Source organism: Zootoca vivipara, chromosome 7, assembly GCF_965207765.1.
Source record: "Zootoca vivipara chromosome 7, rZooViv2.hap1.1, whole genome shotgun sequence".
Lineage (NCBI taxonomy): Eukaryota > Metazoa > Chordata > Lepidosauria > Squamata > Lacertidae > Zootoca > Zootoca vivipara.
In genome coordinates, this window is record NC_142590.1 from 43,446,320 (window position 1) to 43,515,489 (window position 69,170).

Genomic DNA, 69,170 nt, shown 5'->3' on the forward strand with positions numbered 1-69,170 from the left:
AGAGTAAGTAAGTCCAGATTGCTTGCACCACAATTCCAGGTTGATCTTCACACCTCACATCTACAACCCCACCCTGAATCTTGGTTCTTCGCTTCCAAAAGCAAACACCACCCACACAAATGTGTCGAGGCCCGTCCTAGCCATAGAGGCTAGTGGCGCGGTGAACCATGGCACCGGGTGCTGGAGGGCGCTGGAGGGCAACAGGGAAGTGGTCCAGGGGCAACGGCTTGGCGGCTGCAAGCCCGGGTGCGCAGTGGGGCGGGCAAGGGGGCTCCTGAGCTTGCGCAGGGTGCCCTTTCTCTCTCCCGCCCAGGCCGGCCTGGCCCCGCCCCACCCCTCCCGTGCCAGCCGGGCGCAGCAATTGGCTGCATGGCATCGCCGCCCTTCGTGAGGGGGTTTCCGGCACGCCTCTCGGTGGGCCGCCCCTCAGGTGCCATGGCCGCCCTCCCGCTCGCCCTGCTCCTTGCCTCTCTCCCACCCACCTGCTGCGGGTTCGAGTCCCAGCCTCGGCATGGTGGGTCAGGTCGGGTCGGAGACATGAGGAGGATGAGAGGCCGGGCGCTGCGCAGCACCCCCCCCCAGCAGAGGCCTCCGCACCGGAGGAGGAGGAGGCGGCGCCCCGGAAGACAACCAGGCAGCCCGGCCTGCCCACTGCAAAACCTCTGAGCCCGGCCCGCCCTCGGCGCCCGGCCCGCCAGTGCCATGTCCCTCCTCTGTGTCCGCGGTGAGACCGGGGGAGGGGCGGCGGAGGGACCATTGCACCACGGCACTCGATGTGGTTAAAACGGGCCTGAATGTGTCTATTCTGATATGTGTTCACTAAGCAGTTGCTAAGGATATTTGCCTTGATATCAAGGGAGCTACTAATTTTCAGTCTATCTGAATTATATACACTTAACTTTAAGATGAAAGGATAGGGTAGAATTAAGAGGTTTGTTTTATATCATTGCAATAAAGAATGGCTGTATCACAAGCATAGATGCCTCTAACAAGCACTGCCTTACTAGGTTGCCCCTGGTGCTGCTGCTTTGCTAGGGTGGCCGTCTTACTAGAACCATGGTTAAAGAATACAAAGATGTAACTCTAGCTTTTTTTCCTTAAATGAAAGCAGACACAGTGGGAAGCCACTTACTATTGGGCATCCAGTGAAGGAGGAGAAGATTAACCTTTTCTTCCCCTGCACATTCCTCAAAAACAATCTTTCTTGCTGCCATTAATCTCAGGAACAAAAGTTCTCATTTGCTCAGTGGGAGTTTAGCCTAGCTTTCCCCTTGATATGCTAGTCTGTATCTTGAGAAGTGGTGTGTTCACTATGCATTTGAACAACACTTAAGATACATCATAACCAAATTGTGCGTAATCGTTCCTGAAATCAGTAACAGATTTTTGCTTATGCTTCATTTCAATTATATGCCATTTGCAATCAAGATGGTGGACTCAACCTATCAAAGCTTAACTGATTTTTTGGTTGTTTATAATTCCTGAATAATGCCAAGTATGAGGTCACTGTATTCTATATATGAGAGTATATTCTGAATATAGAAACATGTGATCATGTACAATTTGAAGTATAGTACAGTGCAAGCACAACATCTGCTGTTTGTGAGAACTAGGCCTTAGTCATAAATGGCCTCCTGTTGAGTAGGATGAGTTGTATTTAACAAATAACCATGCCTTAACCTGCATTTTAACATATTTAAGAAGTGAACTTGGAGATGTTCTAACCCTCGCTGTGCTAGGTTGCATTGTTCTATCCATTAGTATTGATGCTATAATCATTTGGGGGTTCTCCTCTCCTGAACGAGAGTCTCGACCTCCTTCATGAACCGAAGGCACAGCTCCTCTTGCCAAGGCACAGCCACACACTGGACAGCCACAGGGAGCCCAACAGCATCGCTGACAGCCTGAAAATGCAAAAAGACAGGAGAACACAACAGCATTAGAAAACTTCAAGGTATAGTTAGGTAGCATGGGGACTGGGAAAAGGCAGGTGGGTTTTTTTCTGGTAAATGTGCGCCGACCTCTTTCATGCGCTTGTCCCAAGGGTCACCATAATGCCCTCTGTAGTGTTTGAGCTCTTCTTCATCAGCATGGGAAACAGTGGTGACTGGCACAACTCCAGCAGGGAAGTTCAGGAGGTTGTATAAATTGGTGTAGGATGTAGCAGCTGAAAGTACAGAAAAGCTATAAATAACGTGTTCTGGTTTTGTTGTGTTTTTCAATTTAAGCAAGACTTTTGCTGCTGTTTAGAACTACTCTGGAGAGAAACCATAGCTAACTGAGATTTCCCCCCATTTAAATTAAGCCTAAACCAGAGGCAAAACAAGGCAACATGGTGCCCTCCTGATGTTGTTGGACTACAACTCCCATCAGCCCCAATCAGCATGAGCCAAACTGCTTACAGGTCCATGAGTGAAACTGCTCAACTTCACGATATGCTTCCAGTTAATTCTCTTATTTGACGTGTGTATCTATTTATTATTTGCACTTGTAGCCTTCACCAAACGGCACCACATTCGTACATTTCGATCCCTTGGTCATCTTGAGCTTAGCATGTTTTTGGCATGTAGGAAGATACAAAGGGAGTTGAGAAACAGGCGAGAATTTATGTTACTGCTATGGAAAGGCGGGGAGGCCACATGTCAAACAACGTATACATTACTGGGACACAGATAATACCAAATAGTTTCCCGGGATAGCCTTCATTGAACGCTGGACCCAAAGCAGGGCAGAGAATGACATCCAGTTTCAGTTTCCTCCATTCGGCGAGGAATTCTTGACGATACATCTGTAAAGAGAATATGGGTAAAGTTGGAAGCAAGAGAAATTGTGAGCACACAGAAACTTTGTTATTGGAATGACTAGATTGCCACCTTTGTTTTATTTATTATTTATAAAAAATATAAATACCCAGAAAAAATACCATAGTGGTTTACAGCAATTAAAATACCATAAGAACAACCCAAAAATTAAAAGAGATGCCTTTAACATAATTATCTTATTATCTAAAGCATCTGCTAGAGTCTGGCGGCAAAGAAACAACTTTAGCAAACCCTTGAAAGTCAATACAGAAGGCACCTCTCTACTGGAGGAGCTTGTCACAAGAGTAGGCAAACAACTCTGAAGGCTCAGTTTCTTGTCAAATGAGCCTCACCAATCTGGGGGGGGGGCAAGAGATGATGCTTCTACAGATGACCTCAGTGATCCAGCTGGGATATAAGCATTGTAGCTGATAATGGAACAAGATCTCTTCCAAAATAGCAGTCTGCCACAGCCTACAAGCAATACCCCAGTAGAAAATACACACACTACCCATCAAGTATGAAGGATCTCTTAATGCATTTTAGAAGTGAACTAGAAAACAGACCCCCTGCCCTTCATATCTGAGTTTAAAATGTGGTGTTTCTGATAAGTGCCAAATACAAAAGATCTCAGGTGAAGCAACTCATAGAGCTGTTTTGTAAAGTATCATACTTATATGGAAATCCATTCTGTGTCAAAATAATAATAATGGTTGAACATCCATATATGCATAGCTCACTGGACATGATTAGATGGTAATCTAATTATTGTAAAGGTAAAGGGACCCCTGACCATTAGGTCCAGTTGTGACCGACTCTGGGGTTGCGCGCTCATCTCGCATTATTGGCCAAGGGAGCCGACGTACAGCTTTCAGGTCATGTGGCCAACATGACAAAGCCGCTTCTGGCGAACCAGAGCAGCACATGAAAACGCAGTTTACCTTCCTGCTGTAGTTATTTATCTACTTGCACTTTGACATGCTTTCGAACTGCTAGGTTGCCAGGAGCTGGGATCGAGCAACGGGAGCTCACCCCATCACAGGGATTCGAACCGCCGACCTTCTGATCAGCAAGCCCTAGGCTCTGTGGTTTAACCCACAACGCCACCTGCGTCCCTATCTAATTATTGTATGAAGCCTTAATAGTAAACATAAACTCACCGCTACTTCCACATTGTGGTTCCATAGGTTTTTTGCTGACCTGCAACATTGTAAATAATGAAGAGATGACTGCCTAGCAGAAAGAGAAGTACTCAAGAGGGGGGAAACAGGATGGTTCCACCGTGGCTCTGCAACAGTGTACAAAAAAGGGATGCCACCCACCCTGTGCTGGTTAATGTTCATTGGCTATGTCAGTGATGGGCAACCTTTTGAGCTTGGTGTGTCAAAATTCGCCAAAAAACCGAGCATAACTTGGGTGGTGTGTCACTTCGAGAGAAAAAAAACACAATTTTGCGATATTTATAGTTTAAATAAAAAAATGTATAATTGTAATTTTCCCCCTTCCAATTTTGGACTATCGGAGTTCTACCTGCCGCACACGCATATAATAAAAAATCCCATCTATACAGGAATGGCGCATTAGATTGGTGGAATACATGAATTTAGCCAAATTAACAGCAATAATCAGGAGGATCCCCAAACAGAAAATTAAAGAAGAGTAATGTAATATGTAGAGGACTATTTTCGCAAACAAGGTATCAATTCAAAATGGGTGATATGTTTAGAGTAAATGCATAAGTTGATTAAGTAAATGGGAAGCATAAAGAAGTTTGTATATGGCATAGAATTTAAACGGTTAGGAAAAGCCTAGTAAAATTGTATAAGAGAGAGAACCGAATTTAAATGTTTGGAAGCTATTTATAATTTGTAATTCTCTTTTGTTTTCTTACTTTTGCACCTTTTTTGTTTTTGTTCCTTTTCTTTATCTATTTTCCTTTTTATTTTTGAATTTTTTTGGAAATTATGTTTGATTATATTGGACCTTATTTGATCATGTTTGATTGAGTTCAGTCAGATTTGATTATGTTATGTTTATGTTATGTTATGATTTATGTTATGTTATGTTTTTCTATATTTTAACCTGAAATAAAATAAAGTTTCTTTTTAAAAATAAGAATAAGAATAATTGTAATATATAACAGTATTTAATAAACCAAAAACTAATTATTTAACCTAACCAAACAAAAAAACCCTTATTTATCACAAAGTGCCCAGAGTTGTTGAGCTTTTTGGGGGGAGCTGATGACCAAAGTTTTGGAGGTTTTTTTGGGGGGTGCAAAAGTTGCTTTGCTTTTGGGGGGGGTGCCCAAAAGCTGCTGTGCTTTTTTGGGGGGGAAGAGAACAGAAAAAGGACAAATAATACCTTCACTGGAACTAACATGCAGCACCGACATAGTCTGCCAAAGCGCCAGAAAAAAACAGCATAGAAAGGGTTAAAAACCAATCTCTGGCTACCATCAACAACAACAAAAAGATATGGGTTTTAACAGCGGAGACAAGCTGTAGTGTGAGGAGGAGCAGGAGAACAAATGGGAGGGGGGAAACAACAACAGCGCAAATGGGCCGATGGGGCGCGTGCCAGCAGTGAGGGCTCTGCGTGACACATCTGACACGCGTGTCATAGGTTCGCCATCACTGGGCTATGTGGTAATTCACAATCAAGCTCTTCATAAGAGATTAAAAGAGGATTGAGTCAATCACTCCGTGGGACTGGAAGGGATGAGGAACCAGACTCTCCTGCTTTGTGCCTCATGACCTCTGCAACACTTTGCAGCCTCCCAAAGATGCCTGCTGTCATATGAAAGGCATAGCAGAATAGCACCAAAGCTAAAAACATATTGCATTAACCTTAAAGTTGCCTGCCAAACTATAGAGATAAATGGGACCTGAAAGCATCCAGATTTCCTTACAGACAGCATTCCTATGTGACTGAAGTTGCCAACATACAGTCCATTTGCTGGATACTACACTCTCCCTTTCATCTGTATCTACTTCCTGAAAGGCAGTGATAGGGAACCTGCAGCCCACCGGATGTCATTAGATCCCAACTCCCATCAGAGCCAACCAGCATGTCCAACAGTCAAGAATAACAAGAGTTGCAGTCTAGCTACATCTGGAGGGGCCAAGCATCCTCATTGGTGCTAGAAGGTGATGAAACTTTATGTTTTACAGGAGAAGTGGACAACCTGTGGCCCAAGGGCTGCACATGATCCTTGACATATTTTTATTTGAACCTCAGCCTAATTACAAATACTGTCTGAAAGTGATCAGTTCCGTCCTCCAAGAATCTGTCTCTTCCCTGGCAGTTTGCTGGGCAAAGAGGAAGCAGGATAGAAGAGGGTGTTGGAAGAGGAAGAGGAAGAGGAAGGAAATGGCAAGAAAAATACTCAAAGTTGCATGTGCCCCCCAACAGATTACCCTCAAGGCTAATGCCACCAATGATAATCTTTAAACCAGATGTTTCTTACCCAACTCCACATAGCGCATTGAGATCTCTGGCAATCCGAGGGTACTGGAGAGAAATACATGCTTAGTTTCATTGTGAATCCCCAAAAATCACATCGTTGGTGTTGAATACAGAGCAGTCACCTCACCATCTCTTTGACATGTACTACCCTTACTCCATCCAGCCATCCTACCCTATGCTTGTCAGCATCTTAAAGCATGTGCAATTGCAGTGAAACAAAGGAGCCAAATACTTACTATAGGTTTCAAGAGGAATGCAAAAATTCTCTTCACTAGAATGGGAAGACGGTAACAATTAATCTGGGATTTCAAATTTGGGTCCACAATGTCTCCTTTGCTGGAAGATGAAAGAAGGGGAAAAAATCAAGTTTTTCAGTTTTTATATCTGAATTTACATCGCTTGACCTGGGAAAGAATTTAGGTTCCTGAGAATTCCAAGTGAGAATAAACTTGGAATGATGCCTTCCTGATTTCCTAACTTACAGATAGTTCCATAGCTCAGCAATCAACCACCTGCTTTGCTCACAACAAAACAAAATTCAGCCCTGATATCTACATTGAAAAGGTGCTCAGGTAGCAAGCCTGTGAAAAGACCTCTGTTATCTTGGGTGGTCTTTGCCAGTAGCACTGACTTAGAGAGACCAATAGACTCATTCAGTGTTATAGCTCATGGCTGCCTAACTTCTTATACAGTACAGTGGAACCTCGGTTTACGAACACCTCGGTTTACGAATTTTCGGTTTACGAACAACTGTAACCCGGAAGTAAGTAAACCGAGGTGTCCGAGGCCTCCACAAAGGCCTCAAGACTGGGCCGCAGCTGCGGAGGCGTTCCTATGGCTCAGAAGCACTCCCAGGGCCTCTCCCTTCCCCCCCACTCACACATTTCTGGGCCTTTCCTGGACCTGGGGCTTCCGGCAGCCAAGCGTCCTTGGCGGGACGATGCAGAAGCAGGGCGATAAGGCTGAGGCTCTTCGCCTCCCAAGGTCCCTCTCCCCTCACTTCTTGTTTGGAGTGATGGCCTTCTCGGCCGGTTCCGGGCTTCCTCGCCCTCTCCTCCGGGGCACCGGAGTTCCACTGAGCACGTTGCCCTAGGCTACAGGGCTCCGGGGCTCCTCCCGGCTGATGGCCGGGTGCCGATGGCTGGGCGCGCTCTGGCTCTGGTCCCGGGCTTGTGCGTTCGCAGGGTGTGTGTGTGACAACCCCCAACCAAGCCACTGGGCTCCATGGGCTTCCCCCCACCTCTTGTGGGGTGGGGGCGGCGGACTCTGTGGATCGGGGCCGCGGACACGCCGGCTGCTTTGCCCGAGGTGAAGTAAAATTCGTGTTAACTTGCTGTTTTAGGGGGTGTTTTTCATCTTCTGGAACAGATTAATCCACTTTCCATTACTTTCAATAGGAAAGTTCGCTTCGGTTTATGAACACTTCGGTTTATGAACAGACTTCCGGAACCAATTGTGTTCATAAACCGAGGTACCACTGTATTGCAAAGTTTGCGAAGCCAAAGTTGGTTTATCCTCTTGGCTCCATTTGGCTATGTGATTTGCATCGTACACCTTATTATCTAAGACTTTTAATAAAATGAACTTTTCCTATCCCTGAGTTTTTCCTAGCATTAAACATACTATGATGAAAATCAGTTATTTATTAATGTGCCGATTATCATCACAAAAGCTATCCTGAGCATCACGCTTTTCCAGCGCATGGCTATAATAGCAATGTTATCAAGCAACAGCCATGTTCACATACCAGAACGTCTACTTACAACTTGTCCAGCAAATGTGCACATCCATCGGAAAATAGGCCTTTGGTGTAGAGCTCATCAACCACATAATTAAGCCGAGGAGGAACAAAGGGGATGAGCTGCGAGGAAAAGATAACAGCTTTTATTTGACAGCAGGCAAAATTATATGAGCTGCACATAAGGATTATGTAATCCACCCCACTCTTTAATAGATTCAGAGAGCTCTCCGAAAGTGTTGAGGAAAATGAACCAAAGTTCTAGTAAAGGGTTGGTTGGTTAGAAGTGCAACAGGAATGGGAATTTTCTATGCTCTCTTTTGCAGCTAATTTGCCCCAGAAATTGTAAGTCCTGGGCCTATTATGTTCTTCATGTATACCCCAGATAAATTTTGACCACCACAAACAAGTGTTTAAACAAAATGCCGCGCAGATACATTCTGAGGACCAGAATTTAGCTGCAGTTTCTTACGGAGGGTACTCTCTATCGCTTGCACAGGTTTGTTGAGTTGTGTGGATTGGTAGGCCACTGTTTGTGCAATAAATTTCCCACATAGGAGGTTTCCACACTCTCTGTGTATAAAACTGTGCATCCATGTGAACAACTAAAATATGTGTTAGAACCAAGTGTGCACATGTGGTGAAAGATATTCATGTTCATCGAGCATGACACTATACATGTATTTGTCCTGCACAGAATTCCTAACTGTAGATAAATGGCATATTTGAATGGCAAATTTGATGGCTGAATCTTGCACAATTTTACAGCTCTTCTATTACCGTATGCAAATGCATACATAAGAAATCTAATATTTTTACAATTGCCAGGTTCACATACTGTGCTTGTTTTCATGAATATATAGCAGGGGAAGGCAAGGAGAATGTCTGGATGGAAAACACATTGTGAGAATTGGGCTTCATTCCCCCACCCAATAACAAAAACTGACAGTGTTCATCACATGACCGTAGTAGCTGGGGCAAAGTGTCAGAGATACAAACAAACTCCTAGAATGGAATTTGGGTGAAGAAATTAAGAAACAGACATACTGTATGCCCTCTGAGTTGAAGAAGATTTTTGGTTTCCCGAACAGCCCTCCTCATGCTGGGAGATGGCTGGATATAGCCATCGTCTTCATAGTATCCAATCCGTAGGGTCTTTGAACTGCTGTATATCTGGAAGAAGATGAGGAAAATAGGAACTTCTATTTACAGGTGGCCATTGAAACATATAAATAGCTTCCAACCACTTTTATAAACCACATCATGGATCCCTGCAGTGGGATTGTTTCTTCAACACTGATCAAAAGATTTGGAAGGTGACAGAATATAGAATGTCTTGAAGGTTTTCTAGATTTCCAGGTGAGGATTGCTACAAGTAAGGCTGCTTGTGTCCTTGAGCTCCATGGCCTGTTTAAATTTATTTTTATTTGGAATGGTTTTAAAGCCAGTTGGCTCAGCTGTTGATGTTAATTGCCACATACAAGCAAGGAGCAGATCTGTTTTATCTGTTTTACTCTTATGTGGACTTAAAAGCCATATATTTTAATTGGAGGACAAGCGCTGGGAGAACAGCTGTTTTGATTCAGTGTTTAGCATTCAGCTGATAAAGAATGTTTGGGAGCTAATCTCCACCAAAGGAGACCCTGAATTTTTAACAGTTCTAATATGGTAACCACACAAGCACAGATCAGCAGTACTTCAGGAAAATCATTCAGAACTCTATTGCCAAATTTAGCCCAGAAATCTATGCTGGACTATTGTGAATCAGCACCTGGTGCAGCTGGAGAAAGGGAGGCAAAGGTAACTGCAAGGCTATTGTGGCAGGATGAAATTAATTTGTCTTATATGCATAGCCTTGGTTCTTTACATAGCAAGAGTGCAATAAATGAGGCTGGAGATGACTTATGGAGATGACAAATTAAATGGCCTTGGTCCTGTATACCTAAAGGAGAATCTCCACCCCCATTGTCCAGCCCAGACACTGAGGTCCAGCGCTGAGGGCCTTCTGGCGGTTCCCTCGCTGTGAGAAGTGAGGTTACAGGGAACCAGGCAGAGGGCCTTCTCGGTAGTGGCGCCTGCCCTGTGGAACGCCGTCCCAGCAGATGTCAAGGCAATAAGCAACTATTTTACTTTTAAGAGACAACTGAAAGTGGCCCTGTTTAGGGAAGTTTTTATAGTTTGATGCTGTATTGTTTTTAATATTCAGTTGGAAGCCACCCAGAGTGGCTGGGGAAACCCAGCCAGATGGGCGGGGTATAAATAAATTAGTAGTAGTAGTAGTAGTAGTAGTAGTATCCCAAGTAAGACATTTTGCTACATATTCCTCCAATGAAAGCTTAGCTAACAGATTGATTGGTTCAGAAACTTTTCTTCCGAATCTTTCATGTGCCACAAGAATAATATTGCAAAGTATTTGAAGTTGATCAAAATGATAAGTGTTACTGAAGAAGCTATGGGGCACTGGGTCAGCGGAGAAGTTAATGGGCTGAGTTTGAACTGATATGATGAAATTGATACATCAGGATTCAATTAAATGGCAAAAATATTGACTGATGCAGATCTGCATCAGACCATACATTCTCAGTGTTATGATCATTATATAAATTATTTTAAAGGGTCTCAGGGAGAGCATCATTCATTGTTGACCAAGGGGTTGTGCTGTCCATGGTGCTGAATGTTTCAGCTTCTCCCTCCTCACTGACACCACTTACCTCCTCTCTGAATGGCATAGGTGGTATTGAAGGATCAAGGGAGAATAACTCATCACACAGGAGCGCCTTCATGCACAGAACCAGGCTATCCACATCCCTTGCCATTGGGCCAATTGTTGCTGTAAATGCAAAGAAAATGGAGACATAGGAGGTGGAGGGGAGAAAGCATGTGGACTTTTATGCCCTAGTCTACATTCCAATAGTCAAGAAAGGGGGATGAACCACACAGGTCACTGGTACAACAAATGCATAACACACAGAAGGTCCCATGTTCAAACACAGGCACCTCCAGTTAAAACAGTCAAATAGCAGGGGATTTAGACAATACTGGGCTAAATGGACAAGTACTGTAGTGTGACCCAGAAAAACTGTTCTTAAAATTCCCAAGTTCACTTTCACAAAGTCAGGGACACAATGGATTTCAGTCTGAATAGGATACAGCTGTGATCCCTGCTCTTATTACCAAAAGTTCAAACTTTACACAGTTATTTAAGTTCAGAGCTACTATACTAATGATTTGGTTGGTTGGGATAGTCAACATGGTGACCAGATGATGCTGGATTCCAGCCCCCATCAGCCTCATTCAACATGGTCAGTGTGAGATAATGGAAGTTGAAGTCCTGAAATATCTAGAGAGACCACAATGGCTACCCCTGGTTTACAGCAAGGGGACTACACTATTTAAATAAACTCTAATGTAACTGAAAGGACATGCAAGTTCCTAGCATAGTTGCAGGTTCTTTTACACCAATGGGTAAAAATTACTTACCCGACTTCATACCACCAATAGGGGTAGCAAGACCAAGAGTGCTGCAAATGATGCAAACAAGAGGAAAAGAGTTGTAACTATCAACACAGTAGAAGATGATCCATGTTTCAGCTGCAAATCAGATGCAGGCATTCAGAAATGATACTAGAGTTTCAGCTACACTGGAGTTAACAATTTGCTGGCATGGTAAATATTACCATGAGAGTATTGTATTGAGCTGTATATAAAATGAGAGTATTGAGCTGTATATAAAATTGTTGTGTATCATGTATCAATTATAATTAAAATAATAGAAACATATAAATTTATATCCCACTCTTCCTCCTAAAGTGGCCCAGGGCATTTAAATGTAGCAGTAACAATTATGACAATAAACTTAGTTTTGCTCCAATTATCTCTGAATGCATAAAATTGGAATATTTATCACAGTCAAGGAAGGGTGTTAAATCCTTTGCAGCCCCAGGGGCCACATTCCCTTATGAGCAACATTCCTGGGGCCAAAGGCCCATGGTTGGCAGGGTTAGAAGTAAAAAGTGGCTGGACTGATGGATGGGACTCTTCTTTTGGTAATATAGGCTACATTCCAGCCACACAAAAGGCAGAAGTTTCTATACCCCCCCCCACACACACACATGCATCTCTCCATCTCAGCAAACACAAGGTATTATGCTGCATGTACGGGGAGGGGGGAGGAGGCTTTGTTTCTGTAAAACAGCCATTGCATTTTGTGAAATAAAAATGCATTTTTTTTTAATTTAAAAAAGAGATGCATTCCAGCCAGCCAAAAGCAACTAAGGAGGACACAGTGCAGGACTGGTAATGGGAGTAGGCCCACATTTCGTCCCCAGACTCAAAGTTCCCCACTCCTGAACTACATTCAATATGCAAATTCAAAAAGCACTGGTTGTTTCTGCTCAAATGAAGCATCTCCCACTAATGCTAGACAAACATACATCCCATTAGCATTCACCTGTTTGACTATCTGCCAGCCCAGGACCAGTTAATTGAGTGAACTTTCCAGGACCCACCTCAGTCGATTACCAGTTGGTTTGAGTCCACAAAGCCCACAGAAACTTGATGGGAGCCGAATGCTTCCAGCGACGTCTGTCCCAAAGCCCAAGAGGGACCCTCCTCCTGCAATGAGTGCCCCTTCCCCTCCAGAGGAACCACCGGGACTTTTCTTGTGGTTCAGGGGATTGATTGTCTGACCGAAGATTAAGTTGCTGCAGTCATAGCTGAGTAAAATAGAAAGTGGGTGGACCATTAATGTTTCATAGGAGCTTTATGCCTTAGACCAGGCATCCCCAAACTGCGGCCCTACAGATGTTCTGGCCTACAACTCCCATGATCCTTAGCTAACAGGACCAGTGGTCAGAGATGATGGGAATTGTAGTCCAAAACATCTGGTGCCCCAAATCTCTCTAATGTCCCCCATAGTGTTTTTTGCTACATTAGAAAGCCAAGCTGCTCACAATTTTTATTTCCTTTTTCCTAGTACTATGGTATATTTGTAAAAAGAGAAAGCAACAGGGAGTTACAAAAGAAGAGAGTGAGCTAAAATATACTTAAGCATGCTTTGGGGAATGTTGGTCTTCACAAATGGTATTGCCCCCTGTTTCTTCAAAACTTTTACTATCACACTGTCGTCCTTTTCCACTTTGCCGAGAAAGTGCACCAACCCACACGTGGAGATGTGGCCCTTTGGGAGAAAACCAAACACAGCCGATTTAACATGATGAGGCAAACAATTCTAGAGCAGGCATCCCCAAACTTCGGCCCTCCAGATGTTTAGGCCTACAACTCCCATGATCCCTAGCTAACAGGACAAGTGGTCAGGGATGATGGGAATTGTAGTCCAAAACATCTGGAGGGCCGAAGTTTGGGAATGCCTGTTCTAGAGCTATGCTGCTTGGCCCACCAAGAACGAAACTGTTAAGCCTTATTGGTAAAATAGATGCCGTGAAACAAAAAAAAGCTTTCCCAGATCCCATGGGGATTGGCCCTGATAGAGAACCTTGACTGACTATGGGTGGATGGATGGAATTTCTACACCACCCTTCATGCGAGGATCACAGAGCAGTGGACAATATAAAAACACAAAAATACACAACATAGTAACAAACAAAATCAATACTCTACCAACAGTTTAAAGGGCCATGTATTATTTAATTAGCCAATGGCCATATATTATTTAATTAGCCCAAGGCCCACCTTGATGGCCTGCCATGGACTAGGAGCAATTTAATAATAATAATAATAATAATAATAATAATAATACACAGAATTAGAATGGATTCTTGAATATATTACTCCCTAGGGACCCAGGTGGCGCAGTGGGTTAAACCACTGAGCCTAGGGCTTGCTGATCAGAAGGTCAGCGGTTCGAATCCCTATAACGGGGTGAGCTCCCGTTGCTCGGTCCCAGCTCCTGCCAACCTAGCAGTTCGAAAGCACGTCAAAATGCAAGTAGATAAATAGGAACCGCTACAGCGGGAAGGTAAACGGCGTTTCCGTGTGCTGCTCTGGTTTGCCAGAAGTGGCTTTGTCATGCTGGCCACATGACCTGGAAGCTATACGCCGGCTCCCTCGGCCAATAATGCGAGATGAACGCGCAACCCCAGAGTCGGTCACGACTGGACCTAATGGTCAGGGGTCCCTTTAGTACCCAATTACAATTCTCAAACATTCATTCATTCGATTTATTATATATCCCACCTTTCCTCCAAAGGACTCACAATGGAACAAAATGACTCTCCTCCCCATAATTATCCACCCAACAATACCTACTTGTGGAGTGGTTTAAGCTAAAAGACAGGGGCTGGCCCAAAGTGAGCCTCACAGGTGATCAAGGATTCGAATTCGAGTTGCCTCAACCCTACTCTGACATGCTACCTACTACCCCACACTGGAGTCATTTTAAAAAGAGCTATTTCAGGCATCCCCAAACTGCGGCCCTCCAGATGTTTTGGCCTACAACTCCCATGATCCCAAGCTAAGAGGACCAGTGGTCAGGGATGATGGGAATTGTAGTCCAAAACATCTGGAGGGCCGAAGTTTGGGGATGCCTGAGCTATTTCAACCTAACATTTGTGCATTCATAGTGAGAAGAACCAGGCAATCTATGTGACATGCACTCAGATGGCACATGCACACACAATTATGTATGCCAAATTTGGAAATGTATATTTCATTGGAATGTGATCATATTGTACTCCATTTCAGTTATCTCCCTTCTCTAGAGTTCCACAATGGCCAAAATGAAGCAGGCCATGCCCTCTATGTTAGCTGAAGCTGCTGTGAGGGAGGAGAAGCAATGTTTATGTTGCACCAATCAACATCGCAACTGATGCACAGACAGATCATCATAAGGAAAGTGGCGACCACATGTAAGGGTAAAAGGGGAATTAACCTTGCATCCAATATGGTCCTTAATGCTGACAGGAATCCCATACAGCAGGCCTTTCTCCTTTTGCTTCTTCACTTCCTGGAGCTGTTCCTCACAACCGTGAATAAAATCGGTCACACAGTTTACCTCCTGGGTCACTTCAAGAGCCTTGCCCGGGGGGGGGAGGGGGATAGGGAGAAAGAGAGCATTCACATTTAAAAAAATAATAATTCTGCAGTGAGTTCAAAATGTCATCATTGTCAAAAAACCTTGGAAGGTAAAGACTGTTAATTTGCTACTTGCAACTCCTAAGTTTAACAAACTGAAAAGTCATGTCAGTCATTTTGGCCCAGTAAAAGCATAATTGAGATTTAAAGGTAAAGGTAAAGGGACCCCTGACCATTAGGTCCAGTCATGACCGACTCTGGGGTTGCGCGCTCATCTCGCATTATTGGCCGAGGGAGCCGGCGTATAGCTTCCAGGTCATGTGGCCAGCATGACAAAGCCGCTTCTGGCAAACCAGAGCAGCACATGGAAACGCTGTTTACCTTCCCGCTGTAGCGGTTCCTATTTATCTACTTGCATTTTGGCGTGCTTTCGAACTGCTAGGTTGGCAGGAGCTGGGACCAAGCAACGGGAGCTCACCCCGTCACAGGGATTCGAACCGCCGACCTTCTGGTCAGCAAGCCCTAGGCTCTGTGATTTAACCACAGCGCCACCTGGGGCACTTGGTACAAATTCATTAAGAGTTGAGCCAGTGCAGGCTGGGGGACGTCTGTAGCTTGAGGGCCTTTTTCCCTCATGGGTAACCTTCCAGGAGCCACATACCGTAGGTTGGGCCAGAGTCAAAAATGGGTGGAGCAAAGTATGTGACCTTTGTCCACTGAATCACGTTTTGGGTACAAAAGAAGACGCACATCTCTCTCCAGCCAGGCAAGAAAAAGGCATTGTCACATTTCAATAACACATTCCAGACAGATAAAATCATTTGATCATGGAACAGGGCCATTGCGATGTGAATGGCCTGGGGAGAGTGCTTAGGGGTGTGACAGTGGTCTGGGATGACAGCATTTGGGTCCAGGAGCGAGAACTTACTCACTCCTGCCTAATGGCACAGTTATAGCCATGCTGTGCAGCATCAGGTGACAGGCATTGTTCTCCTATGAGCTCCAATACATTTCAAACCTTCAGCACTATCTGTTACTTGATTTTTTCCCCTATGCCCTTTGTAAAATGAGGACATTGGGAAAGGTTTAAACTAGGGTGAGGAAAAAAATAGATATCCCTATGACACACTACATTGACAGAGTCCCTGGGACTAAATGAGCAACAGCTACCAATTAGTACATAAAAATGGTGTATTATCTGTAAAGTCACTTGGTTGAACAGAACCGTATGTCAGAAGGCTTCCTGCTGAAGCAGTTGCAGCCACCCTGTTGCACTCACCTTCTTTACATAGGTATACAGGACACTCTCTGGAGAAAGTGTCTCCTCTCTAAGTTTCTCTGCCAGTTCCACAAGCGACAGGGAGAGAATAAATTCTGACTGGACTCCAGGGTTCTGTAAGAGGAGGCAGCTGTGTCAGAAGGAAATGCTTATCCTCACACATTGGGAATAGCCCCGTTGTAAAAGTCACTTTGGTCACAAGCTCAAAATTGGTCACAAGCTCAAAATTGGTCACAAGCTCAAAATTTGGTCACAAGCTCAAAATCTGGTCACAAGCTCAAAATTGTGAAACCGGAATGCAGCTCAAAATTGTGAAACCGGAATGCAGCTCAAAATTGTGAAACCGGAATGCAGTTTTGTTTTGGTCTCTCTCTTTTTAAGGTTAATTTTTCCCCATGATAGATCCAGGAAATAATAACCAAAACAAAATAGCAACAAAAACGGAAGTAGAATTTACAGACATTGTACATGCATCAGTCATAAGTTCCTCAAACAGTAAACCAAGGCAGTTGAGTGCCTATCCATTTGGAAGCAATCCCTAAAATAAGGTAAAGATTTCTATTTCCTCAGTAAATTTCTTAGTCAAGCAGAGGTACAAAGATATATCAAAGAAGAGAGAAATACATTTCTAAAAAGGTACCCAAAACAGCTCAAGGTCTTCTGCCATTTCACAGAATGGGGTCTGTATTACCTTTGCCAGAACTTACTAAGGCTGTGGACATATTAGCTGTGGACATGGTCACAGCAGCAGAGGTTGAACCACTGTGTGTGTGTGTGTGTGTGTGTACACACACACAACCAACCAACCAACCAACCAACCAACCATTCATATCTATTTATTCACATGAAAAAGCCTGTCTCTGGTTTCTCAGTTGCAGAGTTCTGAATAAAAGAACTCCAAAGGAGCGGGAATGCATAGTCCCACTTTATCTTAACAGTACAGAATTTGCAAGGTCTTCATACAATCCTAATACAATGTTGATTTCCCAGTGAGTGCTAGGATTATGCAGGTGGTGATGCAATCAAAATGGGACCTGTGTTGCAGATAGGGACATTGATGCTGCCTGTAATGAGGCCCCAACTCCCCATTTCAATTGTTTCTCCTATCTTGATCTTGCTCAAATTAGTGTGCACACTTGAAGTCAGGCGCTTGAATCAATGTATTTGCCAAATCTGTTAAACACTAATCTACAGTCCCTTTGAGGGTCACAGTCAAACCCTGGATCATCAGCTTGTTATTTCTGTTTATTTGTGGGATTATGAACTCTTGAGTAAGTGCAGCAGAACTATCTCCATCGGCAGTGGCTGGGGAAGCAGCCTCCCAACTTTTAATGCATGTTTCTCCACCCACAAATGCAAGACTGAAGCCTGCCTGTGACCAGCAGTTTCAGAAAAGAGAAGATTTTCTGTTTAGAGACAGGCTTTGGATACTGCTGCAAACATCACCATGCCCAGTCCGTGCTAATCCTAACAATTTGGGCACCGAGATCCTGGGTTCAAAAGCCAAAACCAGTCCATGTGGCCTGACACACTCTCAAGCTAGTATTGGAAGAATGTGGGACGTACTCTGGTGACTTTTAAAAGTAGGGTTTCATTTTGAATGGTTACGGGACTGGATTATGAAGTAAAAATCCATTTGTCCCAATACTCTTTTTTAAAAAAGAAACTATTGAAGAGACCAGTAACTTGTAACTGCTGCCTCCTGCCTTGTTTTTGCTGCATTGGAGATCAAGCCTAGGCCGTGTCATGGAGGCCCTGGGCTGCCCAGATGACAAGACCCCCCTCTCGGCCTCACTGATGTGCTCCAAAGGAAAGGAAAGCAATATACTGGGCACCAGCTGGGCTGCAGGAATTGCCAGAATGAGACGCACAAGATGCTGTCCGTCTTAGGGACTCAACATTAGCTCAGTGCAGCAGTACTGTATCTGCTTTGCATCCAGAAGGTCCCAGGTTTTATTTGAACCGCACAAAGTGGACACAATCCCTAGCAAACCAGACTGGGGTGCTCTCAGGTAGACACGATCACAGCCATTAAAAGTGAAAGATCTCATTTTCAGAAGAGGCCTTCATCTCTTTCCCCTGCACCCCACCCCCAATTAAAAGTTACCTTCTGTTTAAATTTCCAAATCACTTTTTCCATTTGTTCCAAGCTGTCGTCTCGCCATTGCCTGGCCTCTTCCATCTTCTGCAGAATCCTTTTGCGGGCCACCCATTTCCAAACCACAACCGCTGCTGCCGAACCACAGGCAACAGCAAGAGCAGCCTGAGGATATATTCCATCCCTGGGCAGGATCTCTATCAACTTCTCCTGGATCATGGCAAAGCCCTTCTCTCTGTTTTCCCAGTTTGCCTCTCTCTGACACTGGAAGAGGCTGGTGCTATTTAAGTATCAGTTCCTGAGCTATTTCACATTCCAAGAGACCCATCAACATATGGGCTCCCAAGGTAAGACTCCGCCCAAGGCATCCCAGAAATTTGACCTTTGATCTGCTAAAACAGTAAATCAAGGCTGTTTTCCTGCATGAGTCGACAAAGGAGCCCTTACAATTCTGAGCAGTCTCCTTCACATCAGATGTAACAAGCAACTACACCATTGCTCACTTCTTCTTTTAGGAGCAAAACAGTCATTATGATGACAACTCATTCCTTGTAAATAGACCCTGTACATTACAAAGATCAGGCACATAATTTTCCTCCTCTCATAAACTTGTGGAGTTTATGAATTTGGATAGAATGACTGCCGCAATAAGGAATGTACCAAAACAAAGACTAACTAAAAATGGGAATATGTAGATGATTATTTTAGGAAGAAAAATATAAAAACAGAATTAGTGGTTTGCTTAGCCTAGGGGATCACAGGGGAATTACAAGAGAAATGTGATAAGAAAGGAATGAATAAAAAGATAGGTTTCAGGATAACTGTAACGCAAGAAATGAGAGTTTGAGAGGTAAGCGATGTATTAAAGTTTGGAAGTGGATTTTATTTATATACGAGGTTTTGATTTATGTAATAAGATTTGGGAAGAAATTGTACTGATCTTTTTTATTGTATTGTTTTTAAAGTGAATTAATAAAGTTTATTTTTAAAAACCTAAAAATAAATTTAAAAAATCCTCCTCTCAGTGGAAACCAAGCCATCCCTCATATGCATCAAAGCACACACGACCTTTAAAAGCCTGAAGAAAATGGCTAGGAGATGGACAGACTTTGGTCTGTCTTAGCCAAGAGTAACAGTTACTCATTTCCAAACTTAAACTCATTTGCAGTTTATAAAATACTAACCTATGCTGCTGAGTAACTTACTATTGCATTTTCAACGAGCTCTTCTCCAATACCCCACACACAGCACTGAGGGTGAACCAAGTTCTCACACACTTTGCTCACAGTTAGCAAGCTATAAGCGCCCTACCTCCCCACTGGGCCGTGTGTGGCTATCTAATGGCTAGTAGACTGCAAGAAACCTTCAAATGGAAGAATTCACAGAAACACAATGCAATCTCTATTATGGTGCAACAATGGGGCCCTCTGAACTGTGCCACAGTTTACAGATGTTAGGTTGGCATTGGGAGTCTAGAAGAGGGCATTTCCCAATGTGCCTCTCCCTACGTGTCTTGTGCTTTTGTCAGCAGTTTAACTCTGGCTTTCTGATGGCTATGGTTTCACTGACACTTGTGGTTTTCTAGTTTGAACCTTTTGTTAATTTGTTACAAACGAAAAGCAGTGTATGAAGTTTTGAAAGAAGATGAACTATCACCTCTGCTGCATTGTTGCAGCAAGCCCACAAATGACCACCAGACACAAAAGCACTTCAGTTATTTAATCAAAATAGCTACAGAACAGCTCCATGGTTATTATGGGCCTTCCCAGGCCCAGGCCCCAGCTTCCCGTCATATCAGTTTCTGCAATATCTCATTCAATTCTTGTTTGATTTCTCCCGGGTCAGTTTCTCCACTTCCTTCATGAACCGGAGGCACAGCTCATCTTGCCATGGCAAAGCTACACACTGGACGGCCACAGGGAGTCCCACAGCCCCTTGCACTGCCTGCAGGGACAGAACACACGGGAATAAGGTTTTTTTCCCTACCAAAGAATGGCTTCTGATGCCCACTACAAAGCAGTTGCTTCCAAACACAACATAGTGACAAACCTTTGCAAAGACCTTGTCCCACATATCATTAAAGTGCCCTCTGAAACTCTTCAGCTCCTCCTCATCCTCCTCTGTCACCGACGTGACAGGCACCACCCCGGCGGGGAAGTCCAAGTAGTTATACAAGACGGTGTAACTGGCTCCCACTGCAGAGACAACAGGACAGGTTAAAACTTTTAAGTATAGATAAGGGCACCGGGTCAAATCTCTTTGGCACTTTACTGTTTGGCACCCTCTACAGCAGAAGGTGCTTTAAGATTCTCCTCCTCCTCCTCTTACTGTTGAGAAGACTGACTGGAGAAATCAAGCCTTCTCTCAAGCAATGAAACATGGGCCACTTCATACAGGGACTTCTCCATGCCAGTGGCCCTCAATAAGAGACAGCAACGTCTTTCTGGAGACTTCCCGTGGGACCAGATTGGCCCATACATAGCAAGGCCCTGACAAATGTTACAGGGGAAGCACCCACTGAACACATGAAGGGTTGTAATCAATACAGCGCTAAGCAATCATTCCATCAGCACAAGGGTTCTTCCTTGTGCAACATAATATTCTCATTCTTTCTCTTCCTCCTTCCCCCAAACCTGTCCTACGTGTTTCTCCAACCCTCCAGAGCATATTTCAGGAAGGTGCGTGGGGCAAGAAGGGTGAGAAGTTCCATTGCACTCGTGCTAATGCAACAAGTTCGTTGAACACCACCAATGCTGAATTGCACTAGCACCACCACCATGCAACTGAGACAGGTGTTTGACAAGAACATGAGCCACTACTGCAAACTCTCATATACACAATTACTGCAGCACACAAGTACACTTGCTCTCACAAAAGGGCTATAGATTCGCAATTATTCTTAATCCAGAGCTGGCATGGGAAAACCCCTCCCACCCATCCAAGCCCAGCTGCATCCCTTGTGACAAGTTGCTGTGGGGTTTCAGATGCTGCTGGATTCCAAATCCCAAAAGCCCCAGTCAGCATGGTCAGGGATAATGGGAGTTGTAGTCCAACATCTGGAGGGGCACAGATACCCCACCCTGCCTTAAAGCATGCTGTTACACAATGTCTTATTAGCACAGCTGACTTGGCCTGGATCATCTTCTTGCATCTTTACATTTATATTTGGGGATGGAGCAATGTCAGATGCACTCATAGTGAAGGGCTCGGCAACGTGAATGCCACTACACACCACCCAAGCACATGTGCCTTTTAAGTAGGAATCTATTGCTGCTAAGCCACACGGACTCATAAAAGGGGGGGTTAGGTTGTGCAACAAGATATACTATACATCCAGTCCCCAGAATATTGTCTGGACAATAAAGAGGCTTCTGTGAACACAAAGGTTGGCCATTCTTGGCTTAGAGCATCGGAATCCAGTGCAAGTTGCAGTATTCATGAAAGTACTCCAACATATACCAGTGCCCTCTGGAAACTTCATTTCCCATGCAATGTGGAATTACCTGACAATCTCCCAGGAAACCCAATCTTAAAAGCAGGACCGAGGGCAGGACAAAGCACCACATCTAGATCTAGCCTCCTCCATTCACCAATGAATTCCTGGCAGTATCCCTAAGAGGGGAGAATAGTAAAAAAACAAAAAACAGCCAGCAGCAGCAACAACAACAGGCATACTTCAGCACAAGTGGCTGCACATGACTGGCAGCAAACAAAAATCTATTACAGGCTTCCTCGACCTCAGCACGCCAGATGTTTTGAGGCTACAATTCCCATCATCCCTGACCACTGGTCCTGCTAGCTAGGGATCATGGGAGTTGTAGGGCAAAAACATCTGGAAGGCCAAGGTTGAGGAAGCCTGATCAAATTGAAAGAACTAAGCATGGCCCTACCACCAAAATTCCTTTTAAGTGTATGGCAGCGTCCAAGCATCAAAGCAAGCATGAGCATAATGACATTCTCTCCAAGGCAGCAGAAAAGGGGATGTTGGGGATAGGAGAGTATCCTGGAGTCACACACAGTTTGAAGCAGGAACCAACTGCTTTGGGCTCACTTGCGATGAAAAGCAGCAATCAAAAGCCTTACTTAAATAAAGGCCCTTTAAAGTTGCATGTTCCTCAAATCCTCTGCAATTGTTACTTCTGCTGCAGCCACATGGAGAGATGACATTTTAAGGGTGGCTTGGAAAGTAGCAGCAATTTCTGTTAGGAATCGTCAGCAAGCCATTTTATTAGTTGCCCTTGCAGCTAGAGTCCTCTTCAACAACACAGTTCAGAACTCTGGAGAGCAGCCAAGACCTGCCAGTTTGGGGTCAGTCTCCATAGGTCCTCTCCACCCAATTTCTTCTCTACCAGACGTGGCCACAGGAGCAAAATATGCAATCCCTCTTCTCTGCACATGTTCACATTTGGATGTAAGAACATAGGACGGTGCCTTAGATTAAGCCAAGCATCTGGTCTCACCCAGCAGTGACTCTCTGGGGCTTCAGACGGGTGTTTTCTCTCAGCCCTACCTGCAGAATTCAGGGACTGAGTATGTATTCTGTTAGAGCTGTAGAACTTTAAAAGCTCTGGGGTGGACCAAGATGATATACCGGTAGATCAACTCAGATGCCAAAGTGACCGAATGAAGTTTGCAGTTGTAACTCTCAGTTATCCTCAAGGATGTTCTCTGCATGACAGACACTCCAGTAATGTCTTTTAACACTGATTTCAATGTACAGCATTATTTAAAATGGAAGGAAGATTTTGTATAAAGCTATGTCAGAACTACACCTCACTGGGGGAAACAGCTGCAGAAGGCTATGCGAGTAAGCCTAGAAACTTGGCTGGATTTTCATATTACAATTTGAAACAAAACAGATATTGTAATATTTCTCATAGGATGGGAGATTTTGGTCCAAGGCTGGCAAAGGTTATAACAGCCTTTCCCATAAACTTATTGGGACATTTATGGAGCTTGAAATACTCTTAACAACAACAAAAACAAAAACAAAAACCCTCAAAGGAAATCTACCTCAATTTCCGTGTGAAGTTCCCAAAGCTCTTTCACAGACCTGAAAATTCAAAAAGAAGCTGGAGGTGAATGAGAAATTGGTGAGTTCAGCCTTTATGCTCATTGTTTGTACCAAGATGGTGTCTTCCAGGTGTGGCAGACTGCAACTCCCATCAGCATGGCCAAAGGTGATGACAGATCCACCACATGAGCTAGCCCTGGCCTATGCCTACAGGCAAAACTACACAATACCCCAACAATATTTGGTTTGCTAATGTAGCATATATGGGATTGAGGGGGGATTTGTAAGGAAGAAGGGATGAATGGTACAAAACCCATCCATGCTCATGAATCCACCTGTGCCTCCATCAAACTAGGTCACACATCCACACTCCAGTGACCAGGATTGCTTCCCATTTTAAAGCTTTGCTGAAGAGGAATTAAAAAAGCATTCAGGAAGGGTTAAGCACCTTCCTATGTCCCACCTCAATTCCCCCCTAACTACACCAACCTTTATTTGCACCACAAGGGCAGCAGGAAGCAGCGATTAGAAACTGCATTTCACCCCCGTAATATACTAGTGTGCATTTTTAAATTTCAAAAATAAAATTTTTAAAGGCAGCTATTGTACATTTTGAATTTAGACTGTATTTTTCCAGAAAAGCTAAAGGAACTACTTTTCAGCAGGCATGTATAGGATTGCACTGTTAAGACTCCTGCACCAGAACTCAGTGAGGCCATATGAAAAGCCAACCCCATTCTGCTTTGATCTATGCTGAAATTTGCAAGCACAGGAAGCTAGTCATCACCTGGACCTCCACGGAAGTTAGATCAGGTAGCATGAGGGGGCGGGAATCAGTGAATGCTCCTCCCATCCATTCCACCCTCAGTGACATCTCCTGACTCTTTCCTCCCAAGGTTGTGTGGCAGACCAGATGACCTGCCTGCTACAGCAGGTGGGGAAAGTGGAGAACAAGTTCAAGGAGGAAACAAGTGGGAATGGTTGCCGTTCCCGTGTTTCCACTGCAGTTGGGGGTTCAAATGGGACATGAACAACATAGCTGCTAGCAATGCTAGCATATGAAAACTGTAAGCCCACTGCACCCCCATCCTGAAGCCTTACCTCTCATTCATGCATGTCAGAATTTTGGACATACGAAGACTCTAAGGAAACAAAGAAAGGACTGATAGGTTTTGAGTTGAAAATGCCCATTACATAAACATATTATGCTCAAATAGAAGTCTACCTTCCATTTAGGACAGACATTCCCAAACTGCGGCCCTCCAGATGTTTTGGCCTACAACTCCCATGATCCCTAGCTAACAGGACCAGTGGTCGGGGAAGATGGGAATTGTAGTCCAAAACATCTGGAGGGCCGAAGTTTGGGGATGCCTGATTTAGGAGGTATAACATTTTTTTTTATTATTAAGTAAATAAATCATCCTTCACTGGTGGGTCCCAGGGTGGGTTACCTGAATTGAAAATATTAAAAACTGTTTTTTTAAATAACTGCAGTCACAGGAGTAGAGTGGATACTGAAAGCACACCGTCAAGGGTAAAGAAGTGTGTCTTCAGCATTCTATTGCACTGAAATGCAATGCTAATCAGAACTGTTGCCCATTCACCAGGACTAAAAATCCCTTCTCAAAAAATACCAACAGCCATAGGCTGCCATCTTCAGCAAATCAAGACAGGAGCTAGAGAAGTGGAACTTACTATTGGCTTGATAATGCAGGATAGGAGGCTTCGAAACCAATTGGGCAACTTTGCTATAAGCACCAATTCCTTTGCATTGGGATCCGCAGACTCCCCTTTGCTGAAAGGCAACCAAGGCAATTAGGTTACACAATCCTCAGTGAATTTTATATTATCCATACCTTCAGCCATTTCAGCCCCACAGAACCATCAGCCATGGCTACTGCTGTTCAGAATGGAACACACTGATCACTTAACAAAAAGATCTCTTCTTGTCTGGCATGCAGAGGCATTCACTGTGCAGGTTATATGTTGCATATAGAGTATGTGACCATTTAAAAATGTTTTCAGTGGTCCTTAATGTTTTTGTTTTACAGTGCTCGGTTTTCGAATGCAATCTGTTCCGGAAGACCGTTCGGTTTCCAAAACGTTTGAGAACCGAGGAGCAAAGAGCCGTTTGCAATATCCATTGAGAAAATTGAAAACATGTAGTGGAAGCCATTTGACTTCTGAGGTGCATTGGAAAATGGAAGCCATTACTTCTGGGTTTCCGGCGTTCGAAAACCAAAACGTTTGGCTTCCGAGACTCTTGAAAACCGAGGTCTCACTGTACAGTGGAACCTCTACTTACGAATTTAATCCATTCCGAATGCACATTCGTAAGTAGAAACATTCGTAAGTCAAAACGATGTTTCCCATAGGAATGCAATGGGAATGGATTAATTCGTTCCGGGGCCTTTAAAAAAAAGGCACTTTAAAGGCCGGCGGGAGGCAGCGATGGGCCGATCCGGCCCTATGGCTGGATTGGCAGGTGGGGAGGCTGGCGGGAGGCCGGTGGCTGTGGCGGCAATGGGCCCGATCCAGCCCTATGGCCGGATCCACAGGTGGGGAGGCCGGCGGGAGGCCGGTGGTTGTGGCGGTGATTATTATTATTATTCCCCTTGTCCACCATGCAGCAGAAAGAACTCTGAAACACAGCAGGATAAAGAGAACAGAAAGGAAAGGAGCAGCAGGGACCTCACCAAGGAAGGTATGAGCGGGATGCTTAGCTAAGTAACCAGTGTGAAAAATGTAAGCAGAACCTTGCTGATGAGTGCATGATGGTGAAAGCCTTTGTACCCAAAGTAAGGTAAGTAACCAATCTTCTTCTTCTTGGGGTTTAATGGTGTAGTGCATATACACATGCCAGCATTTATATATACAGGAATACTTACAAGCCTTCTAAGAAAGTGGCACAGCCATCAGCAAACAAGCCCTTGGGAGAAACGCTACACATGAAATCATCTGTGCGGCAGGGCTTAAAGGGGACCAGCTAAAAAAGGAAAGCGAGAATACAGGATGAAAATCTTTCTCGCTGTAAAGGTAAAGGTACCCCTGACCATTAGGTCCAGTCGTGACCGACTCTGGGGTTGCGGCGCTCATCTCTCACTGTAGTGCCACACAAATATAAACTTCTGACTTGCAAAACAAAAAAACACTCATTCATTCTGCATGGAAAGCATTTTGCAAGAACAGCAGCCAACCTTCCTGGCAGTGACAACTACCGCAAGTTCTAGAGGAGGAGGCAGATGTTGTTTCTTTCAAACAACCCTCAACTGAAGCTATTTATTGCTACCCAGATTCTGGCATTCTAGAGAAATTGGAGAAGTTTCAAAACTTTCTCCCCAAATCATGTGGTGAAAAGAAAAGAAGTAAAATAGCTATCCCCACTTAAATGAAAGATTTACCAGTATATAAGCGGCTATGCTTGAGGTTAGAGCAGTGCGGAATACCGAGTCTAAAGCCAGACACAAATCAACATCATGTATTGTCCATGTTCAGGTCTAGGATCAGCAGATAGCCAAAGAAAATGGGAGACACTGGAGCTAATGGTCAGGGGTCCCTTTACCTTTAAAGTTAGCAAGTCACAACCCCACCTTATCATGGCATACTGGTCATTCTGAGTTATCATTCTTTAAGATGTAAAGCACCACAAAGAAAGAAAAAAAGGAAATACATTTAAGGACAGTTGTTCTTCATTAAAATATGACTGACTTTCTACTCCTTAACCACCCCTGACAGAGCCACCCCATCTTCTCTTGCCCAGGACATCAATGGAATTATAGGTGGCAGTGGTGGGGAGGGGGGTGTTTGTGGATGTGGAGACAGATACATACCGTGTGACCAGCCTTTTCCAGAAGTTGCTTGGTTTCTAGTACAGCCCGTCTCATGGAAGGGCTTGCCATAGTGAAGGAATCTGTGACATAGTAACCTATCCGGAGGGGCTGAGAACTGGAGTACACCTAGATAAAATTATCACAAGGTTAAGAGAACAGTTTGGAAATCAAAACATAACATAATCATTTGGGAGTCTTTAAAGACAGATGCACTAGATCAAGCTTTTAAGTGTCTACAGTGGGAGCTGTAGTTCACCATCCACTAAACTACAATTCCCAGCACCCTTAAACTACAGCTCCCAGGATTCTTGGGGGCAATGTTGTGCTTTAAATCTAAGGTCTGAATGCAGCCCCATTCTCTACTAGTCAATTATATTTCTCAGAATAATCCCATATCCATGCCAAGAGAAAGCATCTTGAAAATCTGAATTCCCAGTGTACTTTAAGCAATGATTGCTCCCCAACCACATGACTACCACATGACATGCACAACCACATGACTACCACATGACATGCACATGACTACTTTTCACAATAGGAGATGTTCCTACCAGTTTCTGTAGGGAGGAATGTATCTGAAGAACACTGTTCTGCAGTTTCTCATGTAAGTAGAACCCTTCCCTTTCCCTCGCATGCTTGTGGGAATAGGATGAGGACTAGGGAGGCTTCCGGTGTGATCCAGAAGGATTTACATGTTGTTCTTAACCTCTTTCTCCCCCACAATACCCTTGCCCTCATCACAGACAGTCAGGAATACTGGTCCGATGTTCAGAGACACACACCCCTCCGGACTAGGATAGACTACTAAACTACACAATCTGGGATGGCAGCAGAAATTAAAATGTGAGCCAGAGCTAAGGTTGCCAGACTCAATAGAGGACAGGACTTCTGTGACTTTAATTGCCCTGCTCTCTTTTGAGTCTGGAAACCTTAAAGAGAAACCAGCAGACCCTTTGTTTAATTTCGAAGCAAAGGGTCTGCTGGTTTCTCTTTCAGGTTTCCAGACTCAAAAGAGAGCAGGGCAATTAAAGGCACAGAAGTTCTGTCCTCCATTGAGTCTGGCAACCCTAGCCAGAGCTGCCTGCTAGATCTTACTTTAAAGTACCAATGCTGTGTGAGGTCCTAATATGGAAGGCGTCCTCTGAGTGTATGAAGAGAGCCTGTTGCATCTCATCACAGCACACTCCAGCACACCTGGGACTGAGGCGAAGGTTTCTAGGGCAGAGGATATTAACACTCCCCATAGAAATGAGCGCCAGGCCCTCCATTTTGTGAAGCTCAAGGTTTGCACTGCAAGGAAAGCACTCTTATTCCTCAGTTTGGTTACTCAGATCCTCTCGGACCCTAGTCAGCCTAGTTAATTTCAAGGTTACAAAGGGGGTCCATGCCAACTAGCCTTGTCTCCTCCCCATGTCCACATCCACAGCCTGGACATCTGCAGGGAGGCAGCCCTCATGCATATATATATACGCTGTACCCATGAAACATCACTCCTTGCAAATGTTTGTGCTGTACACACAGATCCCAGAATCATAGAATCATAGTCAGATTGCACAGGTGAAGGATTTGGACACACACACACACCCAAAAATTGTCCAGCAACTAAATAAATGTGTGTCTGTCAGCAGCTAATACTGTATGTTGAGCATCAGTGCACAAGGTGTTGTTGTTGTTTTTTTAAAAATCCCACATATTGGAAGTGGCCCGAAAGGAAGGGCAGAGCGATGTTATTGCTTTCACCATGTATTTGATTATCATAGAAAGGGGGGGGGTGCCTTTTCCTTCAGCCCTCTCACCTGCTCATTGAAGGGGAGGGGAGGCACTGTGGGATCCAGCCGGAACATTTCATTGCACAAGAGAGCTCTTAAGCAGAGAGCTAAGCTGTCAACGTCTTTCGCCATTGGCCCTATGCCTGCAGTCACTGGAATAAAAAATAAAAGAGAACAAGTCTTGACAAGAGGGTAGTCTTTCAAAACAGGGGAAACACTTCTGGGAGCAAGGCATCATGGGGATGAGAGCACTAACAGAAAGCAAGTAAGAAATCCAGTAAAAGCTAACTCATCCCCCAGATGACATATTGCCCTGCTTTAGAATCTCTTCACCATTCAATAAACAATGAAAACTGAAAGCTTAAAAAAAAGCGTGCTATCTGAAAAGCAAATTAAATACTACTGTAAAGGGACTTATGGAAGAAGCTGGTCAGTTATTTATTACAGGAAGAGTGTGGGCTATGTGCAGACCTTTCTTGCTAGAATTTCCACATCTGCTGCCACCCAAAAATCACTTCAATTTTTAAAAAGCTTCTGGTCCTCATGACTGAAGATTTCTACTTCAACATGCAAAATATCAACACACATCCCTAGCAGCATGTTTTTGGAACTCGTTTTGCAATTTTTAAAAGGATGGCAAGGTAGAGTGTTGTTGTTGTTGTTTTAAAAAAGTGTATAAAGTGTATAAACCCATTACTTAGTAAGAATTCAAAACTACCACATTTCCACCACCTAGACATCTCACTCTCTCCAAGCAAATGAGAATCACCAACCTGATTTCTGCCCACGAATGCTTGGTATAACTCCTTTTTTGCTGTGAAAAGATCACCAAAGAAGATGTTTCAGCACAGCTTCCAGGGTTGCTGGTTTCCAACACCTAAGTTTCCATTGTGTTCTAACAGGGAACCTATTCCCAGACCCCAGTTAAAGATGCTGCTTCTCACACCTTTGAGGGTTCTCCACTGAAGAAGGGATAAATCTTAGCCAGCAACCTAGTGCATCCCATTGAAGGAAATTCTCAAAAGGTCTTTTGTCCAAGCAGGGAGAAGATGAGAGACTGGTAGAGTAAAATCCCATTAAGTTCAATGCAACTTACTCACAGATAAGCAAGTATAGGATTGCTGCCCATTTCAAAAGTGCACATCAGTAAAAAAGAAAGAAAAGAATTAACTCCCCAACAAGTTTAGTGCCTGTGCAAGAACTTAAATTCGTAGCTTTCTTGGGAATCTTCTGCTTTTATGTGCACAATGAACCTGGATCCTGCAAAGAACAGCCCTCACCAGCCCCCAAGAAAGGCTTTCATCTATATATATAAAGCTTAAATGCTGTCTTTTAAGGCTGCAAACTTGCACTGTACCTAATTCGGCCACCTGTGGTTTTGAATCCACAAATTCCACAGAAAGCAGCCGGGATACGAATGCTGCCTGCTACATCTGTACCAAAGCCCAGGATGGATCCTCCGCCTTTAATAAGAGCACCTTCGCCTCCTGAAGAACCACCCGGAGTTTTGGAGTGATCCAGAGGATGGAGTGTCTGACCAAAGATCAGGTTGTTGCAGTCATAGCTAAAAACACAAGAGAAGGCAGTCAAATGGTTAAGCCACAGCTAAGTCAAATATACCTTGCTGCCCCCTATCCCAGATAGGATCTGTGCCATAGCTGCAGCTCCCTTGCCCAATCTCCTATATAAATATATTTAGTTACTTATTTCATAACACTTACGCACCACTTGATTGGATAAAACCCTCAAAGCGGTTTACAAAAAAAGGATAAACTCATCCATAAGATGAATCAATAACAATTTAAGACTTTCAAAAAGGAAAAAAGCAATAGACTAAAAAACAGATTAAAACTTGCACCAACTTTCTAAACATGCAGGTAAAGGTAAAGGGACCCCTGACCATTAGGTCCAGTCGTGACCGACTCTGGGGTTGCGCGCTCATCTCGCATTATTGGCCGAGGGAGCCGGCGTACAGCTTCCAGGTCATGTGGCCAGCATGGCAAAGCCGCTTCTGGCAAACCAGAGCAGCACATAGAAACGCCGTTTACCTTCCCGCTGTAGCGGTTCCTATTTATCTACTTGCATTTTGACGTGCTTTCGAACTGCTAGGTTGGCAGGAGCTGGGACCAAGCAACGGGAGCTCACCCCGTCACAGGGATTTGAACCGCCGACCTTCTGATCAGCAAGCCCTAGGCTCAGTGGTTTAACCACAGCGCCACCTGGGTCCTCAAAAACATGCAGGTAGGCTTGCCTAAACAAAAAAATGTTTTTCGCAGGCACCAAAAAGTGTACAGTGAAGGTGCCTGATTCATATCAATAGGCAGGGAGTTCCAAAGTGTAGGTGCTGCCACACTAAAAAGTGAGGAAGGCCAGGCCAGGGGGTACACGACCATCAGCTCCTGATAGAACCAGCAATGGCTTGGGAGACTTGTCAGGGCACCTGTTTCCCACCTTCCCTGGGGCTGCTGAAGAACTGCGTGCACTGAGGGAAGGCAGAAGCCAGGCCACGGAGCACACATACCACTGACTCCCAGGTGGCTCAAGAGGACTCTGCCACTGTACTTTTTATATAATGTATATGTAATGCAATGGCCAGAGGATTGGAAAAGATCAGTCTACATCCCAATTCCAAAGAAGGGCAGTGCCAAAGAATGCTCTAACTACCGCACAATTGCGCTCATTTCACACGCTAGCAAGGTTATGCTTAAAATTCTACAAGGCAGGCTTAGGCAGTATGTGGACCGAGAACTCCCAGAAGTGCAAGCTGGATTTCGAAAGGGCAGAGGAACCAGAGACCAAATAGCAAACATGCGCAGGATTATGGAGAAAGCTAGAGAGTTCCAGAAAAACGTCTACTTCTGCTTCATTGACTATGCAAAAGCCTTTGACTGTGTCGACCACAGCAAACTATGGCAAGTTCTTAAAGAAATGGGAGTGCCTGATCACCTCATCTGTCTCCTGAGAAATCTCTATGTGGGACAAGAAGCTACAGTTAGAACTGGATATGGAACAACTGATTGGTTCAAAATTGGGAAAGGAGTACGACAAGGTTGTATATTGTCTCCCTGCTTATTTAACTTATATGCAGAATTCATCATGCGAAAGGCTGGACTAGATGAATCCCAAGCCGGAATTAAGATTGCCGGAAGAAATATCAACAACCTCAGATATGCAGATGACACAACCTTGATGGCAGAAAGCGAGGAGGAATTAAAGAACCTTTTAATGAGGGTGAAAGAGGAGAGCGCAAAATATGGTCTGAAGCTCAACATCAAAAAAACCAAGATCATGGCCACTGGTCCCATCACCTCCTGGCAAATAGAAGGGGAAGAAATGGAGGCAGTGAGAGATTTTACTTTCTTGGGCTCCTTGATCACTGCAGATGGTGACAGCAGTCACGAAATTAAAAGACGCCTGCTTCTTGGGAGAAAAGCAATGACAAACCTAGACAGCATCTTAAAAAGCAGAGACATCACTTTGCCGACAAAGGTCCGTATAGTTAAAGCTATGGTTTTCCCAGTAGTGATGTATGGAAGTGAGAGCTGGACCATAAAGAAGGCTGATCGTCGAAGAATTGATGCTTTTGAATTATGGTGCTGGAGGAGACTCTTGAGAGTCCCATGGACTGCTAGAAGATCAAACCTATCCATTCTTAAGGAAATCAGCCCTGAGTGCTCCCTGGAAGGACAGATCGTGAAGCTGAGGCTCCAATACTTTGGCCACCTCATGAGAAGAGAAGAATCCTTGGAAAAGACCCTGATGTTGGGAAAGATTGAGGGCACTAGGAGAAGGGGACGACAGAGGACAAGATGGTTGGACAGTGTTCTCGAAGCTACGAACATGAGTTTGACCAAACTGCGGGAGGCAGTGCAAGACAGGAGTGCCTGGCGTGCTATGGTCCATGGGGTCACGAAGAGTCGGACACGACTAAACGACTAAACAACAACAAGTAGTTTTAGTGTTTGAAAATTGTAACCCCCCACAGGTGCCTTGGCAGGAAGGCAGAATTAAAATCCAATGCATAAAATAAACAAATCCTGCAATCAGCCACTATGTTCCAGTCTCAGATATTACCCTGCGCTTTAATCACAAGAATTCATGAGGCACCTAACAAAATACAGAGTCAGAACAAACCCTTTTAAACACCAACACAATGAAACGATCAGGAATGGCACGTTTCCAGAATGAGAAATGCCCAGGGGTCAAGAAATTAAACATTCTCTAATGAAGAATGATGCAAGTTACCAATCCTCTCATTAACACAGAGCTGCCCATTACAACAAAAGGTTGAGAGAGAAGGTGGGACCATTTACCGCTTGACAAGCAGGAAGCAACTATTACACAGCTAGTCAGAGGCTGATTTCAAGAGAAAACAAAGCTATAGAGAATCATTGCCTTTGATAGCTCTGGAAAAGTCTTGTTGCCTAGCTAACAAAACCACTTGCCACACTCCACTGCAAGCACAACAATGCCCAACAGTTTAAATGCTTAAAAGAACAAAAAAACAACAACCCACATTTGTGATTGTTTCTAGAAGGCCCATTTTAAACCATATGGGGGCAGTTTTGCAACATTCAGTTCATAACTTCTGTCTGACAGCATTTGTTTCATCTTCTATTTACAGTGGTACCTCGGGTTACAGACGCTTCAGGTTCAGGTTACAGACTCTGCTAACCCAGAAATAGTACCTCGGGTTAAGAACTTTGCTTCAGGATGAGAACAGAAATCGTGTGGCGGTGGTGGTAGTATGGCGGCAGTGGGAGGCCCCTTTAGCTAAAGTGGTACCTCAGGTTAAAAACAGTTTCAGGTTAAGAACGGACCTCAGGAACGAATTAAGTTCTTAACCCGAGGTACCACTGTATCTGCAGAAAAGTGCTTTCACACATCACATAGTCATCCCAGGCTTCTGATGTCTGAAAACAGCTACTGAGTTCAAAAACTGAGTTCAAAATCTAGCCGAACCTCTTGCCAATGCACAATATCTATAGACTGGAGTTATTGATATTAGAATTCTTGACACGTGAGCATGCAAAGTAAAAAGTTTCGTCCGATATATGCACCACTCAGAGAGGCCAGCAGACAAAGGGAGAGAGTTTAAATTCCCTCTTTCACTTACTCTTCTTCCTAGAGTAACAGGCTTGAGCAAATAAACTGAATGAAAGCTACTCTCTGGCAAAAGAACGGAAACAAGTATAGTTTATTGTTCCTTAATGGAGGCTCAATTAACTTTCATAAAAATAAAACTTATTTAAAGGATAGAATCAGAGTTGGAAAGTATCTCAAAGGTCATCTAGCTCCCCCCCACCTGCCCCCTGCTGATCAAGGAAATCCATTGCTACGTGGTTCTTTAAGCAGTCTAGGTGACCGCCTAAGGAAGGCAAGTCCACCCCCTTTCTGAGGCCATCTGTTCCACAGATGAATAGCTCATGCTATCAGGAAGTCCTTCCCAATGTTCATCTAAAATTTAATTTGAACTTGTTAGCTCTGGAAGAAGAAAAAAATTGCTCTACCATCTACAGTACGTGACTTCAAACATTTGGCTGTCATGTTGCCCCTGAATCATCTCTTCTTCAAGTGAACCACATTCAACTCCTTTCCTCATAGTATTCGTTATTTGTGTAATTGCCCACACAGAAATATAGCAATTGGGGAGGGGGGTGTTATATGATTTACCTCAATAAAGACTGAGGAACATTGGTTTTTACAAATGGAATTGCTCCTTGATGTTTCAACACCTGAATGACAACCGCATCTGTTGCTGCGGGCAGGTTGAGATGCTTCACCAGGCCCAGTGTGGAATCATGGCCCTGGGGGGGGGGGGGGAGAGGGAGAGGGAGAGGGAGAGGGAGAGGGAGAGGGAGAGGGAGAGGGAGAGAGAGAGAGAGAGAGAGAGAGAGAGAGAGAGAGAGAGAGAACAGAGATAAGACATAAGGTCACAATGCTCTTTCACATATAAATTGTCTAGTAATATTCCTGATGATGGAGAGTTTTATCCAGGCATCCCCAAACTGCGGCCCTCCAGATGTTTTGGCCTACAACTCCCATGATCCCAAGCTAAGAGGACCAGTGGTCAGGGATGATGGGAATTGTAGTCCAAAACATCTGGAGGGCCAAAGTTTGGGGGTGCCTGGTTTTATCCATGGAGAAAATTGAAGCCTAAGTTCATGTCAACATGTACACTAGAAGGCTAACAGGTCAGGCCCACTGCCACTGTTCAGTAGGGTTTCCCCTCCACACAGGATTCTAGCACAGGAATAGGTTTTGTAAATGAATTGACCCAGCAAAAGATAATGCCCCACTGTGTGCAGGAGGGCATTCACAACCAAACACATATCTCCTAGTACAATGCAACTTGAAAGAGGATCTTCTGCATGTGATGGGGCTGGTTCTCGGCACATACGAAAGCAATTAGAAGACTGATCAATCACAGGCATCCCTCAACTGCAGCCCTCCAGATGTTTTGGCCTACAACTCCCATGATCCCTAGCAAAGAGGACCAGTGGTCAGGGATGATGGGAATTGTAGTCTAAAACATCTGGAGGGCCAAAGTTTGGGGATGCCTAGATCATCACATCAAATTATGGAAGCTCCACTATGTAGCTGCCATGTCACACTGAAAAACTGCCCCCAAATTAGGTAGGAACAGCACATCATTCTGAATGAATCAGACACCAAGGAATAGGATCCAAGTAGGGTTGTCATACATCCGGAATTTCCCAGACATACCCAGAACACTGCAGTCAGAAGCAGTGTTCGGGCAGAAATCAGCAGAAATGTCCAGGAAAATCCAGACGTATGGCAACCCATTATTTGTGCCACTTTTCCTTAAAAATAGCTTTAAAAGGTCAACAACTTTGACCAAAAACAACAGCTTTTGTGCCCTGATTTACACTTTCTGAAATATGGCTACCTTACATCCAAGTCTCATTTCTGCAAAAAGTATAGACGTCATGCTACAATGCCAATCCCACCCTGCCCCTCAGATTCTGCTAGATAAGAAGATTGCCTCAGCAATTTTTCTAAGACATGGTTTCTCTGCAGATTTACTGGTTTGACACATGAGCACAGGGCATTGGTGGTACCTTGCAGTCAATGGAGTCCTTGATGCTGATGGGAACGCCATAGAGCAAACCCTTCTTCCCCTGACTTTTCACGTGCAGAAGCTGGGACTCACAATCTTCCAGATAATCAGTCACACAGTTGACATCTCTAGTCACTTTCAAGGCCTGTGAAAAGCAGGAAAAGGCAATCAGTTCAACCCACCTTCCGAGGCCTTCTTTTCTACAGCTTAGTACCTCATATAATTAAAACATACTTCCAAATAGTTAAGTCAAAATCTCCTTTTATGTACTTGGGAGTTTGGGTTCTACCCACTGGAGCAATAGAAATAAAGTTTCTCCAGCCCAGAGTGGCTGGGGAAACCCAGGCAGATGGGCAGGGTAGAAATTTTTTTTTTTTTATTTCTCCACCATCAATGCAACTTATCAAGTTTAATAAACAAAATGAAACAATGTGTTTGTGTGAGGGGAGGGGTTATTGTTTTGTTTTATTATGTATTTTATGCTCTCATTTTGTATTTTGATGTTGTGAACCACCCTGCTATCTTCGGATGAAAGGTAGTACAGTACCCAAATTTAATTAATAAATAAAAATATTTGAAGACTGCTATCATATTGCTTCTTAAACATCTACTCTCCCGGCTAAACATAGCAAACTCTTTCAACTTTTCCTCATAGGATTGGATCACTATCCTTGTCCTCCTCTGGACTCTTTCCAATAAAAGTTACTTTTCAAACCAATCGGTTTAGGGTTGGAATGCAAGAGAAATCCATGCTGGCACCCTGAGCAGCAGACCGAAGTTCAGACAAAGGATTTACAGTCTGCTATGTAGCATTTATTTGCTTGAGTGACAAAACCACTTCCGTTCCCACTGTGGCACACGGGGAACAAATTAAGTGCAAAACATTGTGAACAATATTGGCACTATGTGAACAACAACAACGATGCCCAACACAAAAAACCTTCAAGTATTCAACATTTACAAAGCACCTAAAATTTTCTAAGCATTGTACAGGTATTATAATATACATTATACAGTGAGTCTGCAGGCAGCGCCTCATAGCCAGGATACAAGAAGTGAGCAGGGAAAAAAACTGGGGCAAAAGAGGAAAATAAACAAATTCAAAAAAATGGAGCAGAGTGATTTTTCAGGCAGGGAGCAGGAACACAAGCTCCCAGCAGCCTTCAATAGACGGGGTCAGTTCCCTTTCACCCTGGATTACCTTGAACAAAGGGCAGAGTTTACCAGCCAAAACTTCACTCTGGCCACCACCACATCCCCTTCCCCACACTCATTTCCCTTTGCTTTTGGTGGAATGTCAGCCACACCTCACCTGGTCCATGTAGGCACAGAGGACATTCTCAGGTGAGAGTGATCCATCCCTCAGTTTCCCACAGAGTTCAGGAAGAGCCAAAGACAAGATGGGTTCTGGTTTGTGTCCTGGATTCTGAAGGAGAAATAGTAACAATAATAAAAAACAAAAAACCATCAAGTCCAGTGTTTTCCCCCCCGGGGGGTACACATACTCTTAAACATATTGTGAATCTAAGCTTGGCCTCGTTGAGGGGCAGTATTTCAATATGAGTAGGAAAATGAGAGTACCCCTAAACATTTTAAAAAATAATAATAATAAACACTGAGTCCATTTTATATACAGTATATATATATAGCAATCATACTACATTGCTGACTCACACCAACTGCTTCTATAATCCCACAACACAAAAGCAAATGCTTGTGTTTCAACACAGCAGGAGGAGGGACCCCGCCAAAACTATTTTTGTTGCACACTGGAAAGAGTACTTGACTTGATCTGAAGGTGCTAGTCAAAAAACCTGCTTGGTCACTAGGTGGCTTTTGGCAACTCTCAGATGCAATTACTTATTGGGTGGAAATATGGGAGCAGCCGCCTTTGGAAGATTGATTCAGGTTTGACTGCATCCATTGCCTGGATAATAGAAGTGGTACAACTGACAGTGTTAAAGGCCTCCCAACCAGTGGTGGAGCTACCTGCTCTGGCACCGGGAACGGCGTACATCCGGGGGCATGGCTGCTGCATGACCCAGGGGGCATGGTGCACATCCCAGGGGGCATGGCTCGCCGCCTGTGAGGATGTGGCATACATTGGGGGGGTGCACGTCGAGTGGCGTGCGCCCCAGAGCATGCACAGTGACCACGGGTGTCCCAGGGAGTGTGCAGCGAGAGGAAAGCATACTGAGGCATGCATGGTGAGTGCCAAGTGTCCCAGGCGGTGGGGCAGCCGCAATGTCACCGCCACCTATGGCACCCGAAGCGGCACTGCTCCCCCCACCCCCACCTTCATCTGCCAGTGCTTCCAACACTCCATCAAATTAAAATTAACAGCCAGTGGAATACTTGTGACATGGTCTGATGAATTCCCCTCTCTCTCAAATCTTGATTACGTGGAGACTGGACTTCTTGTGGCCACATTGTTTCTTCACTGTTTCTTCCATTGCTCTCTGGGACAGGTAGGTGGCTTGCATTTCAGGGTCTTCTACTGTCCTAACCACACTTAGTAAGGGAATCACACTCACTCCAAGGCCACGTGTTGAGTGGAATAGTGGGTGGGATGGCCCACACTTCCTCCCCACTCTTCCCACCCCACAGCTGACCACATGCGGTTGAATTTGCAAGCATATGTTGAACACACGTAAAATGCAGTTGTACTGTACTTCTGAAAATCTCTGGGAACTTTCCAGTTCTTCAACCTAAGCTTTCTTGAGTTTCAACTCTACAACATACTTAAAAAATGCTTAGCGTAGGACCAGGGAGACTAAATTTCAAATCTCAATTCACTCAGAAAGCTCACTGAGCAAGTCACTTTCTCTCATCTATTTTGAACTCTCCAATAAATAAATCCAAGCCTTTGATTGGATTGTGACACCTCAGTCAGCTCAGAACAACTCACATAAGTTTAGCAAGTGAAACTTTCTTCACCATCATTCTACCACATTTCAGTGCTTGGCTGTTCTTAATACCACAAACCATGATAAAGGAGCCCTGGACAGTAAAGTCCAGTCAAAGGTTACTATGGGGTGCAGTGCTCATCTTGCTTCAGCCGAGGGAGCCAGCATTTGTCCATAGACAGATTTCCAGGTCATGTGGTCAGCGTGACTAAACCATTTCTAGCGCAACGGGACACCGTGACGAGTGCCAGAGCGCACGGAAACGCCGTTTACCTTCCTGCCACAATGGGACCTATTTATCTACTTGCACTGGCGTGCTTTCCAACTGCAGGAGCTGGGACAGAGCAACAGGAGCTCACCCCATTGTGCGGATTTGAACCGCCAACCTTCCGATCAGCAAGCCCAAGAGGCTCAGTGGTTTAGACCACAACCCCGCCCACTCCCACCACAAAAAGCCAAGGCAGCACCCTAGAGGCAAATAGATAGATTTCTGCAGGCATAAGCTTTTGTAGACTAAATGCTTGTGTCTGGAAGTTGCCACAAAGTACATGGTAATGAGTCAAGATCAATCTAGTGGAACGTACTTCTGCCCGCAAATGCAGCTGTTGCACAGAACAGAGTCCAGGCTGCTTTCCTCCCTCTGCCACTCCCTCTGCCACAGCACTGTGAAAAGGCACAAGGGATCAAACGCTCCCTTTTAGGAGCCCTTAAAGCACGGGCAAGCGGAATCAATCTGGGGGCCGCCATCCCCTTCTGGGGGCCACATACCAGCGGTGCACAGTTTTAGAAGTTAAAGTGAGCAGAGCAAAGAATGTAAACATTGCTTTCATACAGCAGGCTCGTTTCAGCGCGCAACACACAGACACACCCCTTCTCCATCTTCCATCCAGGAAAAGTAATTGAATATCAGAGTCCAAGGACACCTTCCATCGGGGGAAGGAGGACTCGCACACACACAAACTCAATGAGATGCTGAAATAGGGCCAGTAGGGGGCGCGGCTGGGAAGGAGGAGGCTTGGTGTATGCATTCACACACACACACACGGGACAGAGGCTTATCACCACAGCCTTATAGTTGCAGGAAGAACCTTCGAGGTTAGGGCTGCAGCTGGCTCTGCCCCGTGACCCTCCAGGGGGACCAAACCAGCCAGTCTTTCCGCTTCGGGGGTCTTCCGACGACCCTTGCTCGGTGCCTCCAGCTGTCCCGTCCCGTCCCCCGTCCCCCCGAGGTAGGAATCAGGTGCGCTCAGCGAGGAGCCGCTTCCAGCCCAACGCCACGTACCTGCTCTTTGAACTTTCGGGCAGCCTTTTCCATTCGCTCCAGCGCACGCTCTCGCCTTTCTTTCGCCTCTTCCACCTTCCTCTGGACTTTCCGCCGCCGCCGCCATCTCAGCAGGAGGACCGTCGCCCCCGAGCAGCACAAGAGAGACCAGACGAGACTGGCGTTCATCCTCGCCTCCATCCCGGGAAGGATCCCGCGCGGCTACCGCTTCGTCCGCTACCACCGCTGACAGTGCCGGAAGGCTCGGCCCCCGCAAAGGGCGGAGACTGGATTCACGGGCTTGGACTCCCACACGGATTTCTCCAAACGCGGCGCGCCGGAAACCCATTCCGTTTTTATGCCTTCCTCCTACCCGCACCGTTAAAATCCACCCCGGGTTTCCCGGATATACAGTGCTGCTGCCCGAGAACCTCCACCTGCGATTTAGAAAGGGACAAGTTTCTGGTCCGTAACGCAGCGGAGGATGGGAAGCTTTGGGGGCTGCGCGAGGGTCGCCACACGCTAAAGAGGACGGGGCTCCCGCGCCTTTAATCGTTGGGAAGGAGGGATGTCAGCGGGCGTAACTCGCGTGACAAGCCCAAGCACCTGATTTTCTCCCTTCTACGTTAAAGGTGCAACAACTACCGGCCTCCTCTTCTCCCCTTGGTCATGAGGATGAGCGTAGTCTTTCGCTCATCTAACTTTCCCCAGCTAGGTAGACATCCTATGCATCCTAGAGGTAAGCTCTACGATGTACAGTAGTGAACTGAACTTCAGAGGTGTGTATAGCAGTGGTTCCCGATTAGCTAAGTACTGTGGACCCCGTTTTTCAAAAGCCAAGCTATGGACTCACCCCCTACTTTTTTGGGGGGGGGGAAGAAGTATATTTCTATGGTAGCTTTTGTTATGTGAATGGTGCAATGGACTCCTAGGGTATGTAGACCAACTGGAAACAACTGGGGGGTGTATAATCCACATAATGCAGCCCCTCTACACTTCCAAACATAGCATGAATTCTGCCAAAAAGATATGCACCAAGAATACATGAAAGCTGAAAGCTTGCTAATTAACCACTTTACACTTTTCCCCCTGGCATCTGATTGCGACTTTCTGGTTTTCAGCATGTCTTTGATTCCATCATAACACTTTCAAAGTAATATGTTTGTAAAAGCACAATGTGTACCAGAACTAACATTTTAATATACCATTGTTTTATCTTTGTAATCCAGCCTTTTTAAGAAATGTCCACCAAAAGGTTATATTCCTGGTTTGAGCCACACTTCCATTGTGCAGCAACCAACATCCACGCTCACCTTGATCAGAGGTCAAAATAATAAGTTAAGAATGGAAAAATTATTTCAAGGAAAAATCCTTACATCTCACTGACCCCTAAATAACAAAACAGGCTGATGGCGGGACAGATTAAAAAACAGGAATCTTATCCTGTCTAGCTGCTAAATTTTGAAACAAAACTTGGCTAAGAACCGCGCCCCCCCAACACACACACACACAATGCTTCAATTATGTACAAACCAGTCCAGTCCAATGCTGAGAAATACATGGGCAGGCCTGCCAGCAATGCGCTGAAAGCAAAGAGTAAGGTAACAGTAACTTCCATCATAGAGCTTCAGTATGCTGATGACAATGTAGTGTGCACACACTCGGAGGATGACCTCCAAACCATCCTAATTATCTTTGCAGCTTACGAAAAGCTTGGCCTATCACTCAATTTCCCAAAAATCAAAGTGCTGCACCAACAAGTACAAAATAACCCCTCTGCAGCGCCACAAATCCAACTCAATGGTGTAATGTTGGAAAACGTCCATCACTTCTCCTACCTAGGGAGTTATCTTTCCACAAGGGCCAACATTGATGCCAAAATCCAGCATCGCCTGAGCTCTATGAGTGCAGCTTTCTCCCAATTGAAGTGCAGAGTGTTTGAGGACTGGGACATTCACAGGGAAACCAAAATGCTTGTTTACAAAGCTATTGTACTACCAACCTTACTATATGCTAGTGAAACATGGACCACTTATAAAAGCCATCTCCAACTCCTTGAAAGATTCCATCAACGGTGTCTCCGAAAAATTTACACATCACTTGGGAAGACAGGCGAACTAATATCAGTGTACTGGAAGAAGCAAAGATCACCAGTGTTGAAGCAACGATTCTTCAACATCAACTTTGTTGGACTGGTCATGTGCAGATGCCTGATTATCGTCTTCCAAAGCAACTACTCTATTCCGAACTTAAAAATGGAAAGTGCAATGCTGGTGGTCAACAAGAGAGGTTTAAAGACTCTCTCAAGGCAAATCTTTAAAAATGTAGTATAAACACTGACAACTGGAAAACACTGGCCTGCGAGCACTCCGGTTGGAGAACAGCCTTTACCAAAGGTGTCATGGGCTTTGAAGACACCTTAACTCAGGACGCAAGGGAGAAACATGCTAAGAGGAAGGCATGCTTGGCAAATCCACACTGTGATCAACTCCCGCCTGGAAACCAATATTCCCATTGTGGAAGGATGTGTGGATCCAGAATTGGCCTCCACAGTCATTTACGGACTCATTTTTAAAGCTGTATTTATGGAAGACAATCTTATTCGGCTACGAGTGATCGCCAAAGAAGAAGAAAGCTTCTTCCAGCCTCTCTAGTATGAACAGCACCAACCTGAACTCCTGGGAGGCTGGGGGACTTTCCTCTGAAAATGCATGCAATAAATTTGATGGTGCAATTATATTATGCCATCCACCAGATAAGTTTCAAGCAGCCATGTCCAAGATTCCAATCACATCTTGTATATGACTTCTTTCCTGCAGTAGCCACTGGATCCAAAAGTCTTAAGTGGCGGTTGAACAGCCTATTAAGTCATTATGGATAGGAAGAAAGTATTTGTATCTTCACCCAAACACACAGTCTAGATCAGGTAGTCAGTTCTCAGAAAAGTTTAGCAAACATTTAGAAAATGGACACTCCAACAACAAATTTAATACCCCTCCCCACCCTCTCACTATATATAAGGGTCTGGTGACTTCTGTTTCTGTGTATCTGAAGAAGTGTGCATGCACACAAAAGCTCATACCAATGACAAACTTAGTTGGTCTCTAAGGTACTACCGGAAGGAAAATTTTTTGTTTTATCCCTGAGTGGTTCCACTTGCAGCATATGGGCTTATGTAAAAAAAATATTCCTATGCAGCCAATATACATGGCAGAAATCATGGGTGGTATTCAATGATAGTTGCACACATCAAAGGCTTGTACACATGACGTCCTCCCATCTGTGGAGTGGAGAATTTGTTTGGTAGCAACCACAGACAGTGAGTAATGTAGGTGTTTTTTTTTTAATGGCACACAGGGTTGGGGTCAATTAAGCAAAATGCTGGTTTTTCTTGCAAGCTGCATCATAGTCTTTATGCAAAAAGACAGGTGTCAAAGGGAAGTTGGAAATATCCCAGGCCACTTTTCGTGCCGTGCCATGCCCATTCTAATTCAATCTGTGCAATTTGCAAAAATACATGGGTCCAAAGTTAGCTGTGAGATGGGGAAGGATGAGTTCCCCAAGTCTGCAGTCAGGATAGAATGAAAATGTGTTCTGGAACCGCTTTCGAAAACAGCTCAAGTCTTCAACCTGGATGCTAATGTCATGTTGGATTGCTAGTAGCTCCACAGCTCTCTCAACCACGTACTCATTCTGGAGCTGAGACAAGGAGCACGTTGAGTACACGACTTCTCCCCCTGGCTTGGCAGCAAGTATCCCAGCCCTGGGAAAGGAACAGAAGGAACTTTTTATTTATGTATTTAAAGATTCACATTTTAAGGCACATCAACTTCACAAGACAGCGTACAGAATAATTACGCAACAATGCTTAAAAGAGCACCAGCTGAAAACGACCATCATACTTTGGGAGAGACTTTTACAAGAATATAACTTAGGAGGGAGCAGGAGATTACTGGATAATTACATTGATGTAAGGGTTCCAATTTGGCTAGAACTCCAGGTTTTTAAAGAAACATTTTCCGGGTCACCAAATAAAATCAAAATCACCTCCAGAAGAGTAGGCAAGGAAGCATTACTGAAGTTGGATCCTCCTGATTGTGTTTAATTAACACAGAGCAGACCCACTGAAATTAATGGGCCTAAGACAATAATAGCAATGAATTTCAATGAGTCTACTCCAAGTAAAACTTAGTTAAAAGGAACCCTTTGTCTTTTAAGCCACAAGAGCCTTACACATTTGCAATGCTGTGAATAATTTAATAAAGCCCACAATGTGAAACCCTGGTGCAGCTCAAAAGTTAACATGTGTCACATAAGGTCAGGATCACTTACACAAGCAGCTGCACCTGGAGCATTGGCAACATCTGACGCTCCCCCTTTCTCATTGGATTGAACATATTGTTGTCCTCTTCTACGACTGAGTGACGGTCATTTGTGCATGGTACATCCACGAGCACCTGCATGGGATAGAGGGCAAAAGTTCCAATTAAACTCGGTGGACTTTTACTTGTTTGTGCGCTCCCACACAGCTTGTCCCACATCACACAGCTTCTCATCAGGCTCATTAAGGCACTCCTGGATGATGATATCTTGGAGGCCATCTCCTGCCATTCACAACTGCAACTGTTCTTAAGCCTCTTGCATGTATACTCATACAGCCAGTGTGGTGTAGCGGTTAGAGTGCTGGACTAAAACCAAAGGAAACCCAGGTTCAAATCCACACTCAATCATGGAACTGCCTGGGCAAGTTTAGGCTCTAGTCACCATCTTGCTGTCTACCCTCACAGGGTTGTGAGGAGAAACCATATACACCACCTTGAACTCCTTAGAGCAGGCATTGGCCAAACTTGGCCCTCTGACTGTTTGGGGACTACAACTCCCATCATCCCTAGCTAACAGGACCAGCGGTCAGGGATGATGGGAATTGTAGCCCCCAAACAGCTGGAGGGCCAAGTTTGGCCATGCCTACCTTAGAGGAAAGATGGGAAGTAAAAATAGGTAGATGACATTCAAAGTATCCCGGAACTACACATTCTGATAATTAAATTTATTATTTTCCTACATCAAGGAAAAGGCTTGGGAATTATTATTTTTTAATGGCTGGGTGTTCACAATAGAAATGGACTTCAGCTGGACCCTCTGAACCAAAGTTACATACATTACCAGTAAAGGAGTGATCAGATGTGGCAGAAAGCACAGGTCTTGGCTATAGAAACACCAGATAATATTCAACAAACTCCAAGTCCGTTGATTTCAAGGGGTCTACTCTGAATATGACTAAGTTCAGTATCATCCACAGTCACAATTCCCCACCCCACCCCCGCCTAAAGGTGCAACTATATTCTAAAGGAGCAATCTGTGCTCTGTACAAGAGAGGGGGAAATGCAAGAGATTGTACGTTCAATAGCTGCAGGCACCTGTTGGCGCTCTTCTAATGGGTTACTCCCAGTAACATTATCTACAGCAATGCTTACCCTGTCGTAAGTATTCATCTCCAGGTCACCCCACTTCCTTCCATCCCATGATGTAATCCTCACTATCTCGCTGAGCTCTTTCGGAAGGTAGCTATGGAGAATTTGATGCAGCCGACGAGTGCGGGAAACAGAGAGGTCATTGGCGGCCAGCTGTCCTAATGAAAGAACAGCAACAGCATACACCAAGGGCAGACCGACTCTCAGAGGCTCCAAATCAACAAACCAAAATTTGCACATGACTGAGAAACGGTGAATATGTTGCCAAACTCCTTAAAAGAAGACCCCATCAGTTTTGGCAGTGTGTGAATGTGTGTATGTGTACACCCCCCCCCACCCAAAAAGTATTTTTTTAAATTGTCAGGATGAACAACTTGCCATACTCCCCTACCACATAGACATCTGGGATGCTGGGGGAATGAGAGAGTTGCCCCATGTTGACATATAATAGGAAATTATCTTTTATATGTTTATTGCAGACATACTGCTGGGTGGGCATGTGTTTGTGTGTGCCTTGAATATGTGTGTGTCCTCTGTGTGCATGCACAAGAGTGTGGGTCACACCCACTCTTGGCATGTGGGGCCTGGAGAGATGTCCTGCTACCTTCCCTGAGACGGCCTTCTGGAGAGTGACCTGTGTAATCAAAATCGCACTGCACCACAAGCAGAAGCAAACATGATGCATCACACCAGACTATCTGATCCTTTCAACTCTTTCCGGATAGATATAGTAAAAACAGTTTTCACTAACTGGTCCTGTCTACACCACCTGAGCACCACTGGCAGAAGAATTCTACTTACGACAACATCCAGTCTGTAGAAGGGCCAGCATCTTTCCACCTGGTGCTGCGCAAAGGTCAAGGACCAGGTTGCCAGGCTGCACATTGAGAGCCAAGACAGGCAAGACGGATGCAGCATCCAGAAGATAATAGCCCAGAACTCCTAACATGTCTGGTCTATGAAAAAAGGGAACAGATGAAGTTTAGTGTGGCAGGCACAGAAGATTTGAGCCCAAATTAACTCCTACTTAAAATGCACTGGCAGTATGGAAGGGATGCTGAATAAGGGACTCCTTATTCTGATGGGCAGCAGTAGTTGAATACTGCCCATTACTTGCAAACTTCTAAGATACCTGATTGCTGCCAATGACAACAACTGAAAGAGAGGCAAAAGATCCACTTGGCAGCAATCGGGTATTTTAGAAGTTTGCATGTAATTGGCAGTATTCAACTACTGCTGCCCATCAGAATAAGGAGTTCCACTTGTGTAACAGGACTCCCCATCCCCACCCCTCTGTATGTGTCCAGTCCTGACGCTTCCCCAATTCTACTCTGGAGGCTTGTGAGAACCCCAGAACAGATTTAGGGGGTGTGGGGAGGAGAACATTTCAATGTACAGGAAGAAATCCATGTGCTAAGTTGGATTCTGCCCAATGCAATTATTTTCATCTTACAAATGCTGAAGAGCAGGGCCGGCCCTAAGGCAAGGCTGGGTGGCGCAATGCGCCAGGGCGCCGCGCCCACCGCGTTGCGCCCGCCAGACAGCCCGGCTGCCCTCCCGCTCGCCCTGCTCCTTGCCTCCCGCCTGCCCGTCGCGGGTTCGAGTCCCGGCCTCAGCCGGCGGGTCGGGGGCATGAGGAGAACAAGAGGCCGGGTGCTGCGCAGCACCGCCCCCCCCCAGCAGAGTCTGTGCAGGAGGCGCCGGCGCCCCAGAGGACAACCAGGCAGCCTGGCCCACCTGCTATGGTGCCCCTGAGCCTGGCCCACCCTCAGCGCCCGGCCTGGCCCGCCCATGCCATGTCCCTCCTCTGCGTCCGCGATGAGTTGGGGCGACGGCGGCGGAGGGACCTTTGCGCCACGGCGCTCGATGTGGTTAAGATAGGCCTGCTGAAGAGCACCCCAACACCCACCTCCTCACCAAAAATCAGCTACGAACCTGGCTGGATGAAAAAGGCTGATATCTCCTTTGGGGAATGTGTAACATTTTATGTTGGGGCTGATGGATATAAAAGAATGAGGAGGTTGTGCTTGGGGCTCAGAGGGTTCAGTCTGAGTTTCTGAGGATGAGTCAGGCTCACTGGCACCTTGTTCAGCTGCAGAATCCAGGTCCTGATCTACTTTTCCAGATTCCCAGATGAAATCTGCTGCATTCATTTCTTCCAATTGCTGGGTGACCTTCTGTGCATCACAGTAATTGTTGATTAGAGCTCCGTATTTCTGCTCCGAGAGAAGACTGATGCGGATCGAGGGCCAGAGGCTGCCAAACTGCACACCATAGGTCATGTCGAAGACCCGCAGAGCCCGTCTGGTGGAAGGCACGCGAGGAATGGTGGATGCCTTTACACGGATGAAAATATGAAACAGGTAAAATATTAGGGCTGATGCTGTTTGGGCATTATATGCACCACACACCTCTTTACCATGATGTGGCCCTACAGTGTTGGATGTATGAGTGCATAGTGAAATCAAAGACCCGGGCCAATGTCGCTGGCATTTCCTACCCATCCTGATATCAGGAACAGACCCATACAAAATCCTCCACCCACATCCCCATGAGTTAGCACCAGCAGGGAAGAGCTCCCTTCTTATGGGCACACACACTCTATGTGAGAAGGGGTCCAAGGAGGGCCTTGGGTTCTCCCATCAGGAGGTCCATATTCTGTACTTGAAAGTAACTCATCCAAACTAAGCTATTTGTTCAGGTGAAATGCCATATTTTGCAACAGCCTCGAAGCTGTCTGTCACAACTGTGTGTGAGGAACAGAAGAAGGAAAACAACAACTCAAGGAACAATGCAGGCTGGGGGCCAATGGCAGCTGGAGTGCAACATTGGTTTTCTAGAGCAGGTGTTCCCAAACTTGGGTTTTGGACTACAATTCCCATCATCCCAGACCACTGGCCCTGCTAGCTAGGGATGATGGGAGTTGTAGTCCAAAACCAGCTGGAGAGCCACGTTTGGGAAACCTTGATCTAGAGAATGGGTTCCTACCAAGAAGCCTTCTCTAAAAGGGCCAGGAAAACACGCCGGCCCTTCTGCGCTAACTTGCTAACTTAATTTCAATCTGGACACATGGACAACAGACCCTGGAAACCTTCCACCAGACATTCAATGACTTTCACCCCACCATCAACCTAACAATGAACCAATCTATGCAAGAAATACATTTTTTGGACACTACTATAAAAATACAGGATGGACATATAGACACCACCTTATACAGAAAACCAACTGACCGACAAACATATCTACATGCTTCTAGCTACCATCCCAAACATACCAAACAATCCATCGTATACAGCCAGGCCTTACGTTACAACCGCATCTGTTCCAACTCTACAGACAGAGAATCTCACCTAAGAGATCTACAGCAAACCTTTTTAGAACTAAAATATCCACCTGATGAAGTTAAACAACAGATCAACAGAGCCAGACAGATACCTAGAGAGAACCTGCTACAAGACAGACCCAAAAAAGAAAATAACAGAACACCACTAGTCATCACATACAGCTCCCAAGCTAAAACAGTACAACGCATCATCAGAGATCTACAGCCTCTCCTGGACAATGACAGCTCCCTTTCTCAAGCTCTGGGAGGAAGACCTTTCATTGCCTACAGACAGCCACCCAATCTTAAACAACTCCTCACCCACAATAATACAACCACCAGACTTAACATGGACACTGGCACCAGAGCCTGCAATAAACCCAGATGCCAACTTTGCTGCCACATACACCCAGACAACACCATTACTGGCCCCAACAACATCCAACATACCATCTCAGGACTATTTAATTGCTCATCCTCTAACATTGTGTATGCCATCAAATGCCAACAGTGCCCTTCAGCTCTCTATATTGGACAAACAGGCCAAACCCTACGCCAAAGGATAAATGGACATAAATCTGACATCAGGAACCAGAAGACAGAAAAACCAGTAGGAGAACACTTCAATCTCCCAGGACATTCTATACAAGATCTCAAAGTAGCTGTCTTACTACAAAAGAATTTCAGAAATAGACTGGAAAGAGAAGTTGCTGAATTGCAACTTATCACCAAGCTCAAAACCATGGAGGGACCTGGTTTGAACAGAGATATCGGATTCTTATCTCATTATACATGATAAGCGATCTTCACCCATCTCAACCCTTGCTTTTTCATGCAAAACCATTTGCAGTCGTTTGCGGTCATCAACAGCTATCAGTCAGTCAATCACCCATTTCCACCACCCTTCTGAATGATCCCCCCTCCCCATCCCCACCCCTCCACACCCCTTCTCTACATAAGTGCCTGGAAACTTCCATTTCACTGTATCTGAAGAAGTGTGCATGCACACGAAAGCTCATACCAAAATAAAAACTTAGTTGGTCTTTAAGGTGCTACTGAAGGAATTTTTTTTATTTAATTTCACGTAACGGAGGCCACGGCAAGCGAGGCGGAAGAGAGAGGCCGAGACAAAGTGCCGAGGACTGGACGGAAATAGGGGTGGGTAATAAAAACACGGGGGCCGGGCGAGGCAACGCAACGGGAACCCGCTGAAGGGCACGGGGCGGGGTGTCCTTTGGGGCTTCATTGGGCTGGGCATGGGAAGGCGCCGCAGGAGCTGTGGATCGGGATCCCCCGCGCCTCACCCATTTCTTCTTATGCATGTGCCGGTGCCGGCGGGGAACGAAGGCGAAGAACGGGACCGTCGGCAAAGCCGCCTCTTTCCGCAGCAGCTGCAGCAGCAGCCCCTTCCCGCTTGCAGTGCATGCAGCCGCCATCGCTAGGCTCCGACGCCAATGAGGACAGCCCGCCGGGCGACGCAGAAGCTCCTCCTCCTCTTCCGGTGGACGCGGTCACGCCGGGTTGCCGGAGCCTCGTGTATTTTGCGCCAGACGCGTGCCGCCGGAGGTTTCATTCCAAGCAGGTCGTTTCGGGCGGGCACAGGTTACCACGTCTTACTACCTCTAGCACAGGCATGGGGAACCTGTGGTCCTTCAGACCTGGGTGGGGCTCCCAGCACACACGGTCAGTGGTCTAGGTCTGCAGCAGGGGTAGCCTCGTCCACTGCAGCTCCCATCAGCCCAGGCACCGTGGCCAAGGGCAGAGGATGATGGGAGTTGTGGTCCAAAACATCTGGCGGGCACCAGCTGGGTGCCCTTGATCCAGACGTAGGTTTTCCATTTCTGCCATAGCACATGAGTTTGCATCTGCTCTTTAATATGTGAAAACCAAATGAGCTCCTTGCTTTGTTTTTCTTCCCAATTTCAGCAATTGTGTACTAAAGAACAAAGCACACTCCTTCAGCTTGCTAGCACTGTGGGGCCACTACACCATGAAGTTGTGTGTGATGTGTATAGTGCCCGTAATAGAGCATTCGCAAACATGGAATGTTGGCTCATCAGCTAACTTGATATATTCAGTGCTGAATTGATATGTAATTGATATTAAACTTCGTTTATGACCTTTAACAAATCTTCCTTAGTTTAAAGCAAACTCCTACCAACTGTGTGGTTTTTAAAGTCCCTACATGCCACCCTGGTGAGGTATGGCCAGGGCTGATGGATGTAGTCCATCTGGATGGGACCCAGTGTTGAGGAAGACTGTCCTAAAGTACAGTGGTACCTCTGGTTACAAACTTAATTCGTTCTGGAGGTCCGTTCTTAAGATGAAACCGTTCTTATCCTGAGGTGTGCTTTTGCTGGAGGCACATGATTTCTGTTCACATCCCGGGGCAAATTTCGCAGCCAGGAGCAGCTACTTCTAGGTTAGCGGAGCTCGTAACCTGAAGCGTTCGTAACAGAGGTACCATTGTATATCTACCATTCAAAGGTAATTCACTGGTCTCTCACATGAAACAATCACAACTTCAGGAATCTGTGTTCTCAAAGTGGAAATCTACCCTAGAGGTTTTCCATAGGATATTGTTCCCTCCAATTAGGACACCTATCCTTTTTAGCAGTTGTCTGACATTCAAAAGATTAGTGGCTGAAGTTTCTCCCAGTTTGTGTCAAGATGTCTGCCGGTCAAGCAGACATTGGGTTGTTAAACTGGCTTCTGATCAGCTTCCCTCACACACTCCTGCCATTCTAGAGATCCCTGTGGCATTGCCAAGGTCTCTTCAGAGGTGATCTCACTTCAGATACGGCTGAAACCTGACCAGATCATAAGAAAAGGCCTGACACTGATGAGACTGTAGCTCTGATGTTAAGAATGGAAAATGGGAGCCCATGGTACAAAATGACGAAATAAGCCTTAGTAGCTTGCCTGAACATGTTGCAAACTTGGTACCGCAGTCATCAGAAGTGTTTGAAATAAAAGCAGCTAGCGTAGGAACTCAGCAGATTTGATTCTGCATACATCTTCCACAGTGGGGAGTTCTTTCCTTCCTAGGATTCCTTCAACATAGATTTGATGTTGGTAGGGGAATGTCTCCAGCTGTACAGGCGAACACTCTGCTACGCAGCTGCAAATACAGCTCAAATATAGATGCCACATAGGCACCATGTGTAGCATGGGAAAGATTACATACAAGCTTCCAGGGTACATGTGTGACAATGTAGACAGAATGCCATTTAAAAATATATCTCACTAATAAAGGTTCTGCAGATATTATTATTATTATTATTATTATTATTATTATTATTATGTAAACATATCTACCGTACATAAACTCTTCTAATTCTATAATCTCTTCTAAATTTTGGATTCTACCTCCCACCCTTACTATAAAGGAATAGGAAGATGCATATTATTCAGAGAAAGTAATGGACATTGTGGAAAGAGGAGGTAGCCAGCAGCACACACAAGTCTATATTGTTTAGGACCCTAAAACCACATACTGTCCCCACACACAACCTGCCTAACCACTTGCATCCTTTCCAATATTTCTTTCACCTATACATATATGTCTTCTGACCTCCTCTTTGGTTTCTCCCTCACAGTTACTATTAAGGATATTACAGTGGTAACTCTTACTTACGAATTGAATGCGTTCCGAACGCACATTCGCAAGTCGAAAAAAAATTGTAAGTCGAATCCCATAGGAATGCATTGGGAGAAAAAATTCGTAAGTCGAAGCAACCCTATCTAAAAATTTGTAAGTAGAAAAAATCCTATCTAAACCGCATCCAAGATGGCGGACGGAGCTCCATTCGTAAGTAGAAACATCCGTAAGTAGAGGTACCACTGTAGTTGCTGTTTTGTGAAGATCTGTATGCAATTAAAAGTTTTCATGAAAAAATGGATCCTTTGCATTACTAAATTGCCTAATTTTTAATGTTTAACTTCAGAGCATGCTAAGATGTCTTGGCTGTCATAACAAGCAAACATTTTCACATTTGACAGGAAATATCTTTAATATCAGAAGTCTACAGAAACACTTTGTTAAGCAGCCGCAAATCTTCTACATAACAGATGTATCCTGATGGCAACTCTTATATTCTCCCAGAATTACCATTGAGTTAGTTGCATTCACTTTCGTATCCCATGTGCAGAGCTGCATGTTTACTCAAACTGAACAGACTCAGGTTTTCATCAGCTATGCATGAGGAGGACACAGGATTATATTAACATTTATTTCAATTTGCTGAAGAGTTTATGAGCCACCTGGAAAACCAAAAGATGAACAAATTAAATAACAGGAGCTTCATTAGCAACACATACATTAGTCCTAATAGCCTTCTTTAGGCATTATACCCAAGATACATATGTGATGGGGAAAGCTGGGATAAGTGTACTAGCTCTGTCCCTTAACTTTTCCAATCTCCCACCAATTTGGGCAGGGTGAACTTTTGAAACAGGGAGCCTCCTGTACTTGTTGAGATTCCACACACATTTCAGAACTATGGAAAACCAGTGTTCTAAAATGCACACGGTGCAGAAGGCTCCATACTTCAGGAATTCATCTTTCAACTCCTGCAGGCAATCAAATGGTATGGAGGGCAAAGCTAGCACACATTTTATTCAGTATAACACCTGTGGAGGCATACTGTTTTGCTTCCTCTGGGAGCCAACTGCATTGTTGCACAATATATTCTTGCCTACTTACAATCTAGAAAGCTGGTTACAGAAAAATGTACTTTAGAAGCAACAAGCCAATCTTTCACAAATATCTGTGTCGTTATTACACAACACTCCTTTGTAACGTTTTATTTTGAAATCTTTAAGATACTATTTTAGGATATTGTTATAACAATCTTGTAAGTTTATAAGTTTTCTTTTTTTCTAGTTTTTCTTCTTATAATTCTTTATATCTTTAATAAAGAATATTAAAAAGATAGTATCTTAGTTTCCTCTTAGTAATGTTGCTTTGAATGTATACTTTATATTTGACCTTCTTCGGTAATGTTTTATTCTGGACTGTTTTATTTGATGTTTTAAACCGCTTTTGAGATTTTTCCTTTAAAAGATAAAGCTGTGTAGAAATGAAATCATTAATAATAACACTTCTAAAAAACTAATAAAGGACAAATTTGAGAATATGCGTTGTCTTATGAAGGTGACAGTGTAATTCCACACCCACAAGATAAATGTCAAAATAGTACAGTACTTCAGTTATTCAGTCTATATTGACGTTCAGTAAAGTGTCTGTGGCTCAACACTGGAGAAATAAGGTATTTGGCCACAAACTATTGTTCACACTTAGAAGTTACTCTGAGACAAACTTACACAATGGTCTCTAGCATGCAAGAAGTCAAAGAGTTCCTCTGTACACTTCTCCTCTGTATGGGACTTGGATGCCACTCGAGCATTACACTCCTCTAAACGTTCCCGAGCTTTCACACATTTCTCAATCTGTTCACAATGCTCCCTGACAGTAGTTAAAGGATCCTGGACAGAAAGGAAGGCATATAGGCACAGTTAATGCAAAGAGTTAAGAGAGAGGTTCAACTTTACCACAAGCTAGAATATAAAAGCTTCTATAGCTAGTCCTGGATAGATTATAATGACAAGCATACAAATGATGAGATCTAAAATGCCAGGCATTAATAGTCCTTTTGTGAAAATATTCTACCTCTACACTTCCAACTTTAGTGTTACAGTCAGGTAAATTAGAATCATTTTTCTAAGATAGAACCATGAGTCACAACAGGATTATAAATAAGGAGCATGTGAACCAAGCCTAACTTAAATGAGGTGTATATGGATTCCAATCCAGATGGCTTTCATTCTTGCTCTAGACCAGGCATCCCCAAACTGCAGCCCTCCAGATGTTTTGGCCTAGAATTCCCATGATCCCTAGCTAACAGGACCAGTGGTCGGGGAAGATGGGAATTGTAGTCCAAAACATCTGGAGGGCCAAAGTCTGGGGATGCCTGCTCTAGACTGTGGGGAAAATGTTACTGTTAAGTTACATACAAAACCAAGTTTTGGGTGTTTGAAAAATATCCTCCTAAACTGCAGTATTTGAAAGGAGGGAAAGCCTATGAGGCAGTACTACACATCTTCTCAATAAAAAGGTAAAGGGACCCCTGACCATTAGGTCCAGTCGTGACCGACTCTGGGGTTGCGCGCTCATCTCGCATTATTGGCCAAGGGAGCCGGCGTATAGCTTCCAGGTCATGTGGCCAGCATGACAAAGCCGCTTCTGGCAAACCAGAGCAGCACATGGAAACGCCGTTTACCTTCCCGCTGTAGCGGTACCTATTTATCTACTTGCATTTTGACGTGCTTTCGAACTGCTAGGTTGGCAGGAGCTGGGACCAAGTAACGGGAGCTCACCCTGTCACAGGGATTCGAACCGCCGACCTTCTGATCAGCAAGCCCTAGGCTCAGTGGTTTAACCACAGTGCCACCTGGGTCCCATCTTCTCAATACTGTATATCTTCTCAATACTGTATATAAATACTGTATATAAAAGCTTCAAAATGGATATGGAGAAGAAATGGCACTTGTATCACAGTTGATAAAGGCAATTTGTGTATTGATTTGCCGTCATTTTGTATGTGACTTATCAGTGCCTAGGTAAGAGTTATATACTGTTGGGAAAGCAAGCAAGCTATACCCAAGTTTGGCAGAATCAATATGCCAGTATACTATGCCAGTAAGTATACATACGTATGCAGAAGCTGTTGTGGGACTCCAGAGATATTCAAAACTATTTAAGTTGTCACTATAAGTATCACTTATTTAACATTATGATCCTGAAGACAGACAGGATGTGAATGGCACTTTCTGTATGGCAAAATGTGATGCAAATAACCTTTTTACAGCAAAGTAAGCTATGTATTAAAACTTAACTAATGCACTTTCAGTTCTGAACCAAAGTACAGGCATACCTTGGAGATATTGCAGGTTCAGTTCCAGACCACCACAATAAAGCAAATATCGCAATAAAGTGAGTCACACAAAACCATTTGTTTCCCAAGTGCATATAAAAGTTATGCTTCCACTATACTGTAGCCTATTAAGTCATGCCCCCCTGGCTGCAGGAGTGGGAAAACCTCAGTTCCAGCCCTAGCTAGCTCCACTCCTGTGGACTGAAGAAGGTCATCAGGGGGCTTCCTTCCCCTGGAAGTGGTCAGGCTGCCTGCAGCTGCACCCAGGTCCTCATAAGGAACAGTATCTGTGAGACGCAATAAAGCAAATCTCAAAAAAACAAAGGTATGCCTCTACTTCCATACCCCCAGCCTTATGTACCTTTCTCTGGTTTTCTAAATACGAATAGGACATTTTATGGAGTAGGATTTAAGAAATGTGCTGCTCTCAAAGGATTAATCTTTCCCCATTGTCATTATAATAAAGTTTACCTACCACAAGGTCTTCTTCTTCCTCCTCCTCCTGGACAGAGATACAAGAAAATAAGAATGGACTCATAAGTGTTATGATATCTCCATAAGTATACTTAACCATATCAAAACCAATTCCACTTATTTGCATTTCCGCTATGTAGTACTGTACAACTTCTCTTTCATAACACATATGTCTGCTATAACAAAAATGTCTGTTATTCCTAGATATTTATTTAAAAGGGTCCCTTCAAACTGATATTCAAAACCAATGTATATGTACATTTTAACAAGCTGGACTTTAAACCTTTCACTAGGCATCTTTCTAATCTGTTAGGGACTTGGTGGAGGTATACCGGTAGTGACCACAGTATTGCTGTGGAAATAGGCCCCCAATGCTGGAGGGAAATTATGGCTTAACTAGAACCAGATCAAAACTCATGGGAAATTCTCCAGCTCTTCAGGCACTGGAGATACCCTGACAAGGGTGGGCGTCAAGGAGCAGAATGGAAATAAGGCTAAGCCACAGAGGGTCCTGCTGAAAGCCTCTTAGATATGGGTATTAGATATGGGTAGAACTGAGAAATGGTTGTGGTAAAGACTGATGGGAGAGTCAAAGGCAGCAGTATACTGAACATTCTGTGAAGCAACATACCGGGTAATATGGGACAGGATAAATAAAGGATAGTCAGACACAACAAGCATACAAATACAGTTATAGTGGAATTCAAGATATAAACTGTAGCAATGCTGAAAAGAACAGCTATGTAATTTTATACTTAACATTTGTAACCAGAATATTACATCAGGCACTGGGCAGAACACATATATTAAACAGCAAACCTCTGGCAGAGACCACTTATTAAAAAGAAGGGGTAGAAGCCTGTGATCTCTTACTTAAAGAGCAAAACACATGTGTGTGCACATATACACACGGAAGTCAGGACCTTAATGAAAACCTTTTGTTCAGTTTAAATTTCCACTGCACTCCTTTCTGGGCTTCCTTTGGCAACGGAGAACAGATATTTGGCACTATCTGTTATGATGGTGACAAATAAATATAAATAAATGGGAACAAGCAAGGGGGGGGGGAATGACTCGGAGAAGGGAAAGATCAAAGGGGGGAAGGAATAATAAAAAGAGGGCCTCTGGCACGGGAGAGAAAGATTAACCTGCGACTATGAGGAAGAAAGCAGGAGAGTGTCGACAGGAGGCACAACGCAGAGAAGATTGAATTCTGCCTCCAGTCATGGGTCAGCTCTGGAAAACTCAGAAGCCGGTGGCGAGGGAGGCATCTCGCCCACGGCTGTTTCTACCCCACCCGCTACGGCACTCGGACCGTGTAAGGAAGAAGGCCCATTGACAATGACAGGGCAGGCCCATAAGCGTCTACTCGGAAGCAAGTCCCATTGCGTTCAGTGGCGCTTGCTCCCGGGTAAATGCGTTCAGGGCTGCAGCCTAAGCTATGAGCAGGTCTACAACGGTCGCTCTGTGAGGAAGGAGAGCAGGCCAAGAACAGAGAAACGAAAAAGAAAAGAAACCAGGAGGGAAGAGAGGGAGGCCCAGCGGTGGGGAGGATGGAAGTAAGGGGAGAGAAAGCACAAAATCCCGGAGTTCAGAGCAAAGCTGCTTCGCCTCACCGGCTCCCGGGCTGAGCTCACCTCGGGGTCCCCACTCCGGCCCTCCAGCGCCTTCTCATCCTGCCACCCCATTGCCGCAAATCTCCCTCAAGCCTTGCTCCGCTTCCCCAGAAGGACGCCGAAGGGTCACCCGCAACCTCGGCGGAAATCCCGCCCACTTACAGCGCGCTTTGCGACGGCGACGACCTTCTTCATATGGCTCCCTTTCTCGACGTACACGGGGGTGGTAGTAGTGGTGGCGTCGTTCTCGTCACACATTGCTTTTCGTGACTCTACCAATATGGCCGCCGCCAGTTCCGCTAAAATGGCGCCGGCGCAGAGGGAAGGGGGGGGGAACAGTCGACCCGCTCAGTATGGCAGCATCATACGTCCGCATAACAATGCGTGACCTTCCCAAGATGGCGTAGTCCATCCCTGTTCTCGCTTAGTAGACCAGCAGCCTGAACAGTATGGAGGCCAATTCTGCGGAAGAGATCTCTGATCGGAACCCCCTCAGCCTGTTTGAGCTCAGCGGGGCGGCAGTCAGCTCCGCCATGGGACGCGTGGAGAGAGAGGTTTGGGGTAAGAAAGGGAAAGGGAGCCAGCTGGGACCCGCTCTGATCTCTCCCGAATTAGGATTTACGGGCAGTTACTGTATTTGCGTTCTTAAATGTGAGGCTCTACCCTAAAGGACGCCAGGGATCGGGACACTCTAAATATGCCGCGTCACCTGAAACCTCGCCTTTCTCTGAAATTAATTTTCTCTTGATTTCTCCCCGCAAAAGCACTTCCAGGTCCGATACTTAAAGGAATCTTGCCTCTGCTTAACATCTACTACCTGGAGCGAATTGAGGAGACCGCTGTGAAAAAGGGTGAGCTACTTTGCTGGAGGACAGGCGGGAATAAAATAGTGCTAGCAAACGGTTGTCTGCTATCCTAGTTTCTCTCTGGTGCATTTAAAAAGTTTATTTTGTTCAGACTTCACCAAGTGTGCTTAATTGTGGTTGAGACAAATTCTTGCTCTCCATATTCCCAAGTGTCTGTTGCCCTGGTGTCAATAAACTGGGTCAAGTAGTTTTTTCCCATTCTTGACAAGGGTAAAATGTGTTGAGCTGTATATCCTGTGCATGTTTACTCTGAAGTCTGCTCTACTTATTTCGAGGGGATTGCTCCCAAGGAACATCAGAATCCTAAGTCTACTCAGAAGTAAAACTTATTGAATTCACTGGAGCATAAGTGAATGCTGGTAAGTGGGGGTTAGGATCACAGCATAAGGGCATAGGATTGCAGCTTCAAATAATATACTTACGGAATTCAACAGCACAAATAAGCTACACCAATGAAAAGCAGATTGGTTTCAGGACATAGTTTTTAGCAATTATTTTTTATGGTATTTAAGAGCTTTATCAGAACCTTTTGAGCACCAGACAACATACAGTTTAAGAACTCAAGAAGTACAGTAATTAAGGGATTAACTTTCCTACTTTCTCAGGGTTGAGCTTGAGCATATACAGAAGGTCCCAGATTCAGACCTGGCAACTGGACGTAGGGTTAGAAAATGCTGTTCTCCGAAACCAGAGCTATTTTTCTAGCTCAGTATAGCCTATAAAATGATTGGCACCAGCTTTCTGAAATCAGAGTTTCAGAAATAATTTCAAATTTCAGTATTTACATTTGAACCTAGTTTTGACACTGAATTTGCAGCTTCAGCTATTCAGAAGTCTGGTGCTTTCATCAGAGATGAAATGCTTGCTTTAATTATGTTACAACTTATGTGTAATTTATAAATTTTACCTGTATTAATGGTATAGATTTACATTTTAATAGTTGTTTTTTAAAAGTATGTGTTATGTTTCCTCAGGACTCTCAACCCAACCTATATGGTGCAAGCTCTGGTTTGACATAATGAAAACAAGGCCTTCTAGATTAGAGGTAGGTTAAGGAGGCAAACCACAAAGCTGACATACCTGAGACGACCAGGTTGCCCACCTTCATGGCTAAATGGATTTTATATCTGACAACCGTGATGATCCTTTGGATCAATCTTAACTACCGTAGTTTCAATTAGATGTACTCCAAAATATGTGTAAACGGGAATGCAATCTAAACCAGGGGTGGGGAACCTTTTCAGTCCAAGGACCACATTCTGTTGTAGACAGTCTTCCAGGGGCCACATGCCACTGGCAATATTTCCACCAGAGCAAGAGAATCGGGAAGGGGAGAACTGGCAGCTGCTCTTGGTGGCCATTCCCCAAGGGAAAGGCCAGCAGGGCAGGGTGTGTTGGATGTGGTTGCTGCAAGATATAAGGGCAGGGGAGGAGCTCCCTGGAAATGTCTGCTGGCTGTATGAAATTAAGTGGGATGGGGGGGGGCACATCTGGGCCCAGAGCAGAAGATCCTAGCCCCTACAATAGATAGTTCCAGTTTGTGGAAAGCAGAGTAAACGAGAAGTTTGCCTCTCAAGTTGGGTTCACACTAAGGAATTAAAGAGAAGGGCTTGATGAACACATGCAATTTGTTTACTAAGATTATTAGGAGCCCAGGACCTCTGTTGCCTTCTAATTAATGTATGGTTTGGACTGTCAGAAGCTCACACAATTTTGTAACCTAACTGCAGTGAGAATGTGATTTACAGGCACTCCTGTAAATCTAGGTCTTAGATTCCATTTTGTTTTTACTTTAAAATACTTAATAAGATTTCCTTTTTCCTGTAAATAATATGAGGTTCTCACTGAAGTAGTAAACCTGTACCTAGGCCACACTACTTCAGACTAGAATGAATGCTTCTCCATATGAAAACATCCTCACCCACAGATAGATGCCAGGGAGAAGAATTTGAGCATAGCTTTTTCTCAGACATGAGTGTTTTCGATCTGCAAGGATCCCCCCTATGTATACCATCACATGATCCCCCCCCACAAACACCTTTAGTATGTACATCAGCAGGAACTGTGATGTAAGCCACTGTGGTGCAAGGAATTTATCACAGTTTGGTTCAATTTGATTGCAGAGCATCAAGTGTTGGAGGAAGAAGTTCATTGAAACTTTCTTCTCAAATGTGCTGCGTGGCATCCTGGATGTGTCTTTACACCAGCGCCTCAATGACCCTTCCTTTTTGCCCCTGCTGCACACTTCACGACATGTTACCCAGCTTACCATCTACAACATGCTTGAGGGAGTGTCAGAGCTGATGGCCAAACATAATCAGAGCGTCCTAGAAAACTTGGCCGTCTCCCTCACATCCCTGACATTCCGTCACCTCCTCTCCTCCAGTCTGTCTACTAGGCAACAGTTGAGTTTGTTCCTTCATCGCCTAATTCATCATGGGGCTGTGAACCACCTCTCTATGTATTCTTGGCCTGACCCTGACCCAGCACTTTTAGCCCTCATTCTGAAAATGAGTGCTGGGGTTTGGCACCCTGGAAAAACACTGCTGGACCAAGGAAACCTTTGCCATCTGTGCAGAGAGAAATGTGTTGACCAGAGCCAAAAGCTAGATGAAGAACCTTGCGGTTCAAGGCCGCTATTTCAGAGATCAGAAAGTGGCCAGCATAATAATAGTAATCTGAGGAATGAGAAACTGTTACCTAGCGTACCTCAAGAATCTCTTCTGAGCTTTCAAGATGCAGTAGAGTTGGCCAGAACTAGCAGTGAAACTCTAAAAGCCCCGGTGGGATGCAGATTGGGTTGCAATTCTAGGCAAAGCAAAATGCAGCAGAGCTCATGTTCAGAAAGTTATAGTGCTGAAGAGGGACCTGTCACTTTTATCCCAGCAAAAACATTTCAAGATGTCCCTACTTTGGAAAAATATCAAAAGAGGCGTAAAGCTGTAAGAGCAAAAAAGCGCAGCTGCCATCAGAGAAGCAGCAAAGTCCCTGCAGAGTCAGAGGACCTTTACGACTTTGTCTTTGCGATTGCGAGGGGAGAGGAGGAGAATACACCGTGTAGCGAAAGAAGGAATGCCAAGGAGGAAGGAAGCCTTGCTAGCTGTTCCCGTCTCTCAGAAGAGGCTGCCGGTAGTTCTGGTACGGTTTGCACAGAGGGAACCCGATCTGCCGGGATTCCTTCTCTGAAAACAACGGGTCATTTCCGAAGTGTGTCCACACTGGAAGTGTTCTCCATCTCTCTGACCAGGAACACATGCCAGATGCTGGGGAACCTGCTGAGCTCTTGGGTGTCTTTAGAAAAACTTGTTCTGTCTTTGAATGGTGAGTAAGAAACCAAACATTTGTCTTCGGGTGTTTTTAGCAAAGCAGAAGCAGCTTTCTTTCTTTCTTTTGAGAGCCACATTGACCCATAGTTTAGGGTGTATCAAAATGAATTGTAAGCCAAGTGTCAAGGAGGGGGGGGGCATGGCAACAACTTCATTTCTTAAGGCTCCTTTCCTAAAGACTTCCCCATCAGTTTTGCTATCCTGTTTTAAATAGTTTTGTATCATTCATTATTCAGTTCAGATGATGAGAATAATAAATAAAATTATTTTATGTATTCATTTCTTTAAAATTATGCACCACCTGGGTTGTAGAAAGAAAACCTCAAAGCAGTTTACAAAATGTAATGGACAGATATGGGTAAGGCCTTGTAGGGGCGCAAAAAACCTTTTGGGATCAAATATCATAGTGGGGTACCTACAGGAGTAATCAGTAAAAAGCTTTCATTTTTTTAAAAAAACAAAGCCCTATTATTATGTTTTTAAAAACTTAAATAGAAAATGGGAAGTTTGAGAAACACAAAAACCCTTTTTACTTCATGGCATCATAGCAGGGGACTCACTGGAGCAGTCAATAATCCATTCTTTTTAATGACAACTTTGGGAGTGGGGGGCTTATGGACCACAAAAACCTTCAGGGGGTGATATGTGATGTAATAATCTTGCTGTGTGTTTTCACTGCCTACTTCTGCCTCTTAAAATGTGTTTTCCAGGCCTGGGCCCCGGCATCTTCAGTATCCTCTCTGGGCTCCGGGCCCTGTCTCGCCACAGCGATTACCGCCTCCGTGTGGTGCGCATCAGTGACATGTTCTCGCATGTCCCCTGCATGAATCTTGTTCATGCTTTCCTGAGTGCTGTGCCTTTGCTTCAGACCCTCTTGGTCAGCTTTGATCTCAAAACCGCAACAGAGCGGGGCAGGCCGGAAGAGAGCTGGGACTCGTCACCCTTTGAAGAAGAGATTCCAGGTAACGCACTGACCAGTTCCGGACAAACATTTTATCATTCGCTTTCCTTTCCTGCATATGTGAGATCATTTAATTTTTCATTTATGCACTGCAGTGGCCGCCTTGTCACTTCAAATTTGCTGCTTATCTTGCAGCCTCTTTTTAAGGATGTGTTTGCTCCTGCCCTGTAGCAGAGCATTTCTTTTCTGTACTGTCTGCACAGTCAATGCAGTGGATGCAAACTGCTCCTGATTGTTTTGGTACAACAGGACCTGCTGAGATAGAACACCTTGGCCTGCTAGAGGAAGCGAATGATGTTAGTGATGCAGCCCGATTTGGAATCTGATTCTAAGTCTTCTTACCTAGGTACATTTCAAATCCCATCAGTCCCAGTCAGCATGGCCAATGGTCAGATACAATGTTGTTGTAGTCCAACATGTGGACAGGTTCCTTACCACTGCTTCAAACCATGGTGTGGTGGCTCAGGAAAAAGCCAGCTTGCGTCCTCCCACTTTCCCTCACTTTATGTGCCTTAATTCATTACTTCCTACATTGTTGTTGTCCATCCTCCTGATCTAGAGAGCCATTTGGAACACCTTGAAATCAGATTCCCTAGAGAGCCTCTTCAGACAAGTCTCCTGGTGCCTGTGTTGAAGGCCTCAAGGTCTCTCCAGAGCCTCTCTCTAGACAGCGTTGCAATTTCCTGTCCTCAAGAAGTTGAGCTTCTCCTACAGGCACTCAAAGGTATGATGGAAGCAATTTTGCCCGTTCCACAGCTGCTCAGCAGTGGTAGCAATTTGCCAGGAGATAATAACATCTTTGGCCCTCAGTCAGCGAAGCATACAAGATTATTGTGTGAACTGCAGGCAGAGCTAAACTAGTATAAAGCATTCTTTTCAAGATCTTCAACATACATGCTGCTAAACAGAAAAACCTTAAGCAGCAGGGGCCCGGTGTTTTCTCTTAAGAGCCTGTTTCTCTTGCAGAGTACAGTCCAAGCCTGAAGAAGCTAAGCTTTCATGATGTCAACCTTTCTGGCCACTCAAAAGAAGTCCTGCTGCTGCTACAGGACCCCATTCTTCAAGGTACATTAAATGCACTTGCCTTCTCCAAACTGGTATTGGCCCTTATCAACGACCACCGTTGCACGCAGTCAAGGAGATTTCTGCAGAGGCCTGTAAGTTTTGTGGTCATCCTGTTTCAAAAGCTGTGTCGTTTCAATTTAATAGTTTTGTAAAGAGCTGGATTTTGCCTCAAACTCCATATAGCTCTGAAGTTCTACCTGATGGAGGTTGAGTGGTGTCAGAAAAAGAAGCCTAGCACATTGTGACGGGAAAGTTACTTCACACCTAAGGAGGTGTATGCAAAAGGGATGTAAAGCTTAGAGATAAAGGAAAAGAGTGCTTATATACACTGTCCATTAGTATATCCTTAAGTCTCCTTACTGGATTATCACTGTGGTGCTGCCTTCATTGGGCTATGCATGCAGTGAATCTAATTTCAAACCATAGACAGGAGGAATATCTTCATTTTTCTCTTGCAATAGAAATCACCTTTTCATTCTGTCGGCTGTTTGAAAACTGCACTGCTGAGCTCCTGTCCGAAATAATAAACGTTGTGAAGAAGAACTCAACACTGAAGAGCCTCAGACTCCCTGGAAATAGGCTGGGTACGTACAGCAACGATCCTGGAATGTTTCCACCTTTCTGGGGAGGGATGCTATGCTATCAAGAATGTTGGTACTTTTGCCCCCTCTCCTTCAAGCCCAACTAGCATAGGCTGAGGACTTCAGGCACAACTATTTTTGACACATGTAGCCTCTTGCTTACCAAAATTCAGGCCACACTAAGTCGGTAAAGGTTGTCCAGGGCACTCTTTGTCCTTTTCCTGTTCACCTGTCCAACTATCTACCCTTTCTAACTTGGTTCCTGAATGCTAAATCCTTCAATATCTGGGGGCTTTTATGTTGCGTGTTTAAATCATTGTCCAATTTCAGAATGATCTGTAACAGAAATGATGCTGAATTATGTCTGCTGTAAGGTTAGTCTACACATGCAGCAGAAATAAGTGGAAGAATTCAGTGGAGTAATCCTCACTCCAGGAGTGATGCTTCATGAGAAGTATTAGACTCACTACTGCACCCTTTCAGGGCACTACAGAAGGCTAATGGAAAGCCACGCTTTACTGGCCTTGATCATTTGAAATAGAGGATTAAGAATAGACTAACTTGCACTGAGACTTTGCGAATGAGTGCCAAAGGTAAGTATGTGTTCTCACGTAGCATGAGATTAAACAGCCAGTGCTTAGGTAGCTATGTAAGGAATAGGAGCCAGAATAGAGAATTCAACTTCATTCTTCAATGAGTGGTAGAATGGGTTGCACCACTTCAGATCGCACATAGGAGCCTCATTTTAAAACCCTGCCTGGCAAGGACAAGCTGGGTCAGAACTTTAATCACCAGTGTGATGGGGGTTTATTAGCATGTTTCCATGGCAGAATATTAAACATTGTATGTCCCTAATCTCCTGCCTGAAGCGGTGCAGTCTACTATGGCATTGTGCTGCGTGAGTAGACTAGGCCTGAGTGCTGCTGCTTCACCATTTACCACTTGCAATTATGTGCTTTATATATCCCCTAACATTCATAGTTCGCTTTCTTCCACCCCTCATTATTAGGAAATCACAGGCTTGTTGCATTGGCTGACATTTTTTCTGAAGATTCCTCATCTTCCATCTGTCATCTGGATTTAAGGTAGGTTCCACTTCCTCTGAACAGAGCCCTGTTGGGGAGGGGGCATGGGGGAAAGAGCGGTATGTCTGTACTAGGATCAAATGCTCAATCATATTTTCATTCATTCACCAGTTACTTTTAAAGAAAGGTGTCCAGGTCGAAGGAAAATGACTCTTCCTAGTACACTTTTCTGAAGTTGATGCTGGGAAGTATTTATACTTGAGTACTTGAACAATTGTTCATTGTCTAATTCATAGTAATATGAAACCAAGTGTTTTCTGAGCGTAGTTACTGTGATGGGGGAAGAACCATTATTCTATACAAATGTCACCTGCAAACAGCAATGGACTAGTCTAACCCTATTTTCCTACAGCTCGAACTGTATCAAACCCGCTGGCCTCCTGGAGTTTGCCAAGAAGCTGGAGAATTACATAGCCCAACGTGGAGAACAGATCAAATTCACCAAGCTGTGCCTCTATCAGAACTGGCTGGACCAAGATACCGTAACTGCTCAAGAGGCTCTTTGGCGGCTAAAAGCTATGTGCAGCATAGTCAGTGACACGTGGGATTCATCTCAGGCCTTAGCTGACTATATCAGTGTGATGTGAACTTATCTTCTAATAAAGCTGCCTAATCAATTTACCAGGATTCAGTTTTCCTAGGCAGGCGCAACTGTAACTGGGCTTACTTGAGTACGAACATACATTTTTATAATCAGTGTCAGCTAGGGAAAATAGTAACAGAATGCTTAATGGCTTAAGTGAATTATGGGAAATGGGTTGCAATAAAGTATCAGTATTATAAAAGGGGTGGTACTTTTTGCCAAAGTGTATTCAGTTGCCATCTTCCGATTACTTACTCCTATATAAGTCCCAGTGAACTCAGCACTTCTGAGGAGACATGAACAGGATTGCAGTGTTATGACTTCCCCCGAACCTAAAAGGTCAAGGTTTCAGTAATGACTACCGTGTTTCTCCAAAAGTAAGACACCGTCTTATATTTATTTTTCCTCCAAAAAAACACACTATGGCTTATTTTCAGGGGATGTATTATTTTTTCCTCCTCCTGCCACGGCTGGCACTGCTGCTGCGCCTATCACTATGTCTTATTTTTGGGGTATGGCTTATATTCCTTGAATGCTTAAAAATCCTGTTACGTCTTATTTTATGGCTACGTCTTATTTTTTGAGAAACAGGGTAGGTATGCAAAGGAAGACTGAACACTTCCATTTATAACAATCACCCCTAAAACTACTGTTACATAAGCTTCATAGGATGAGATGCTGACTCATTTAAGAGGTTGAGAGGTGAAGTCTTCCCACCAAGTTAAGCTCCACACTGCTGTACGAAGTATTGCAGTCTACATTTTATTTTACTCTATAAAAACAGGACAGTGATAACTGGCACATATGTTATCACTATCTTTTAAAGTCAATGCTGTGGAGAGACAATAAATAAGTTTAAGATACAGAAATACTTTGTCCCGGTACTTGTGAACTCAATTTTCTTTATGTGAATCTTCTGCCTGGAGAAAAAAAAAAGGTATCAACCATCTGAGGTTCAAGTGAAAAAATAGACTTCTTTCTCCCATCTGCTTTGATTTTGAGGTGTCCAGATTCTATTTACACTAGGCCTTACCTCATTATCAGAATTAAAACAGAACTTTGATTACTATTTAACAGCAAGCAATTCCGTTTCAATAAATTGTATGTATATCCATTGTTCACTGTTATTCTTGAAAAATTAACTTTGTAGGCATGTCTTTAATTTTTTTCATTTTTCACAACAAGTAACATGGTCCAAAGAGTGATAGACTAGCATGGGACCAATTCCATGATCAGAAGTGAACACTTTTCTGTTGCGGTCTTCCCATACATGCCAGGTTTCATAAACATAATTGTACTAATGCTCTGTGACCAACTGATTTGGCCTACCACTTTTGTAAAGGTAGCCTTCAAACACCAAAGATGATAATAGTTCTTCCACAGCATTAATGGGAGAAAAAAGTGTAACCTTAAATGTGGTGGATCAAGATAACAAATAACTTAAGTTTCAGAAAGTCAGCCCAAATCAATGGTCATGGTATCCCCCGTTGTTCTTCATGGGAATGATGGTGGAAGGTAAAGGTGACAGCAGCATCCCAGGCAGCCTTGAGGACTGTATCCTGGAGTCCACGTTTTTCAGCACAGTGGTTCCACTGGGATAAGTCAGAAGTGCAGTCAGACCCCTCTGGAGGTGGCCTAACTTGATGGCCATTCACACAGCGACGGCACTTGATCCTGCAACAAAGAGTGCATTGTGCTAACAAGGGCCAGAGCCTCTACGTAACTTATCTCCAGCTTTCATTGTCTGGAGACTTTCATTGTCATACAGACTGAACATGGGGATAATTTTTCTTAACTCGTTCTGGATAAACATATCACACAAAAGCCTTCATTTGTGTCCCCCCCCCAACACATTACCCACAGCTCTTCCAATACTAACTTGTCATGGGTATCACTTGCAGTGGTCTCGTTGAGCGTGAAAAGCTCCTTCAGTTCGCCAAGAGAGAAGTGTCTTTCCACATCCTGCTCCTCATCTACGACGCAGCTGCTGAGAGCCTTCTTGTGGGTCTGCCGCTGAAAGATCTTTTCCTCAATTGTCCCTGTCTAAAATAATACAAAATTAAGGCTGGCGCTGGATTTTTGGAAAGGCCAGAGAATCCTTATAAGCATTACATGTTCTTTAGCCAGAACCTGATTTCCACATTCCAATTGCCATGTACTCCCAATCAAGGGTACCATCCATTCCTCACATTGTTCCCTTCCCAAAAAAATGCCCTCTGGGCACCAATCCTGGGCACCTTCCTCAACCTCAGCCCCCCCAGATGTTTTTGGCCTACAACTCCCATGTTCCCTAAGCTAGCAGGCAGTGGTCAGGGATGATGGGAATTATAGTCGGAATTATAGTCTCAGAACATCTGGAGATTGAGGAAGCCTGCTGTATAGCTTGTTCAGCATGTAAATAAGGAATAAGGCTCTGAAATTTGTCCAAAGACTTCACATCTGTAGGGTGCTTATCTGTCAAAAGGGGTGTTATATGTTAGCCAGTTACGTTATTTTTATTCTGTTTCAACTTGTAACTTTCACTACTTTAAGGTCTTGCCACAGGACATTGTATGTTCATAATTATATATAAAAAAATTACAGTATAAACTCCTGGTTGAAAGAC

General features: G+C 44.5%; 6 protein-coding genes across 14 annotated transcripts in view; 1 reads left to right on the forward strand and 5 right to left on the reverse strand.

Moving 5' to 3' along the window:
- Positions 1-1,509: 1,509 nt before the first annotated feature.
- Positions 1,510-18,716, reverse strand: LOC118089419 (vitamin D3 hydroxylase-associated protein). The gene is made up of 16 exons (XM_088674090.1): positions 18,426-18,716; positions 16,319-16,432; positions 14,897-15,040; positions 13,053-13,186; positions 12,516-12,722; positions 11,488-11,528; positions 10,946-10,951; positions 10,719-10,837; positions 9,055-9,180; positions 8,033-8,130; positions 6,506-6,605; positions 6,271-6,314; positions 3,962-4,001; positions 2,680-2,788; positions 2,022-2,167; positions 1,510-1,904 (listed from the first exon to the last, which is right to left on the reverse strand). The coding sequence occupies exons 1-16, from the start codon at positions 18,633-18,635 to the stop codon at positions 1,776-1,778; spliced, it is 1,767 nt and encodes a 588-aa protein (XP_088530216.1). The 5' UTR covers positions 18,636-18,716; the 3' UTR covers positions 1,510-1,775.
- A 1,404-nt stretch (positions 18,717-20,120) lies between these two features.
- On the reverse strand, positions 20,121-40,531 carry LOC118088967 (fatty-acid amide hydrolase 1). Its single transcript, XM_035123232.3, has 15 exons — positions 40,299-40,531; positions 37,423-37,536; positions 36,112-36,255; positions 34,703-34,836; positions 30,387-30,593; positions 29,803-29,843; positions 29,057-29,181; positions 27,261-27,386; positions 26,319-26,416; positions 25,126-25,225; positions 24,532-24,572; positions 23,430-23,469; positions 21,920-22,028; positions 20,466-20,611; positions 20,121-20,360 (listed from the first exon to the last, which is right to left on the reverse strand). The coding sequence occupies exons 1-15, from the start codon at positions 40,476-40,478 to the stop codon at positions 20,232-20,234; spliced, it is 1,734 nt and encodes a 577-aa protein (XP_034979123.2). The 5' UTR covers positions 40,479-40,531; the 3' UTR covers positions 20,121-20,231.
- A 3,070-nt stretch (positions 40,532-43,601) lies between these two features.
- NSUN4 (NOP2/Sun RNA methyltransferase 4) lies at positions 43,602-50,820 on the reverse strand. The gene is made up of 6 exons (XM_035122623.3): positions 50,378-50,820; positions 47,684-48,084; positions 46,550-46,704; positions 45,752-45,906; positions 44,610-44,734; positions 43,602-44,040 (listed from the first exon to the last, which is right to left on the reverse strand). The coding sequence occupies exons 1-6, from the start codon at positions 50,507-50,509 to the stop codon at positions 43,764-43,766; spliced, it is 1,245 nt and encodes a 414-aa protein (XP_034978514.2). The 5' UTR covers positions 50,510-50,820; the 3' UTR covers positions 43,602-43,763.
- A 2,239-nt stretch (positions 50,821-53,059) lies between these two features.
- Positions 53,060-58,366, reverse strand: UQCRH (ubiquinol-cytochrome c reductase hinge protein). 6 transcript variants are annotated; one of them, XM_060276930.2, is made up of 4 exons: positions 58,261-58,366; positions 56,484-56,507; positions 54,399-54,560; positions 53,060-53,336 (listed from the first exon to the last, which is right to left on the reverse strand). In XM_060276930.2, exons 1-4 carry the CDS (start codon positions 58,354-58,356, stop codon positions 53,304-53,306), a joined length of 315 nt encoding a protein of 104 aa, XP_060132913.1. In that variant the 5' UTR covers positions 58,357-58,366; the 3' UTR covers positions 53,060-53,303. The 6 variants fall into 6 exon arrangements, with proteins under 6 accessions (XP_060132913.1, XP_060132912.1, XP_060132916.1 ...); XM_060276929.2 differs by having other exon boundaries at positions 56,484-56,510; XM_060276933.2 differs by lacking the exon at positions 58,261-58,366 and adding an exon at positions 58,120-58,215.
- Positions 58,367-58,423: 57 nt separating this feature from the next.
- LRRC41 (leucine rich repeat containing 41) lies at positions 58,424-66,603 on the forward strand. 3 transcript variants are annotated; one of them, XM_088674085.1, is made up of 11 exons: positions 58,424-58,659; positions 58,863-58,949; positions 59,240-59,323; positions 59,939-60,009; positions 61,088-62,285; positions 63,001-63,252; positions 63,811-63,975; positions 64,218-64,316; positions 64,778-64,900; positions 65,907-65,982; positions 66,335-66,603. In XM_088674085.1, exons 4-11 carry the CDS (start codon positions 59,983-59,985, stop codon positions 66,567-66,569), a joined length of 2,175 nt encoding a protein of 724 aa, XP_088530211.1. In that variant the 5' UTR covers positions 58,424-58,659; positions 58,863-58,949; positions 59,240-59,323; positions 59,939-59,982; the 3' UTR covers positions 66,570-66,603. The 3 variants fall into 3 exon arrangements, with proteins under 3 accessions (XP_088530211.1, XP_034978508.2, XP_088530212.1); XM_035122617.3 differs by lacking the exon at positions 59,240-59,323 and having other exon boundaries at positions 58,515-58,659; XM_088674086.1 differs by lacking the exons at positions 58,424-58,659; positions 58,863-58,949 and having other exon boundaries at positions 58,976-59,323.
- Positions 66,604-67,304: 701 nt separating this feature from the next.
- Positions 67,305-69,170, reverse strand: part of RAD54L (RAD54 like) — an 18,056-nt gene continuing 16,190 nt past the window's right edge. For both annotated transcript variants that reach the window (XM_035122621.3, XM_088674087.1), the window contains 2 exons: positions 68,445-68,608; positions 67,305-68,239 (listed from right to left, as the gene is read on the reverse strand). In XM_035122621.3, coding sequence (XP_034978512.2) covers positions 68,038-68,239; positions 68,445-68,608 — 366 coding nt within the window. In that variant the 3' untranslated portion in view covers positions 67,305-68,037. The remainder of the gene's footprint in view (positions 68,240-68,444; positions 68,609-69,170) is intronic.

What these genes read in the sequence shown, in the direction of transcription:
- UQCRH (XM_060276929.2), bottom strand. Translation starts at nt 58,356, where the DNA reads ATGTGTGACGAGAACGACGCCACCACTACTACCACCCCCGTGTACGTC. An exon ending in AGGAAGAAGAAGACCTTGTG is followed by an intron (nt 54,561 to 56,483) that starts GTAGGTAAACTT and finishes CTTTCTGTCCAG; the next exon opens with GATCCTTTAACTACTGTCAG. An exon ending in TGCATGCTAGAGACCATTGT is followed by an intron (nt 53,337 to 54,398) that starts GTAAGTTTGTCT and finishes TTGGTTTTCCAG; the next exon opens with GTGGCTCATAAACTCTTCAG.
- NSUN4 (XM_035122623.3), bottom strand. Translation starts at nt 50,509, where the DNA reads ATGGCGGCTGCATGCACTGCAAGCGGGAAGGGGCTGCTGCTGCAGCTG. An exon ending in TCTACAGACTGGATGTTGTC is followed by an intron (nt 45,907 to 46,549) that starts GTAAGTAGAATT and finishes TTCTTTCATTAG; the next exon opens with GACAGCTGGCCGCCAATGAC. An exon ending in AGATGAATACTTACGACAGG is followed by an intron (nt 44,735 to 45,751) that starts GTAAGCATTGCT and finishes TATCCCATGCAG; the next exon opens with GTGCTCGTGGATGTACCATG.
- LOC118089419 (XM_088674090.1), bottom strand. Translation starts at nt 18,635, where the DNA reads ATGATCCAGGAGAAGTTGATAGAGATCCTGCCCAGGGATGGAATATAT. An exon ending in ATTCCCCAAAGCATGCTTAA is followed by an intron (nt 12,723 to 13,052) that starts GTATATTTTAGC and finishes TATTTTACTCAG; the next exon opens with CTATGACTGCAGCAACTTAA. An exon ending in CTATGCCATTCAGAGAGGAG is followed by an intron (nt 9,181 to 10,718) that starts GTAAGTGGTGTC and finishes ATCTTCTTCCAG; the next exon opens with ATATACAGCAGTTCAAAGAC.
- LOC118088967 (XM_035123232.3), bottom strand. Translation starts at nt 40,478, where the DNA reads ATGGAGGCGAGGATGAACGCCAGTCTCGTCTGGTCTCTCTTGTGCTGC. An exon ending in AGGACTCCATTGACTGCAAG is followed by an intron (nt 34,837 to 36,111) that starts GTACCACCAATG and finishes CCCCCCCCCCAG; the next exon opens with GGCCATGATTCCACACTGGG. An exon ending in GCCACTTTCTTAGAAGGCTT is followed by an intron (nt 25,226 to 26,318) that starts GTAAGTATTCCT and finishes GTTGCCTTTCAG; the next exon opens with CAAAGGGGAGTCTGCGGATC.
- LRRC41 (XM_035122617.3), top strand. Translation starts at nt 58,548, where the DNA reads ATGGAGGCCAATTCTGCGGAAGAGATCTCTGATCGGAACCCCCTCAGC. An exon ending in GGAGACCGCTGTGAAAAAGG is followed by an intron (nt 58,950 to 59,938) that starts GTGAGCTACTTT and finishes ATGTTTCCTCAG; the next exon opens with GACTCTCAACCCAACCTATA. An exon ending in TCTCCTACAGGCACTCAAAG is followed by an intron (nt 63,976 to 64,217) that starts GTATGATGGAAG and finishes TTTCTCTTGCAG; the next exon opens with AGTACAGTCCAAGCCTGAAG.